Source organism: Pinus tabuliformis, chromosome Q, assembly GCF_031772625.1.
Source record: "Pinus tabuliformis cultivar Carrire ecotype Pingquan chromosome Q, CPIR1, whole genome shotgun sequence".
Classification (NCBI taxonomy): domain Eukaryota; kingdom Viridiplantae; phylum Streptophyta; class Pinopsida; order Pinales; family Pinaceae; genus Pinus; species Pinus tabuliformis.
The window spans coordinates 693,089,462-693,161,550 of record NC_142296.1 but is presented as its reverse complement, the minus strand read 5'-3'; the positions used below and the strand labels follow the sequence as shown (position 1 = coordinate 693,161,550).

At 38.9% G+C, this 72,089-nt stretch overlaps 1 protein-coding gene and 1 pseudogene across 4 annotated transcripts; one reads left to right on the top strand and one right to left on the bottom strand.

Moving 5' to 3' along the window:
* The first annotated feature begins 25,103 nt into the window (after nucleotides 1-25,103).
* On the top strand, nucleotides 25,104-29,334 carry LOC149221427 (protein NODULATION SIGNALING PATHWAY 1-like; annotated as a pseudogene).
* Nucleotides 29,335-29,612: 278 nt separating this feature from the next.
* Nucleotides 29,613-56,720, bottom strand: LOC149221426 (uncharacterized). Of its 4 annotated transcripts, XM_089385103.1 has the most exons (6): nucleotides 56,586-56,720; nucleotides 56,319-56,467; nucleotides 55,919-56,078; nucleotides 30,607-32,238; nucleotides 30,121-30,307; nucleotides 29,613-30,008 (listed from the first exon to the last, which is right to left on the bottom strand). In XM_089385103.1, exons 4-6 carry the CDS (start codon nucleotides 30,616-30,618, stop codon nucleotides 29,656-29,658), a joined length of 552 nt encoding a protein of 183 aa, XP_089241229.1. In that variant the 5' UTR covers nucleotides 30,619-32,238; nucleotides 55,919-56,078; nucleotides 56,319-56,467; nucleotides 56,586-56,720; the 3' UTR covers nucleotides 29,613-29,655. The 4 variants fall into 4 exon arrangements, with proteins under 4 accessions (XP_089241229.1, XP_089241228.1, XP_089241227.1 ...); XM_089385102.1 differs by lacking the exon at nucleotides 30,607-32,238 and having other exon boundaries at nucleotides 55,504-56,078; nucleotides 56,185-56,467; XM_089385101.1 differs by lacking the exon at nucleotides 30,607-32,238 and having other exon boundaries at nucleotides 55,504-56,078.
* Nucleotides 56,721-72,089: the final 15,369 nt, after the last annotated feature.

Sequence of the window (72,089 nt, the reverse complement as noted above, 5' to 3'; positions counted from 1 at the left end):
CATACCATCCATACATGGGGTAATGCTACCGATCCATCACATCAGTGTCATTATATGTTCAAGAGATGTCATTCAGAAAGTGTCAACCGGGTCCCATCCACTACCATACATCATCTTTCATCCTTCCATGACCACCACCCTGAATCATATTTCACAGATCGTTTTCACCATCATCACTAGCTCCGTTCCGTGTCACTGATGTGGGATTCATTAAGGCCCTCCTTTGACGGATCACTTCTTGTCGACATCAGCTCATTATCCGAGAAGTTGATCTAGGAACACCCCCTCAGTACTTTGAAGCTTGCATGCCCCAATGGAAAGTTTCTCACTTCCGGCGATAGGTATACATTAATGACCTTCGACCGGAAGACTTTGCGTGGTGTTCGACGTCAGATCCTATATTCACGCCACGTGAATTGTGCTGCAGTACCTTGAGGGTCATCATCATTATCGGTGATTCCTCTCGCGCTTGTTAACAGTTTACATTATTGACTGGTAATCAAGCGATGTCTTTCCATGTTCGACTTCAAGAAATTCTCACATGGATCGACTTGTACTAAAGTGAAGATCGGATAAGTTTGAAGACCCCGGATCTAGTTTCATCCATCCGGGCTGCGATATATATTCAGGAGATAAAAACATAGACATGTGCAGCAGATGATCATCCTACAAAAAGGATGATAATTAAAAGCAGAGAATTATCAGTCTATTATCAGACGATCGTCTGTTTATGTACAGCAAATGCATTTATAAAGCTGAGCATGGGAAATGCCCGCCTCAGCTAGATCATGAAAAGAAAGTATGAAAAGATAATGTATTGTATTGTACTTTGTTACAGGTCACCTCCCGACGATTGAATGAACTTCGGATCCTCCTAATAAAGCATTTCACCCGATAAACGACCTCATACTTTAGGGGGCAACTGTTATAGACATTTTTGTGCCTTACAACATAGAGCATGAAATGTCAATAATCTAAGGGATCCAAAGTCCCTAAACATGTTGTTCTTACCCTTAGAGGAACAAGGTCAGCAAACCACAGCACTGCAAATCAGTTCTCCACTGAAAAACACTCAAAAACAGGTCAATTTTGGATCAAAGCAGCTGCTCCAAAGGCTACCTGCGCTGCATCGCAAGTGCAACAAAGGCTACCTGCGTTGCATCGCAAGTGCAACAAAGGCTACCTGCGTTGGGCGTACTTTGACATGTGGAGGAATCTTTTTCCCAATGTGCCAGTGCCCAGGAAGCTTCCAAAAAGACACTTGATCAAAAGATTCGCCTAATGATGAGTTAAGAGCTTCTAAAACTCCAAGTGGAAGGTAGAAACTCTGAGTGAAGGACTGAAGAACAACTGGAGTTGAAGAGGACAACAAGTCACACATCAAGCTGACTTATCTTCACTCCAAAACTCTATATAAGGATCCCATCCCATGGGATCAAAAAGGGCGGAATTTAGTGCAAAGAATTGCTGTTGGTTTACAGTCGAGAGTATTGGGTGATTGCTTGAGGGAGGTGAAGAAGAGATTTCTCTCCGTCGGGAAGGTGATGCTGGATTGGACCTCTCATGGTTGTATCACCGCCTGAACCTTACTTCCATATATTAATAAAGCATTTGAGGTTCTTCTATTCGCATGTGTTTCAATGATGTATTGTCTTACTTGCGTATTTGATTTATGCTAATCCTTGAATCAGTTATGCATGCATGCTTCTTGTAGTCTCCTTTCTTTGTCTTGTTTGCAGGATCTCGTGTAGCTGGGCCCGTGAAAAGACTTGGAGCTGGGAGCAAGCGGCAATCAAAGGAGATTGGATCGACCATTTGCGCAAGACATCGGTAAGTGGATCTCTTCCTTTTATCTCTTGCATGTCATAAAGAAGAAACTTTAGATAGCTTTGCTTTCAGCTGTTGCTAAGGAACTGTCACCCTTAGAGTGGGTTAGGGTCATTCCGAGTTGGATACTTTCCCCCACAACACTGTATGGATGCTGCGGTGATATCACAACTGTTGGGTTGTGTTATATTCTTTCCACGACTAACCTACGTAATGAACCGGGGGGTGGAGCCCCCCCTTCGTTGCGCCGATTGCATAGTGGGGGGGGGTCACAGGGGCGGTGGAGCCCCCCCTTCGTTGTGTCGATTGCACAGTGGGGGGGTCACAGGGGGGGCGGTAGCCCCCCCTGTCCGGGGGGTTTGAGGGGGGCCGGTAGCCCCCTTCTACGGAGTCCAAGGCAACGCCCCGAGAAAAAAAAATTTGGACCCTATATTAGGTTGGGCGAACCTACCTATGGTTTTCGGTCCATGGTTTTGGATGTGATGTTTTTCGGTCCATGGTATTGGATGCTTCAGCATGTATAAATATGTATTGTAACATTGAAAGGAATATAATGAAAAATCAAGCTGGTAGTCCTGGTTTTGGGATCCAGGGGAAAATCTCTGTGTATATGTGTTTTATGTGTTATGCTCTCGCATTGTTTATTTTTCTATGATTTAGAATTCGTATGCAGGTAATTTCTGTACGGGGTTAAAACCTATATTTGGTATCAGAGTTGTTTTGGCTTCAAGGGGACGCCTTTGTTGCTGAGGGGTTTCGCTCAGGCCTGTGGTAGACCCTGTTCAGTGGGAGCTCTGTGAGATCGATTCTGGGGGTGAAAGAAGATGGTGAGCAGCGGAAAGATAGAGATCGAGAAGTTCAATGGTCAGAGTTTTGAGTTGTGGAAACTCAAGATGGAGGATCTGTTGGTGGATAAAGATCAGTGGATCACAGTAGATCCAGGTACTAAACCAACGGGAGTGACCGATGAAGAATGGAAGAAGTAGGATCGGAAGGCAAAGAGCACAATACGATTGTGTGTCTCAGATTCATTATTGCTGAATGTATCAGGGGAAGCCACGGCGAAGGCTTTGTGGGACAAGTTAGGGACTTTGTACCAATCTAAGTCTCTGGTGAATAAATTGTTCCTAAGGAAAAAGTTGTATAACCTGAGGATGAAAGATGGAGACTCAGTGACAGAGCATCTGAACGCATTTAATACTGTGGTAAGTTAGTTAGCGTCTATTGATATTAAAATTTCAGATGAAGATAAGTGTATTAGTTTGTTGTGTTCTCTACCAGATTCGTGGGATAGTCTGGTTATTGCAATAGGTAGCAATGCAACTGCTTTACAGTTTGATGAAATAGTCTCAGCCTTGATGACGGAGGAGATGAGATGGAAAAATATGGAGAGCCAGAATGGTGATGCCTTGTCTGTACGAGGACGGTCCCAAAATAGAAACAAAAATAAGTCATCGAGTGGGAGATCTAAATCTAGAGGGAGATCTAAATCTCCAAGAAAACCTGTAAAGGTGGTGTGATGGAAATGCGGAAAGGAAGGGCACTTCAAAAGGGACTGTAAATTTAAAGCTCCTGACAAAGGAAAGGGATCTGATGATGCTCCTTCTGCAGAGGTGAAAACCACCTCAGATAAAGGTGGGGATGTGTACTTGGCTTCTTCAAGTACACATTTAGATCATGAGGCATGGTTGATTGACTCAGGTGCATCCTTTCACTTCACTCCCCATAGAGAGTGGTTCTGCGAGTATAATAAATACGATGGTGGTGATGTCTTCTTAGGAGATGATAGGAAGGCTAGAATCATTGGTCGCGGAAAAGTAAAGTTGAAGTTGCAAGGTGGAAGGGTTAGAACACTTCCGGGTGTTCTGCATATTCCTGCATTGGCCAGAAATCTGATTTCTGTAAGCAAGTTGGATGATGCAGGTGTAAAAACAGTGTTCGAGAAGGATACCTGCAAGATGGTTCGGGGAGGACTGGTATTGATGCGGGGAGTTCGGACTGGAACTTTGTACAAGCTGCAAGGTAGCACTGTTGTTGATGGGTGCAACAGTTCTGTGGTTCCTGAAAGTGGAGCTAAAAATATAGTGGTCTCTGGAGAGAAGACCATGTTGTGGCATCAAAGGCTTGGACATATTGGAGAGAAGCGCCTTCGAATACTTCATGGTAAAGGTATGGTAGAAGGTATGAGTAATATCTCTCTGGATTTTGATTTCTGTGAAAATTGTGTATATGGGAAGCAGAATCGGGTGAGTTTCCCCTCTAGTGCTAAGAGGGCGAAACAGATATTAGAGCTTGTGCACAGTGATATGTTTGGACCTGTGAAGGTTTCATCACTGGGTAAGTCTGTGTACTATGTATCATTTATAGATGACTTCTCAAGGAATACATGGATATATTTCTTTAAGAAGAAATTTGAAGTCTTTGACAGGTTTAAAGAATTTAAGGCTCTGGTGGAAAATTAGACAGAGAAGAAGATAAAGGTGCTAAGGACAGATAATGGTGGAGAGTTTTGCAGCAAAGAATTTGAAGAATTCTGTAAGAAGTGTGGTATAGCACGGCAGAAGACTATTCCATATACACCTCAACAAAATGGAGTCGCAGAAAGAATGAACAAGACGTTGATGGAAATGGCAAGAAGCATGCTCAGTGGTCCCAGGTTAGGACAAGAATTCTGGGCAGAGGCGGTGGATATTGCATGTTACTTGGTCAACAGGTCACCTTCATCAGCGTTGGAGGATAAGACTCCACAAGAAGTATGGACTGGTAAGAAACCCTCTCTTTCACATCTGAGGGTATTTGGATGTGATGCATATGTACTTGTTCCAAAGGAGAAACGAACCAAGTTGGATAGTAAATCTGAAAAGTGCATCTTTATTGGGTATAAGGATGGTTTAAAGGGTTATAAGCTTTGGAACCCAGTCACACAGAAGGTTGTGTACAGCCGAGATGTGGTGTTCAGAGAGGTAAAAGATGTTATTAAACATGAATTCCAACCAAAGGAACCTGAGAAGATAGAGTTTGAGCTAAAGGAGGAAGAATCAGACTCTGCAGCAGAGGAGGAATCAGAAGATGAAGAGCCACAAACTCCAGCAATGAGAAGATCAATTCGAGAAAGAAGGCAGCCAGAAAGGTATAGTCCATCTGCTTTCTGTTCAAATTTTTCTTTGTCTGTTACTGATGATGATCCCAGAACTGTGAAGGAAGCAGTAGATTCAAAGGATGGAAAACTCTGGAAAGAGGCCATGGTTGATGAAATGGCATCTTTGCACAAAAATGAGGCTTGGGATCTAGTGGAGTTGCCAGCTGGAAGGAAACCCATTGGCAGCAAATGGGTGTTCAAAAAGAAGACAAATGCAGAAGGGAAGGTGGAGAAATACAAAGCTTGGTTGGTAGCAAAAGGTTATTCCCAGGTGCCGGGAATTGATTTTGGTGATATTTTTTCTCCTGTTGCTAAGGTAACTTCTATTAGGTTACTTTTATCTGTCATTGCTGCTTTTGATTTTGAGGTAGAATAGATGGATGTGAAGACAGCATTTCTTCACGGGGATTTGGAAGAGGAAATCTACATGAAGCAACCTGAAGGCTTTGCGGTGAAGGGTAAGAAAGAACTGGTATGCAAGTTAAAGAAGTCTTTGTATGGGTTAAAACAGTCGCCAAGGATGTGGTATCAGAAATTTGATACATTTATACGGGGACTTGGCTTCACCAGAAGCAAAGCAGATCACTGTGTGTATTTTAAATTAATTGGTGACCGTGTTATTTATCTGGTCTTGTATGTGGATGATATGTTGCTGGTTGGAAATGACAAAGAAATTATACAGGATTTGAAGACCCAATTGTCCTCCAAATTCGACATGAAAGATCTTGGTGCTGTAAACTATATTTTGGGCATGGAAATTAAAAGAGATTGGGCAAAGAGGAAGCTCTGGTTAAACCAGAGGAAGTATGTCAAGACAATACTGCAGAGGTTTAATATGCAAGATAGTAAACCGGTGAAGGTTCCTCTTCCTGTAGGTGTGAGGTTATCTGCTAAACAGTGTCCCAAGACACAAGAAGAGGAACAAGACATGTCCCGTGTTCCATATGGGAGTGCAGTCGGTAGCCTGATGTATGCAATGGTCTGTACTAGACCAGACATTGCACATGCAGTGGGAGTATTGAGCAGGTTTATGTCAAAACCAAGGAAGGAGCACTGGACAGCAGTGAATCGAGTTTTCAGGTATTTGTGTGGCACTAGTGATTATGGTTTGTGCTACCAAGGAAGACCAGGATTGGACAGAGTGTTGGATATTCGTGGCTTTGTTGATGCAGACTGGGCTGGAGATCTGGATCAAAGAAGATCTACAAGTGGGTATGTGTTTAACCTATTTGGAGGTGCAGTCAGTTGGATGAGTAAGAAACAATCTGTAGTGGCACTATCAACTACAGAGGCAGAATACATGGCAGCCACTCATGCAAGCAAGGAAGCAGTTTGGTTGCAGAGATTGTGTTCAAGTATGGGGTTAGTACAGGGAGTTATAAGAATAGACTGTGACAGCCAAAGTGCAATTTTCTTGGAAAATAACCCTGCTTATCATTCAAAGACAAAGAACATTGATGTTCAGTATCACTTTGTGAGGGATATGATAGAATACAAAAAGGTGTTGCTGGTAAAGGTGGACACTTTGAAGAATACTGCAGATGCATTGAAAAAATCTGAGCTCTGAGAAGTTCTCTTGGTGTAGAGAAATAATGGGCATTTCAAGGCTGGAAAAATGTCTAAGCTCTCCTGTGGCCCCCTATGGAAAGAAAACAAAAAGTGGGAGATTGTTGGGTTGTGTTATATTCTTTCCACGACTAACCTACGTAGTGAACCGGGGGGTTAGAGGGGGGGCGGAACCCCCCCTTCGTTTTCGTCGATTGCGCAGCGGGGGGGTCACAGGGGGGGCGGCAACCCCCCCTGTCCGGGGGGTTTGAGGGGGGGCGGGTAGCCCCCCTCTACGAGGTCCGGGGCAGCGCCCCGGGAAAAAAAAAAAAAATTGACCCTATATTAGGTTGGGCGAACCTACCTATGGTTTTCAGTACATGGTTTTGGATGCGATGTTTTTCGGTCCATGGTATTGGATGCTTTGGCATGTATAAATATGTATTGTAACATTGAAAGGAATATAATGAAAAATCAAGCTCGTAGTCCCGGTTTTGGGATCCAGGGGAAAATCTCTGTGTATATGTGTTTTATGTGTTATGCTCTCGCATTGTTTATTTTTCTGTGATTTAGAATTCGTATGCAGGTAATTTCTGTACGGGGTTAAAACCTACAACAACAGGGTCGAACAAAGGATTCAGAGGATATGTAACCAGTCCAAGCTGACCGTCAGTAGTCAGCAAACATTTAAGAGTCTGGGCAGGATTGTCTAGAGATTCCGGGCCAATATCAGCAGGTGACCCAATATCTGAAGTAGGTGGAGGACGATATGACAAATATTGAATGCTCAGAACGATTCTGTGTTCAACACCTTGGTCCTCAAGTGACTCTGGTAATTTAGGAAAAGGCTCCTCAGACAATCATTCAGATGGAGGAGAGGAAGAGGAACTAGGTAAACCAGATGGTTCAACCATGATGATCTTTTCTTAGTTAATAGTAAAAGAGAGATAAATTTCAAGGCTTTAAAATGTACTTTAAGGAAAACTCATGATTTGTTCTAGAAAAGACTAACAGGATGTTATAAGATCGTGGGAAACAATTTTTTAAGATGCATAAATAAACTGGTGCTCTTTCATGTTTTAAGAGTCGAGAAAGAAGAAAAGATGGCTCTATCAGTTTTGATTGGAAACGAGCTCGAAAGGACAAGTGCTCGAACGATATTTTAAGTTTAATGAGTCAAAAAGATCCAATGACTACTCCGGATGCTCTAGGTAAAATGGATTACCAGACAACCATGAACTTCAGAATACTTCTCAATGAATTGAGAAGTACGGGTAGGAAATCTTCCCGAATGCTATGTTTGGTGTATCATGTTTGCAAGGTGGCAGACTCAACTTCAAATGGATAAAGGATTGCAGCCTGGAGGGGTCTCCCTTTATATACTTGACGGTACGAGGAGCAAGAGTCCATACTAGCACTGTCTACTGCTGAAGCTAATGACAACTGCTAGGTTTAAAGACATCAGAACATGTCTCTGGCCTAGACCTTCTAGATGTGATCGTTATGTTTCAAATGCACCTTAGGTTAATTGAGTTCATTTTAAATTTTATCTTGAATTATGTCTCAGTTTTCAAGCCTTAGCGATGTGGCTCGAAAATCCCTAAATGCAACTAAATGAGACAAGACCCTTTCAATTCGATGAATTGTCTACACTAGAGAGGGTAGAAAACACAATCGAATGAAAACAATCAAGCAACCGAAAGCAAAAGGATTTTTCACTACTTCACTTTTTGAGAAAATAAACTAATGAAAAATTCATTCCAATTCCTTATTTCCTAACAAGTACACTCCAACCAGTCCTTTCAAAAGCAAAGAGAATTATTTTTCTTTTCAAATTTCAACGCAATCCTAGTCTTCAATGATGCTAACTAGTGTAATATATTGACGCAAAAAACTAGAATGATGTACTTTTCATGAAATGATAAAATTAATTTCGCATAAAACACGTCAATGAAAAAGTTTCGAGACAATTGATTCTCAAGAAAATGAAAAACACGAAAAGAGAATATCTTTCAAACTAATGATGCAATGACTCTACCAAAAACAAGACAAGCCATGTGATCTATGCCAAAAAATATACGTTTAGAAAAGCAAACAAAAACTTTCAAACTTATGTAATGGAGACCCAAAGTAATAAGAGGACTATAAATGAAATGTAAGGAGTAAATGCACCAAGAACTTCACTCACTGAGTTCACAATCAGCAGAGTGGATGACAACATATATGCCCTAGGGCCACAAACCATCCAATGACCCAAGAAATCAAGTGAAAAAATGGCAAATCAACAAGCAAATAAACCAGATGAAAAGCAGCTTTCCAGTCAGGGAGAAGATGGTCTAAACAACTTACAAGGTAGAAATCAAGAGAGCAAGACACACTGACCAAGATCTGGGGTGAACACTAATTTTCACTTACAGGCATCGGCGCGACTTCCTAACCAAAAGCAAGCATCATAAGGGGTTCGGTGCAACTGTTTCTAAACATATCGCGCTAATCGGTGTGACTATCGGCGCAATAAGCACGCTGAGCGAGGATGCAAGAAAAGAAAAAAAAAAATCAAAAGTTGAGACCAGACTTTCTACTGTGAATTTCAGACCCAAAGTAGTAATCAAATAAAAGTAGATAGAACTATAGGGGAATGGTGAAATTAGAAAAATTCACACAAAACCATGAAATTCCAAGCAAACAAATGGAAGGATTGGGTCCCCATTGGAGTCGCCAATTTGTGGTGAAGTAAAATTCTAAGTGCAGACACAAACAATTCCTCTAGCCCGATAGAAGGTCTAACGACTAACAAGACATTCTATGGAAGATTTCCTTAGGTTATAACCAATTAAGAGGAATTACCTCTTAGTATGCTTATCCCATTTGGTGATGACCTTTCTTGCTCACTCCAGCGGTCTCCCATTTCCTTCTTCAAACATCTGAAACAAGTAAACAACAGCAAACAACAACCATGATAATAGACAAATTGTAATTCAACCTACTTAACAAGTCAAGAATCATTAATCCATAAACATGTGAGATGACACATTATGTAGCAAATTAATCTATAGTTGCATATATTAAATCAAGAAGAGATTACAACCATTGTCTTGACATTGATGTTCTCCTCCGACAAATCCAAGTTCTCACACACTTCCATTAGCATTCCATAATGGCCTCAACAATGGTAGTTTTAAGGTTCTTCCCTTTAGTATTCACACTAAACCAAATTCATACTTCTCCCTCACACACAACTAAAGAGCTACCATTATGAATAACTTTTTGATTACTCCAAACTTAAAACTTCAACCAGAGCCTGATTAGAACTAGCACACACCAACAATTAACACTAGCTTGTGCTTGGGAAAAAGGGAGGTTTATATAGCATGAATGGATGGGAGATGGTTCCTCTTCTCATGGGATAAGGTCTTATCTCTTGAGGTAGTTCCATCCTAAGAGGGGGAAAGGAGCCCAAACTGACATCCTCCACTCCATCCGACCCAACCATTTACCACACTTCCATTATGAAACTTCCAGAGATGGAAGCTTCGGCTCCTTATTTAAAAAAAAAATCCAAAATAGGATCAGCGTGACTGGAACAAGGCTCAGTCACTCCGGTTGGCGCTAGGGACAATTATAATCCCTGCATATCAGCGCGAGGAGAAAAAGGGCCATTAGCACTGGTCACATAAACTGGGAAAAACAGAAGATTTGTGGGAAATGATGCAAAAGGGAATTGTTTTTCTCATGAAGAGGGACACAATGGGAGTTTATTCATGAAGGCGAAGCATGTAGGGTTCACTGTAGAGGTCCTCAATGATCATGGAACGGGGAGTACAGGGGCAGTGACAAAATTTTGTGTAACAAGGTCCAATGAAATCCATGCCCCACTTATCAAATGGCTCGAAAGTCACTTTGGGTTGCAGAGACATTTCATCCCTTAGACTAGGCTTTCCCATCCTTTGGCACCGATCAAACTGACTAGTATATCTTCTCACATCTTGATGAAGAGTAGGCCAATAATAACCAGCTTGTAACACCTTGAGTGTTGTCCTCTTTGCTGCAAATTGACCTCCACAAGGCCCATCATGACATGTTAGAAGGATGTCAAAGACTTCCTCCTCCCTGACACATCTTCTCAGAATTTGATCTGGGCCAAGTTTGAAGAGGTTGCCCCCAACCCAAGTGAATGGGGTGCTCTTCCTCACAATATTACTTTTCTCTTTCGAGGACAAATTCGGTGTGAACTGTGAAGATACCAAATATTTTTCTATGTCATCAAACGATGGAGAGAGAACTGAAATGGTGAATAAGTGTTCATCTAGTAACTAATAATAAACCATTCCTTACTCACCTACAGGAAAAGTTAATCTGGACAAAAAATATTCAACAACTTTTTCCTTTCCAGACTTATCAACAATAGTTATATCAAACTGTTGTAATAAAAGTAACCATCTAATAATCTGGGCATTCACATTAGGTTTATTCATTAAATATTTAATTGCAACATGGTCAGTATGTACAAATGTTTGATAACCTGTAATGTAATGCACAAATTTGTTTAAGGAATGCACAACATCCAAGATCTCCTTTTCAATCATAGTGTAGTTCAGTTCGGCCTTTGACAAATTTTTGCTAATAAAGTAAATGGCATAAGGAAATTTCTCATCTATCTGGCCTAGAGCTACTCCTATGGTTTTGTGTGAAGCATCAACATGTATATGAAAAGGAAGGGCCCAATTTGAGCCTCGAAGAATTGGTGCAATGGTCAACTTGTCCTTTAGGGTGTCCAGGGCATCTTGACAGCTTTTTGACCATACAAATTGTTGTAGCTCTCAGATGATAATGGTCAACTGATCATGCCAAAGCATCTAAGATATATGTTTTGGGGTTTTGGTTTTGGTTTTTTTAGAGGACGAATACATAAAACAAATTGTAATAATGATGTATTAAACTCTTTTAGATAGTACTAATAAATAACCAAAGGGTTGGTATTTAACTTCACACAATGATTTTAATTTATAAGGTGTGCAGAAAGAATAGTAAGAAGATATGATTACTTTAAATTTCAGCTAGAAAGATAAATCATCATAAGTGGGAAAAACTTTGACCAATTTTCAAAAGTTAAACGAAATATGCTTAAAATTACACAAGATACTGACAATTTTTTGATTTAGAGGGAGCCTTTCAGACAGATAGTCCAATATCTCAATCTCTTTATGATAATAACTTCAAAAGGAATTTTAAGAATAACTGTAACACATTTATTCTCACCTGATATCTCTGTAAAAATTAAAAATATGCAAAATTAACAGAATGAATGAAACACATGAGAGAATTACAGAAGAAAACAACACTGTATGATACCAAATTCAGAATCCTTTGCTTTATTATCAATGAGCTATAAAAAGCTTGTACATCAATGCTTTACAAAAATTGCTTATGGAAAGGTACCACCTTTAATAAATCATAGAAGAGAGATATTTATACAAGTTTGGATAGTAAACAAAATATCTTAAACTAATTACAAAAATAGTCTAAAAGAAATTAGGAAAGGAAAACTGTTGAATGATGTGTCCCTATTAGATAGGAAGTTGTTGATGACTGTTCCTTCAAAATCTGTTGTGTTGTCTTCTTGTTGGAATGGAAATTTAATCAATTGTCTCACACAATTGGTCACACCTCTTCTCACTCGGTACATCTAGATTTACCATTCTTCTAAGTATCTCATCAACCTCGGTGTATCTTTCAGAATTTGTTTTGGTGAGAAAAAGATGCCCAATTTCATATTTGATTGTGAGGTCAGGGCTCAAAACTTCCAAAAAATCTTTGCCAGTAATCTGTCTTTTTATCCTTGCAAATTGACTGCTATCTATTGCAATATTATATAGTCTCTCACAGTAATCCTCCAATTTTACTCGCTAATCATTTGATGACACTATCTCTAGTAAACCTTTCTTATGCAACATACTGAATTTAGAATGAAACCTTCTGACTACAGTGTTCAAAGCTTCACACTTTGTTTTGAGCTGAGTTAACAGATTCTTCTTCATTAGGACTTTCTTAATCTCAAAAATAGTAGTTGTCCTATCTGGAATATTTATCTCTTGTAAGTGTTGCATAGTCTTAGAGTTAAGTACTTTGATCATCTCTGCCGCTTCTTTGGGTTTTGTGTCCATTGTTGCCTTTTGATTCTCTATCTCTACCCTGCATCTAGTAATCAATTCTTGCTTCTCAAAAATGATTTGTATGGATGGCCATACTTCTATTATGGAGTGGTTGATATCTAACCAAATGTCTTCTTTGGTTTGGGCCAAAGTGGCTGCCATTAGAGTCTTACTCTCTAATTGTTTAACCTTGAGATCTAACCTGTGTGAATTTTTCATTTCCTCTACATACAAGGTGTCATTATTTACCTTCTGTGACTCTAGGGTTTGGAACTTCTGGAGTAACTTTTCATTTTGTTGTTTTTGTGCTTGTAGCTCTTGTGATAACCTTGTTGTTTCAACTGTTTCTGAAGATGAGGCAATGTCAGTAGAAACTGAGCTTAGATGTGTACCTGTTGTGGGAATTGTTGTCACTGAAGTCACAGCAAGTTGTGCTATCTCTTTTTCCTTGAGCAGTTGTTCTATTTGCTCTTCCATTTTCTTGATCTGTATGTTTTGCTCAATAACGATCTTGAACATCTCCTCCATGTGTTGTTTTGTGTTGAGTAGTCTGAGTAGCTGGAGTCTTTACCTGTGGACTGGATATAACCTGTTCATTTATTTCTGTGAGAGTTCCTTCAGACCACTGCTCCTGGTTCATGAAATTCTCCAATTCTGGCCTGGGAGTATGGTTGTAAGGTGTTGCCTTCAATTGAACTCTTAGGGCTGAAATGATCCCAAATGGATCATAAGACCAAGTGAAGCTTGGTTGGAGATTCATGCTCTTCAATAATTTGTCTGCCTCTGTACCTGCAGACCTGGTGTTACAAATGAATGTCCCTACCTTGGCTTTGAGTTTGAACTGTGACTTCTTTTTGCTTGAGACAAAATGGACTTCATCCATATTTATCATTTGCCTGATGTATTCTAGTGAGAATATCCTCATTGGCACATACTTAGGCATTTTGTATGGAGCCAACTCACTGCCATATATCCTAATCTCAGTGTAATTCGAGTACAGATACTAGTCACCAGATTGGTCTGTTCTGATAGGTGCAATGTCTTCCTCATCTCTTCTCCAATCCTAGGCTCTACCTGGCTATTGAGAAATTGAAAAACTAGATGTACAAAAGAACCTATGAACTAAGAAAATGTAAACTTGGATGTTCTTGCTTTTACTAACTCTATCCGGTGAATCACTGATTGATTCACTCCCTGGTCATCTTGCATGTTAAACTAAATGGGAAATAAATCTCCCTGTTGAAACAAAACTAAATGGATTATGACTGCGCTGTATCTGAAAACTCCTTGTGTGGTCAAATTCATAAATTGTTCATGTATATTATCAAACGGAATTGGCTATAATTATACATGCAAGTAGGTTGATATTCTTTGTTGAAAATGGAAAAGAATCCAATGATGCATTCATCAACATATTTGTCATTTTCATAGTCCAAGAGGTATGATAGTAGGGAAATGATATGTCTAGTGGCTTCAGGGAACATAGAAGATGAATATGGTGGATTTCTCTTGGGTAATCCAACATCTTTAGGTAGGAAATGTTCAAAGATAAGGGCTCTCTGTGGGAATGTGAGTTTATTGTAAAGGTCCATGAGAGTTGTTGGTGAAAAATTGCTTAGGGAGTTGGATGGAGGTATCATTAGCATTTGGTTTATGCTCTGAGCAGTAATGGTGATCAGGATTTTTCCATCCTAAGTCATCACTGTTCTTTACATAGGATCATACCTGGCTTGACAGCAAGTGACCAAATCAGGGAAGTGATGAGTTTTGGGAAAAGAGTACAGGGCAAAAGTGTCTCCTAGAAACGAATGGGGTCCTCTTTATTAGTATATTTCTATTTTAACCATGAATGCAATTCATGAAAATCGAATTCGTATTCATAGTTAGTGATCTTAAAAAGGGATTGTACAAGGAGTATATGATCCAAATCAAGCGAGATTGTAGAGGGATTTCCTTCTTCAGTAATCTTCTGTGTTTTAGCTTTAGGAGCCATCTTGCTGCAAGGGAAATTTGGTAACTGTTTCAATTAAAAGATGGATGAAAGTGATGAAAATACACACAGAGTGGCGAATAAAGATTTTGGTGTATGGATGGAAGTGGAAAAGTGGCAAAGATTATAGCCATGGGGTATTTATAGGTGCAATCAAGCTTAATTGACTGTTTAAATCTAGTCGTAGGCAATTAATTTGCAGAGGAGCGAGAATTACTATCTAACGGGAGATTAAATGGTTAACAGAGGTTAGCAATAGCTTTGGAGCATATGGCACAATTACCTTGTGACGTGGCGGGTGGTGAATGGGTAAGAGATAACGGACTAGAGATGTGGCGGGTTTCTTATGGAGGAGGGGATAATGGATCTATGACACGATGCTTGCGATTTCAGGGGGGGTAATGGTTTATGGTTTCGAGCTTTGGGGGCCTGAAACGCTGAGTGAGCACCACGTCGCAGAAAATGGTAGCCATTAAAACTGCTTTTCAGATCCCCCCCCTCCCCGCGTTAACGGGAAACGACCAAAGGGGGCCTGAAAAGCTTCCTCCGTCATTGATCCGGGCAAAGTGAATGATATCCGTCGAAAGGTGTCCAGTGGTTATCGGTGCTTGACATGACGTTTTGTCATTTCTGCTTGTATGACCAAATCATATGTTATGACTATTTTGCATGGTTATCAAGCTTTATTACAATAATTAAATCCTAATTAAGGATTTTAAGCATTACTTAATTTAAAAAACTAAGTTTAAACTTAGCAACCTTAATTTTATTTTCTAAAGAAAATATTCTTTTTTATTGCTTATCTAACATTTTTATGTCCCTTCTTTTTTAGAGCAACTATCGTATCATTTTTTATGATATGGACCTGAAATAATAACAAATCCTAACATTTTCAATTTTGTTTTTTGGTCCATATCCTAACTTATCATTTTTTGTATGGAATTTTGATTTTTTCATCTAATAGCTAACTTATCAAAAATAAAAAAGCTACAACACAAACTCAGAGTCTTTTGCCAACAACCCAAATAAAAGAGAAGCTAACCTGTTGAAGTCTTTTATAAACCTCTGATAGTATCCGGCTAAACCTAGGAAACTTCTGACATCTCTCTGCTTTTGCGGAGGTGGGACCCTTTAGATGATAGCTATTTTGTTTGGGTCCAGCTGCAGTTCTTGCTGAGATATTGAATGACCTAGCATAGTCCCTACAGTCATCAAGAACTCACATTTTTTGGGACTAAGAAACGGGTTCATTTCATTGCATTTGTTCAACACCTTACCTTAGTTGGACAGAGCCTCTTGGAAATCACACCCATAAGGTGTAAAATCATCCATATAAATCTCCACTGCATCATGGACTAGCTCAGAAAAGATACTCAGGACTGCTCTCTGGAAAGTGGCAGGAGCATTGCATAGGCCAAAAGGAAGGACCCTATAAGCGAAAGTACCCCACGGACAAGTGAAGGTGATTTTATCCTGGTCTTCCGGGCTGATCTGGATTTGAATGTACATGTTGAATCCATCTAGGAAAGAGAAAACAAATTTCCCTGCCAAGCTATCTAGCACTTGGTCAATGAAAGGTAGAGGGAAATGATCCTTCTTTGTGGCTTTGTTTAACTCTCTGTAATCGACATAAATCCTCCACTTACCATTTTTCTTTGAACCAACACCAATGGAGAGACCCACTCATTGTCTGAGATATGGTAAATAAATCCTGCATCTAGCAGCTTTTTCAAGTCTTCTTTGACTATATCCTTGAGATATGGATTCATCCTCCTTTGGGGTTGTCGGACTGGTTTGCAACCTTCTTTGATGTAAATGTAGTGAGTACACAGCGAAGGGTGGACTCCTTTCATTTCTTTGTAACTCCAAGCAAAGGCATCCAGATGTTTCCTTAGCATGTTGCACAAATTTTCTTCTTGTTGAACAGAAAGAGATGGGTTGATTTTCAAAGTTCTCTCAGGGACAAATTCTATGGTTTTGACATGGGTAGGGTTGGAATCATCTAAGCATAGATCAATCTGGTGGTTGTTCGAGGTTTCCTTTACTACTTCTTCTAAGGACAATGTACCATGAGTTGGACATTGGAGTATGTGTTTAATCAAATCATATTCATCTGGTTGTCCTCCTCCCATGGTTGTTTCTAATGTGTAGAGTTGTGCGGAATAAACTTCATCTTCTTCCTCCTCTTCTAGCCATAAAGGTAAGTCATGTTCTAGAGATGGCCGAGCAAGAGGGTATAGGACTAACTCCTTGGACAGATGCCCATTTTTTATGGTCATTTTTCCAGCCTTACAACTAATGTAGGCATTGGTAGTGGCTAACCAGGACCTCCCAAGGATGAGAGGGTAACCAGTAAGCTTGGCCTTAGTCTAGAGAACTAGGAAATCTGCAGAGTATTCCCAAGAGTCAATGGATACCATCACATCCTCCTCAATCCACTCAGAGGTCACTGTGGAGCGGTCTGCATGTTGCAAGACTGTTGTGGTCTTTCTCAATGAACCCTGGAGGTTGAGCTTGAGCATGGTGTCCTTAGTCATCACATTAATGGAAGCCCTAAGATCAATCAAGGTGTGTGGGAAAATGGTGCCATTGATGTGCACATCTACTACAGGGCTTCTAGGGTCCAAATACTTTGGACATATTACTTTCCCCAACATTAAGTCAGACAGTTGTCCAATGACATTAATGGTAGGGGCATCTCTTTTTCGCCTCCCTGGATGCTTGAAGCACTTCTCCTTAATCAAATTGTTGTAAATAGATACATCTTTTATAGCTTGGAGGAGTTTAATTTTGACACATAGATTTTTCAGTTCTCCTAGAAGTTCAATCTCTTCTGGGGTGGGCTGGAGTGGTTGGGTTAATCTCTTAGGAAAGGGTGGTGGATTTAATTTAGGCATGATTTCCTCTCTTTCTTCCGCAACCTCCCTAGGTGGAGGTAGAGGTTGGTTTTCTAGGAGTACTCTCCCAGATCTCAGGTTGATTACCTGAATCTCCACAACATAAGTAAGATAGGATGTCTCTCCATTGTATACCTGTTGTGCCTGTCTGTTTTTCAGGTTCGTATTTGGTTGGGCAGGAATCTGGGGTTGTTTAGGTGGAGTAGGGTGTAAAAGATGTGGTTGAGCAGGTGGTGAAGGCAATAGGGCTGGAGCCTTGTTGTATGTGGGCATCCACCCTTGGGGCAGTGAATTCCACCGAGGTTGTGGTGGAGCATATGGTCGAAATGATTGGCTGGTCATCTAGGAATGATACTGAAGTGAAAAGGATCAAAGAGGAGGTGTAGACCAGGAAGGATGAGCAAGGGGTCCCCAAGAGGGAATGGATGTGGTCTGGTTGAGGCTGTAATATGCATGGGATAACCCTTGCATGCCCTGCTGGTATGGCCGAGCCCCATGAGGTCTCTTTTGATTTATGTAGCAGAGCTATTTGGTCACCCCTTCAACTCCTTTATATACAACTTTGAGTCCAGGTAGAGAAGGGCACTTATCTGTGGAGTGGTTTTCTTCACAGGTTCAACAAATTTCAATTGAAATTCATTCCTAGGGTGCCCCCTTATGCATCTAGGGAAGCAAATGGATAAGGCTCTCTTTGCTTCCTCCTATTTTCTCTTAATGTGCATAGTGTCCATCTGTAGGGCAAGGTTTTGCAGCATCTCACTCTTGAAATCCCCCAGCATGTTTCCAATTTCACCCTTGATAGATGTATTGGAAGAGGGTGGACTAACCATAGGTTGACTCCCCCTACCCTTTTTCCTAGCTGCCCTAGAATGGTTTCTAAAGACAATATTGATATCCTCATAGGATAACTGGTAGATGTCCCCTCCTACTAACAAGTTTAGGGTATACAAAAGATCTTCCCTTACCTCTCTACGCAGAACTAGCTTCAATGACTCAAGGTCAAGTGTGCACCTGGCCCTTTTGTAGCTAAGTTGGAATCTTTCTTCATAATCTTCTAGGGATTCATCATGCCCTAAGGTCATCCTAAAAATTTCCTCTTCAATGTCTTTAGACCTGCAGTAGTCTCAATATTTGTTGTTGAAGGCTTACTGCATCTGAGCCCAAGTTGTGATAATATCCCCAGGTAAACCCATGAACCAGTGCAATGCTGCATCCTTGAAAGTGGATGGGAATAGTTTCAACTTCTGCTCATCATTGGTGTAGTCATAGGTTTTGCATATGACAACAAACTCAAACAAAAAAGTGTTTGGATCTTCTGAGGTGAGGCGATGGAAATGAAGAATGGCAGAGGGGCTTATATTCTTCATCTTAGTATCCCCATTGGTTTCCCTAATGGGGAAGGCACCCTCAAATCTTTATCTATTTCCTCTGTCATTTCTATTTTTAGCCATTGGGTCAGTGTGAATGGGTTCTTCTTCTTCTTCTCTTGTAGGCTCTTCAAATATCTCTGGTTGCTCACCTAAGGGTTCCTCTAATTCACAGCCACCGAAGAAGAGGGAAGGTTGGTTGTTTGAAGCAGTGGGGGTATTTGGCAGAAATTTCCCTAAGTTATCCCTATTCCTACGAGGCATGAAAAAAATGTTTTTGTTTTGTTGTGTGTTTTTTTTCAAACTCTGAAAATGATTGCAGAATTGAAATTGCAGACTGAATGAAAACTAACTGACTGAATGAAACTAACTACTTGAATGAAATCCTACTTGCAGAATGGAAAGGAAAGCAAAGAATGCATAATGGAAAAGAAAGCAAACTAAATTACTCTTGCAGAAATGAAACTAATAGCAGAATATTAGAAACAAGAAATGGAAGAAAGAAATAAGTAATCACATATTACTCAGACACCCCCCCCCCCCCCCGACAACGACACCAAAAAGTGATGAGCACCAGTATTGCAGCAAAAATTTTGCAACTCCTAGGGTTACCAACTTTACTCTATCAACCCGGCGTTCGTACAAACTTGGAGGTGACATTGTTGTATACACAAGTAAAAGTGATGGTTCTGCCTTTTGTTAATGTTCAACTAGTGATAGACCACTAGGGTTTTTTAAGCTAGAATTCTATGGATTCAGAAGAAGCTTGATTACTGATGAAGGAAAGAGAAATCTTACTCTAAGAAAAAGCTTGTCTACTACAATAAGGAAAAAGACTAAAATCAAATGCTAAAACACACCATGTTCTAACTAACTGTTGAGAGACTATGCTTCAAAAAGAATGCTAAATTAACATGTATGCAATCCTACTATCTCAAGCATGTAAATTCAAAACATCAAACATTCTACTATTGTGCATATAAATGGCTAAAATAAATCTATTTTTTTTTTTGTCTTTTTTATGGAAAAGTGTAAAAGCTAATCTCTTTTGGTGATGTGGCAAGTGGCTTAGGGATGTTGGTGAATGGTTAGAAGGTTGGGGAGACCATTAAGTGACCTTTTTTAGCTTCCTAGAGGCTTTTCCCTCAATTTGGCCTCAAAACAGGCCACTACAAGAAAACCTACAAGATGTCGTAAAAGCCTACAAGGATACATGTGACTTAATGAGGTAGGAGCTAAGACTCACTCCACCACCATCACTGTTTTACTGATACCTTCAGTGAACTCTTGCTTTGACAATGGCCTCTTGTAAACTTTCAATCTGTGTCCATTAACAAGTAAAGAAATGGCCTCTGTATCTATGGTTCTAATCTGCACTGAACCATTATCATGACATTTCTCTATGACATAAGGCCCTAACCATCTAGTCCTTAATTTTCCCTTAAAGTCTTTATATCTGGAATCATATAACAAAGCCCAATCACCTTCTTGACATTGCTTGTCCTTGATGTTCTTTTCATGCCAGATCTTCCTATGAATTTGAATCACCTCTATGTGTATGAGGGCCTGCATTCTGAACTCATCTAACCCATTCAACTCAAGCAATCTCTCTTTTTGGGCACCGCTGAGATATAGATCTAGTTGGGATGTCATCCTCAATTTATTGTACTCAAATTCAATGGAAAACAAGGCTTTCTTCCCATCACTTCTACAAAATGGCTACTTTGTTACTAAAAAAATGACTAAAATTTGCATATAAATGACATTTTTCAGTGGGTGACCAATAGTAGTTAATTTACAGTATCTTATAATGCGACTAACTTTTAGTCAGTTTTAGCTTAATCATTAATTTTTTGTTTCAATTTTGTCCTCTAGTAGTATATTTAGTCATAAATTTGGTCATTAATTTAGTCATTGATTTAATCATTATTTGTCACAATTAATGACCAAATATACAACAAAATACATTATTATATGATCACCTGAGAAAACCAACTAATGACCAAAAAAATATTACTAAAATGTTGGCCATGTTATAAGATACTGTAAATTAGCTACTAATAGTCATATATATGCAAATTTTAGTCATCTTTGAAACCAATTAATGACCAAAGAAATATAGCTAAGTTTTGGTCGTGTTATAAGATACTGTAAATTAGCTACTAATAATCATATATATGTAAAATTTAGTTGTCATTTGTAATCACAAATTTATCATTTATAGTAGTCGTTTTTTTTTATAGTTTCATATTCATTATATAAATGATTGATTTAGTCATTTATATTCATTTCATTTACTTTCATTAATAATCATTTGTGTTCATCATTAATCCATATAAACGGCTAATAATTTTTTGTGTTTATTATTAAACAATATAAATTAATTAATATGATTTTGCAAATAAATTTAGAAACATGTCATACAATGTGCATGTTTGTCTAATATGAAAACGCCAAGTTTCATATGTTAATTACAATACTAAATAATATCAATTACAACTATAAATAAATTCAACCACATAAATTATGTTATATGAAATGTCACAATATGAATTTCCAACTTAATATTGGTTGGACCAAAATTTATTCATGAAATATTGTTTCATAAATTCAAAACATTATCATTGCATTGTCAAAACATTGCAAGTGAATTCACCAACAGTAAAAACTTAACCATCAGTCTGTATGTGTGTTTCTCATGTGGAATATTGACCTTAAAGGTATCACTAGATTGATTCTCTTCTGTCTCTTTTTATTCATTTTTCGTCCCAATGTTATTGTTATCATCTTTCTTCAATTCATGATTCTTACCATCAATACTGGGTTCCTTTTCTGAAAATGAAAAGATATACAATGTTGAGTATAAGACATGAAAGACGATGAAAATTGGAATATAAATTAAAGTGGATTATAAAGAATTTATATGACATGTATCTCAACATCAACAATGTCAATGTCATTTTCCCCTCGAAAAGCAAGAAACTCGAACAAGTTTTCTTCAGTTGGGTGATAGTGGCCGATATGTGGCCAGATGACCTGTACCAAAAAAGAAAATAAAACGTCACCATAAAAAAGAACACCTTAGGAATTTAGTATTCAACCTTCAGGAAAAGCTTAGGCACAATCATGCCAACTGAGTTATATGCAAAAAAAATCGGGTTGTAGATAACCTGTGAAAACAAATGGAAAGAAAAAAAAACATATAATAAATAATAAATATAAAACAATTGATGAGACAAATATAAAATCATTTTATTGATTTAAAAAATAACATAAAATTAAAAAGAAATTAAATCATATTAAAATAACATACAAAAATTAAAAAACAAAAAACAAAATTTTGAAATACATGCACATGCATGATGTTGCTGAAGTCAAAAGAGGACATGGTATATTTCAAGATTTGAAGGTGGACATATGGTTCATTATAGAAAACCATGGACTCATGAGATAGGTGTGGTGCATTTGGGTTAGAGGAAAGTTGCATTGGTCGAAAAATTAGGCCCTAGTCATCCCTAAGCGAAAATTAGCTTAGACTAGTTGATCTGCCATGATGATTTAAGGTTGTATCCAAGTCAATATCGCAATGAACCATGAATGAAAAGTGAGCTCATGATAATTTACATGATTTAAGCATATAACCTCATGGAGTTGGTGTACAGGTCAACATTTTTCATTTTCTTTTATGATATAAATAGTGTGAGAGGGGAAGGGAAGACTCAACTTCCAAGCGATCCATCTGAATTGGCCATTTTTGTCTGCTCAAATTCATAAATGGAGATCAATAGAAAGAGACATCAGTAGGCCAAACATAGACTCTAATCATGGCAAAAGGTGAGGACTGCAATAGGGGATATAGGTCTCTCTACTAGACTGGTTGGACATTAGTGATGAGAGCTCATCAATGGGGACTACCCCATCGTAGACCAAGAGCATGAAGACTTCTGGGAAGCTACACTACCTACCATGGAGATCCATTCTAAGACCTAGTTTGTTATGTAACCATATTTCAGAGAAAAAAAAAAATAATAATAATAATAATAAAATTATTCGGTTACCTGAGCTTCCTAAAAGGGCGATGTAGAGAAATTTTGGGTAGAACCTCGTGATATGTTTTTGTATGGATATGATTGTTGAATTTTTTTCAATTATGTATTTATGGTAGTATATGCAATGTGTATACCCCATTGAATATTTGTTTTTGTTGACAAGTTTTTGATGTATCAAATTGAATTATTTTAATTTTGAGTTTATGTTACTCTATTCTCTATGTGTATTTTTTTTATTTTGAAAATTATGTTAGATACATAACCACTGTGCCATTGAATTTCATATGCATGTAGTTCTTTGAAGCAATAGGTAATATATTCAAAGTGAATCTATTAGTCCCATGAATGCTAGAAGTGTTGTTAGGATAATATGAAGCAACCCACGAAGTTGTAACACAAATAGTGGACTTTAAAATCAGAGGTTAACATGCCACATGAGAAGGGTAACTATTTTGCCAAAATTTCCAAGGGAAGATGCATTAGGTCTTTTCCCATCGAAATTTGTGAGGGATTCCCATTTTGTTGAAATTTCCCAAGATTTGTACCTACTTTTATGCATCTATAAGTCATGATGGGTGTGTATTTGTTTTTTCCTTTGAAATTCATAAGGGAAGCCCCTTTTTCTAAAATTTCCCAAGACTTGCACCCATCATTGTCCTTTTGTAAGTCATGAGGGGTGTGTATCTGTTTTTTTCCCTTGATATTCGTAAGGGAAGTCCATTTTTGCTAAAATTTCCTGGGACTTGCACACATTCTTGTCCCTCTGAAAGTCATCATGAAGGGTATGTATTTTCCCAAAATCACCTAGGAATTGTACATTGGCTCTTCGCTTTATTTTTCACGTCATATGTCTAGGGCATAATTTCTCATCACTGTAATAATGCCTATACAAATATCCAATTATAATGATATTTACTGGCTACTATAACCAATATCTACATATATTGGGAGGCTCCCATACTTTCTAAAATGCTTATGTCATTCATTCGAGGTTCAAATTTGACTCTTTAATGCCACCTTGTCCACCATGTGTTGTCTCAACTACTAGATCACACTCCAATTAACATCATCTTTTTCCTATAATCGTGCATTTGGAACTTTAAGAAAGGAGGGAAGGGGATGCCCCAATTCATGATTTTTCTTTTTCTAAAAATTCAAGTTTTAACACTAAATAGATTTGTTGGGTCCAACTAAATTCATCTAAAGTTAATGTCATTTTAGTGGGGATATCTTTACTCACATCCATCTTCATGCAAATTATAGCACATGGTACAATCACCTTTCCTTAAATATGACCATTAGATATGACACAAACTCTCTAAACTATCTAGGAAATTTCTTTTACTATTTTATATATGAGAGACTCATGCTCTAGAATAGGCTCTAAAGCAAACAATTATAACATTTTAGTTGGGAGATATTTACTCACATCCACCTCCATGCAAATTCTGGCACATGAGACAATTGTCTTTCTTGGAAGTGGACCACTAGAGAAGACACCAACTCTCTGAACTACTTAAGAAATTTCTTTAATATTTTTCATATGAGAGGCTCATTCTCTGGAAGAGGATCTGAGGCAGACAATTATAAAAATGGAGTAGATTTACTCTCTTGTTATTTATATTATTTATGTTGATCTTCAAGGATTATTTTCTAATTCGGAGCAAATCAAAATAATTTGAAATGAGATATGTTGCTCTTTTCCCTTCTAATTCCCCTCACCTTAAAGCTCTATGTTATGGATTATACTGTTCTAGGTAGACGATGGAGAAGAAGACACTACTGATATTTCTGCTACTGATTTTGTTTTTCATTCCACAACTTTGACCAAATAGATTTCTGATGTACATTTGCTTATAAAACCAAAAATGATTAATATGTTTTTTTCTTGAATCTAAAATGATGTGGAGGATTCTATAAGATAACCAAGAAGAGAAAAAGAGCTAGAGTCTCAAGTGAATCTACCGAAGGAAAACTATGGAATGTTTTTGAAAACAATGCAGCCTCACCCCACACAGGAGAGAGATTGGATCATGCACTCCCTGGCCCCAGAAACTAAGTTCTATGCATGGAAAAAAAATCATATAATCAATTAGCTTTGGATTCCACATGAAACAACAACAAAAAAAATAACAACAACAACAACAACATTAGAAACAACAAAGGAAGATCAGGTGGATGCCAAACTAGTCCACCTAAACTTCCCAAGGAATTGATATGGGTTGAACAATTACTAAACCCTTGTGCAATAGCTATAGAAAACAATAACTTTGTTCGCATTGAAAATCTCATACGGGTCCTCCATGATCTTGCATCAATCTCAGGTGATGAAAACCATAGGCTTGCAGCACATGGGTTAAGATCCTTCACTACGAAGATCATGCATCCTGACACATCTCTTCCTTGCTCAAAATTCTTCTATGCAGATCCAAAGTTGTTTCACATCGCTTTCATTAAGTTTCATGAGGCAAGTCCATGGTATCAATTATTGTACACCATAGCCAATAAATATTTGCTCGAAGCCTCTCAAGGCCAAACCAATAAAGCTCTTCATGTAATAGACATTGGTGTTTTTAATGGAATACAATGGACCACATTCATGGAGGCATTGGCTAGAAGACCAACTAGGCCTCCTAGTCTCTGTTAGCCTCCTGCTGCAGCAGGTATTCATTTTTCATGATTGACATTTTCACATGCCAAATATGTTATACTTTGCAGGCTGCAGTGTTCCATATTTCCAGAACAGACCAATGAAGATGCCATGGAAGTATCCTGGTCCAAATGCCACTGCTGTATTCCATTTTTGATCACAGTTATCAGGCAGTTTTGCAGTCAAAGGAGGTACTCAAGCTGGTATTCACTAACCTCCCCTTCTTCTCATTTCCCCCAAGTCACTTACTAACATCCCCCGAGAGGTCAAGATCTGCTTGAGCCTCTCAGTTTCATCGTCTCCATGACATTCGCCTTGGTGAGGATTTGCTTCACTCAAGGACTGCTCACTCATCATCTGTGAGCCTTCTTTTTCCCAACAAAGCCTAAGGTCTTATACCTTAACGCCCTCTTTTTCATCTCCATATTAACTACTAACTTTATTATATAACTCCCTATCAGTTTTTCCCTTTCCCTATTAAAATCATGTATATAAAACTCCCCTATGCAAATATCCCATCCCTGGCAATATAGCCATATTTCCTAAAAACAAGTCCGGGGAATCACAGTCCATCTGGGGCTGTCTTTAGCCCATCCGTGTCCAAACAGGGATTAATCTGACACATGGCCAGGTTAATAACCTCATCCCTAGCCCAAAAACCCCCAAAAAACCCATGTTTTCACCTTTATCCCAATGTTTGTCATGTAAATATATACCCCCGGCGCAAAAATATCAGAAAACCCACTCTCCGCGCCTTTAAAAACCCCATAACCCGCTTTTCCTATAGTTTTTAACCCACCGCGCGCATATTATTAAATTTGGAATATTCCTGCGAATATTCCCCGCCCTAACTACCCGCCGCCTCGCCTCGACCGCCAACCGTTGGATCGCCTGCCTCGCTGATCAACGGTGGGCGGGCCGCCCCATCCCCGAATCGCCTGAGCTTTAGCGTCCGGGAGATGGGCGGTATTGCCGCCGTACTCCCGCCACGCGTCAGGCTCTGGGCTGTGGCGGAGCGCCCCCTCACGAAACCACCATCCTCAAAAAGCGGTGCGCCACGAAACCGCTTACCGCCCGTGACGTCACATCCCACGTCACCCTCTGCCCAGTCACCGCTTACGTCACCCCCTCTGCCCAGTCACCATGTCGAGTCACCTGCCTGCGTGGCCTCCTGCCACATCACTGCCACGTGTCCCTGCCACGCCATCGTCCGTACATGATGACGTCATGCTGACGTCATCTCGCCACGTCAACCTGCTGACGTCATGCTGATGTCACCCGCCGTACAATGCTGACGTCATCAGCACTTTTTGGGCGCAAAGGCGCGAAAATCGCACTTCGGAGCCCCGGAATCCGATTCTGAGGCAGTTTTTGCTCATCGCTAGATTTTTTGGGCCTGAATGGGGAATCTTCAGGGAATCTTTTTATTCTGCGGCCCCCAGCAAGCCCGAAAGGCGCCGAATGACTCATTTTTCTTCGCAAAGCTGGCCGGAAGGAGCAGAAAACAGTTTTAAAAGAAACAGAGGCCGAACAGCGGCCATTAAATTATGAATAAGACCCACAGCACGGCAGAACAGCATCAATTTATTGCCAAAGAGTATCAGAGGAGGGAGGAGAGCCGAAGAGTATCCGCCGAAGATTTTTCAGGGGCTCGATGCACTTGAACATTGATGAGCCCCCCAGAAAGTCAAATCAAGAGGAGTAAGCCCACCTTAGCTCTCAAATCACAGTCAGAAGCATTCAATACCGCCGAACAGCAATGGTGCAAAGACCAATGCACAGTTATGACAGATGAAAAGCACAGAGCCACCTGGACAGATATTAACTCATTTTGATACAGCTGCCCCCAGCGTAGCTCAAAGATATTTTCTGGCATTTACTTCTGGATAGGATTAGGTTAAAGTAATCAATTTTCTGTCAGACCTGTTAGGTCAGCTGTAATAGATGGTTCCAGATAAATCTTCCCTATATATACCACCCTCTGTATTGCTTTAAGGGTTGGTTGGTTGATAGTTTTTCAGTATAGACTCGCACTGTATACCTGACATGTTTTCTATAATCAAAGACTGCTGAAAAGCTTGGAGGAAAGACTGTCTGCTCTGTGTCTAATGGTTTGAAGAAGTGAATTTGGAATTCTTGTGCTGCAACATGACTCAATAAGTTTTCCTATCTCTGTTTTTTCATTAATATACCGTCTAAATAGCAGAAAGAAAGAATAGTCTAGAATTGGTTTAACTGCCCTCTATGCTCATTTTCTGTTGTTTCTTTATGTTTTCCTCTGGATCAGTCATGAATATGAATTCCCTTCGGCTCATATTTCCCCTAATCCATTCATCTTTGACAGTTGTCTAGGAATTCTTAATTGCTCCTAGATAGAGCTCATTCACTTTCCCCCTTTTAAGCTTAATGAGAGATTCTTTGTTGCCTCTCATTCCTTATCCCTCATCCCATCCTTTTAAGCTTTAAGTGTTGTTTCATGAGCAGCTACCTTGCTCCTTATTTCTCTTGTGACCAAGAAAACGCACCAGCAGTCCCACTCCTTGACTCCACGCCCAATGGTTTGAAAACTTACCAGACTATGTCTTGCCTCTCTACTTGAAACGTCTTCCTTCCCACCAAAAACAATATAAAACCCCTGTGCATCATACCTAGCCTAAGATCCTTTCAAACAAAGCTAAATCTAAAAGAGAGAGCCCTCTCTGACTGCAGGTAGGCTAGAACCTGCAGTCCAAAGTTGGTTTGTGGTTACCTCGACCGTATCCTTTTCCAGAGCTTAAAGGACAACCTGAGTGATAACAGTCTCCAAAGGCTAACTATCATAGCAGACACTCTTGGGGCACCCTTTTTAGCTGGAACTCCTTCTAATGACTTCCCTAACCATTTGATGAGGTATGCAAAGAATTTGAACCTTGATATGGAAGTCAATGTCATTGCACAACCCCTAGATTCCCTTACCAGGGAAATCCCTAGGTGTCAAAGAAGACGAGGCATTAGCTATTTGTGCACAATTTCATCTTCATCAACTCTTAGGGGAGGGATTGAACAAAAATGGAGGCAAAGATAATTAGTTAACATTAGCTCCCCCCCATGACAAGTTCATCAAATTCATAAAGGACCTAAATCACCAAGTGTTTTTCATGAGTGATAATGATATAGACCATTCATCTCCCGATTTCATAGAAAGGTTTAAGAACTTTGTACATCATCTACAAAGATTATTGGATTCCGCCAATGTATGTTTCAAGGGGAGAGAGTGTGAGGAGAGGTGCATGGTTGAAGGCGAGTCTGGCATTAGGTTAGTTAATAATGTCGGTTATGATAGTGCTTCTCGTGCAGAGAGAAAAGAGGGCCATTTGAAGTGGGTTACTAGAGTTAGGGAAGGGGGATTTTTGTGTCATATCCTTAGTGACAAAAAAATTCATTGTGCAAGAGCCATTCTTTGTAAACATGATTCAAATTGGAGATGTGTTTAGAGGATGGGTGTATTTCTCTGTGGTTGAAAAGTCATCCTATCACCTTTTGCTCTTTGTGGAAGCCATCTTTGAACAAGTCTAATGATGAGACTCCTTGCTTCACTCATATTCTGCAAATATTATGCATTTCTTTTGTCGTTAACTTCTATATTGTTGTTTCATATGTATCATACATAGAAATGTACATTATCTATGGTCCCTTGAATTTGTACTTTGGCTCAAATTCAATGCTTATATTTAATTGAAAAACAGAAAGGATACAAATAATAAAGAAAAAATGAAAAATGGCACCCATTTATCATTTGATGCTCAATTAAAATCATTGTGTTGTAGTTTCACACAAGAATCTTAACATCATTGCCAATTGTTTTACCTTCACCCTATATGTACAAGCCTTAGTCTAATTGTTATATGTTGTGGAGCTTTTCTCAGCATATTTTCTATTAGAATTTACACATAATCCAACAAGGATTTATTACAATTATATGTGAGCGAATTGATTTCATTCAAACTAGATAGTTCAGTTTTGGCCAACATACTTGAAGAGAAAATTGCAGCTTTTTATTCTAGTATAGTACAAAAACAAGGGGACTCTGCCTTCCCACTACTAGTACACATGCTCTAGGGTGAAAAATAATAGGAACAAAGAACAAATCTGCAACATACTTCTCCGTAAATATTTCTTTGGGAAGCAGGATACCGACAAATAAAGGATTATTGCTTAACTGTGTACTTAGATACAAAGTAGGTTCCAATTGTAGCATCCACTGTAGATGCTCCAAAAGTGGAAAAAAAAAGATACAGAAGACGATGTGAATCGATGAGAAGAGATCCAGAGTCCATCTTTTGTTTACTTTATCATTAAATTCCCATCTTCCTTCAAACTCATATTTCTTCACACATGTTCCTTTTGCAAGTTCTGCACATTTCCCCATACAAATTAGAACTGTACTTAGGAAGTTACCACTTGATTGAGAAAGTCAGCAACCCAGACTGGTATTACTCAAAATCACACCTAAATATGTTTTTACCTTTAATCCATTGTACTGTGTAATCTGCATGAACACTGCTTTGTGGTAACAACCCCTTAACCCACTCTCTTTTCATCAATGCATGCAACCTTTGATGCTCAGTGACGACATCCAAACATTCTTGAATAAGATGATTGAAAGGTTTCTCTTCAAAGGTTAAAGGCCCAGTAAAGATGGGGATGTGGAGCTACATTCAAGATAGAATTCAACGCACAATAATTATAGATACAAAGAATACGATTTGAATAGAAAGTATTCAAATATGTTAAACAAAAAACATGTTAAAAGGTGGGTCACTGCATTATCTCTTTGAAACCTCAACGTTTCAAACCTAAAGGTGACCCAACATCAAGGAATTAAACATTGATCTTGCAAAGAACTCATCAGATATAGAAACATTGAGGTTTTATAGTGACTTATAACGCCATGCTTAACATTTTAACAACATAAAATATGCACCCAACACTTTTAAGTAATGTAACTTACTAGGAGGAGCATCTCGTGCTTTTATGAGAGTAGCATGCAACTGATGAAGAACTCCACCCTCATCAAGGGTAAATGTTGTCTACAACTCATTAGCAACATTATCAGATGAAGCAGCAAAAGGGACTCCAGAATTTGGTACATTACTACCTAATTATGTTAAGGTGATAGAAATCCCAAGATTTGCTGCTGCTTGCATGACCAATCTTGGAAAGAACACAAATCAATATTCAAAATCAAATTTGATATGTAAAAAAATAAAATCACACATTTGGGAGTAAGTATATTTTGAGCAATCTATTACCTGGATATGACTGGTTTCAATTTTTTGAACAAGAGGATTAAGAAAAACTTCAAAGAACCACTACCTTATCTGATTGCTCCATTTCTCAATATGAGGGTAAACACCCAAGTTTTGAAAAACTTCCATGGATTTCTTCAATGAAATCAAAGCGGGGAGGTCGCCATCTCCATCTGACTTGTATCTGCAAAGTGGTCACCTGAAAACAGTCTCCTGGAATGTGAAGGATTTGGTTGCAAGTCAGGTATATACCTTCCAACATTTCCAGATGGCCATATTTGAGGTACACTTTTTTCCTATTAATGTGGAGGGTTGTGTCTTACTCGAACAACTCTATGGGGAGATTCTAATTACCCAGCCATAGATAAACCTCTAAAATCTGGACCCACATCACCTACACTAGCCCTGGGTATGACTGGTTCTTCTACAGGCCTAACAGCAGGAATTGTTGCAGCGGTAGTAGGAATATTTAGGTTGCTACTGATGGTGTGCCATCCAAGAGCTGTAAGGCGGAGGTGGCCATCATCCCAGTGTGAAGAACATGGGAGGACATCTAAATATGATGGACCTGAAATGCTTTCCACTGTCTTTCTTTTACAGGATCATCGTCTTCCATCCATAGGATGATTGGCACGTCCATTGTTGTTCTCTAGAGTCTAGCATACATCCAGTCACACTGCTACAAGCAAAGGCCAGTTGTTCAGATTCTGATCGAACCAATTGAGTTGGGTGAGGAAAGAAACTTAAATCCATGAATGGTTTCCCTTCATTTGCAACTGCTATCTGATTGGTGCTGAAGTTATAATTATTACAATCAGAAGTAGTTCCATAGTTACAACTTGAACGGAGATGTAGACGATCATCCATGACCTGGTTGTTGAGGGAATCCATAGACACACTTTCAGAATGAAGGACATGCGAGTCCACCACTTTCCTTTCAAACCTTGAAGTTGACTGCACATTTGAAACTGGGTTCCAGTCAATAACCATTTTATCTTCAGAAGTGCATCCCTAATCAACTGATATATCAGAATTTGTTACACTGCCAGTGGCCCAACCATTGACAAAAGAACTACTGCCACTAGATTGACTTCCTATGTTTATGAAACTATAGCTTGGGATGCTCCCTACAACCTGATAATCAGGAAAACTTGGAGCATCCATGAGATTCGGTCGCTCACCAGGATAAATATGTGATTCAATATCCACATTATGTTGGTCAGACATATTTTCCAAATAAAAAATTTCTGATATAAGGTGCAAGGTGCTCCTTTGGGCTTGCATTATAGCTTCAATCAGTCTCCCAAGCTTATAATTTAAGCAACATAAATGTGCTGCTATGAGTCACAGATTTGATAGAAATTACAGTTGAGAATGTATCAACCACATCAATTATCTGAAAAAGACATCACTCTTCAGTGCAGGATTGATGGATCATAAAAATACATTAACTTTCTTCCACAGAGTTTGTAATAATAGTATCTCAATAGACCTGCCTAAATAATTTCATGGAGTCAATATTAGTCAATGCCATCTCTAAATTTTAAAATTTAAAACTATCATAATTCTCTTTGAAATGAAAAAATCTTAAACTTCACATATGCACTACAAGATATGTTCAAAAGAAAAACTCCAAACTCAAAAAAGAGAAGACAGGATTTTCTAATATCTTTATAATCTCAAAACACACTGCATGATAGAATATGGGATTGCTAGTGTTGTGCAGATTTAATAGTAAAACTAGTGGTTCTTGGATCCTCAAGCCTAAACCAAGTATGCAGTTTTTGATTATCACTTCCCACTACTTTTGGACATCTTTACAACTATATCAATGCCACTGAGTTGTTTCAATATTCATACACAAATATGAACTGGAAAGCTACCAAAGGACAGGCTAATATTATTTCTAAGAGCAGGACCTATGAGCAAGGTTCATTTACCTGTCTGCTAGACAGGTAAATCTATTCAAAGGACTTGTATTGAACATATCAAGTGCTAGTAAAAACTGTATAAACAAGAAGAATATAAAGAAGGGACATTATTATAAATCAACTACACAAATGACAAGAGAAATGCACAACATTGAAGAAATTAACAAATCAAACGTGCATATGTAGAAAAATTCTAATACAAGTTTTAAATTTTATTGAGGTCACATGATTGTACAGAGATGAGGATTAACAACACAACTGTATTGATTTTTACAATGATTAGAGATGCCAATGCATATAGTTCAGAGACTTCAACCCACATCAAAATTTCAAGAAAAAAACATCCCATGTCTTCTTGAACACAAACTAGTAACAGGATTGCATGAACTGCAAATGCACATTTTGCAACTAAAAAAATGTTGCTGAACTAGAATTCTCCATGCTGACATTTAAGAAATGAGAAAGGGATCATACGCTTTGAAAAATCCTACATATAAGGAAGTGTCAAGGTATCTGGAAGTCCTCCTCTTTGGAAAGAGTACTTAGGTGGTTCGCTGTTCCTAACAGCCCAACAATAAAGGATCAACTTCATCCTACTACACTAATAGATTGATGTTGCATGCCTTGTCAACAAAAAATGGTTACACATGTAACATGAGATTTCAAACTTGGCCTTACATTTTGGGCTCATGTTCATCTGTTTCTCCCCTTTACTGAAAACATGTTCTTTCAAGGATCAAATGGATGATCCAACAAGAGGTTGTTCTATGTGGGATGTGATCAGATTGACATGAATCTCTTCCTTGACAGGCATCTCTGTCTTCTCGAGATAAAATTGTCAAGCAACTTTTCGTAAGAGCAATATTGATATCAATCTGGGAGAAGTTTTAGCATTTCAATCAAATCCGATAATTCAGATTTCAGCTAGGAATGACATCTTTAGAAATGATATAGGTTCTCTTTAAGTTGGAACCAAAGCAAACATGATATCCTTGTTTATGGTGAAAGGGGGTCTTATGTGACTACTCTCTGGCTCCTAAATGTGAAAATATCGGTTTATATGAAACATAAGGTATCTGATGCATTTTTCCAAAAATAGGTTAGTCCACCAATTCCAAGCACTCAACACATCTTAGCAGGCATGGGATTATTCCTCCATTAAAAGCGTTTGATACAAACAATACATGCATAAATATATTCCCAAGTGTTTGAATTAATAGTAAAAACAATGCCAGATATATTGAAAACATTCTGAATACACCTAGATGACCATCCAAAACAATCACTCATAAAATTGGTAACCATCATTTCAGACAAAACCCTTTGCTGTTTTTTTCATCCTGGTACAACCAAAACAAAATCACCTTAAGCAAATAATGAAAATCCCTTGAAAGGTGTCTAAATCTACACCTAAACACTTAAAAGTATCAGATATGTATCCAACATAACATTTAAAACCAGGTTTTTACATCATTAGAAGTGAATGAGAAATATAAGTCTAATCCACCCTTATATAAAACATGACAACAAGAAAAACCCATAAAATTCTAGAAAATTTCAAGCAATGCTAGATAGAAAACTGACAAACAATCATATTAGAGGAGCTATGTGGCAGGTTTTACAAACATGCACTCAATCAAAAAGATATCATTAGAGCAATGGTTGAAAAAGGTAGAAAAATGCGAGGGTACTTCACTGTCTTGTGGACATCGAGCCTTTGATAAATTCTCAAGGAATGACAATATGACTTTGTGTGTATGCACATTCTAGGAACCTGACATGACTGTGAAGAAAAAATAATAGACCATAGTGTACTATAGAAAAATCCTCCAGCGTCTAATTATCACAATTTCTATCTGCTCTCTAATTCATCCCTGGAAAGCCAAAATCAATGATTATTTGTTCATTTTCATGGTAATTGGCACCAATATTATTCATCTAGGATGAAGACATAAGGATTTGAGAGTTAATATCTAAAAGGGAATTTTTTTGTTTTAGTGTGCTTTAAAAAAATCTCCAAGTGAAAAAATAATAAACCACAGTCCAACCCTCGCACAAAGACGATAGTGTTAATCCTTCATGAAAAATGCAGAAGAAAAATATAATGAATTCCATTAAATTACAATATGCTTTAATAGTAGAATTTCTGCCTATTCTGGCTTGCTCTGAATATGTGTGTACATGTGAACTACCAGAGTCAAAAATTTAAAACAGAAAAGTAGTTCATTTCAGAATGACAAATTTTGCATCCTACATTACCTCACCAATGCTTAAGCAGAAAAAATCTTTATGTAAATTTATATCCATGTTGTATTCAATGAAAACATTCCTTGGTATTTTATCTGCATGCAGTCATGTAGGTCTAGTTTATGAAGGCTATAAATATTTTAACTGCGTGAGAGAAAGTTATTAGATCACACCTGCAATGGAGAACTATATATGTACGGTTGAACTTCTTGGCTGAGCTGGGTGGTTGTATGAAGCACAATACTTTATCGATAAAAGGGCAATAAAACCTGATGCAAGTGTGTGGAGTTGTTTTCTTGGTGCATGTAGAATACATAATAAAATGAAGCTAGCACATTGTGTGGTGAAATTCCTTTTTTGAGCTGGAACCTAGCAATCCAACCCCTTATGTGCTTCTCTCAAATATTTATACTGCAGCTGGCAGGTGGATTAACATTGAAAGGGTAACGACAAATGATGAAATATATAGGCATAAAAAGGACTCTTGGGTGGAGTTGGATTGAGACCAATAGACAAATACATGTTTTCCTTGTAGTGGACAGATCACATCCACAAACAAAGGAAATCTATTCAATGTTATCTTGGGAGATGAAGGTGGTTGGGCATGTTCCTCGCAGGAGGTTTATACTAAATACTATGAAGGAGAAGAAGCATATCAGATACACTGGTACCCTTTACGCATATCAGCACTTTGGGTGAAAAGCACAGCCTCATTCAAATCATCAGGTTGGTAAGGACCTAAGGTGATCTCTGCACATCCATACATCAATGCCTAGCCTATAGCTTTATTTACAAGGGAAAATGAAGGAAATCCTTCATCATCCTTTGCTTTCACACTCCATGAAGTATCCATGATCCATTGTTGCTCTGCCCAACCAGCCACTACATTTTCCAGACCAGATTTATTTTTATGTTGACTATACTTGCTTAATTTATGTGTAATCCATTGTTGCTCTTCCCTCTGCTCATACTCTTCTCTAGAATAAATTCCAACCTTAACAAAGGATGGAAGGTAAAACATCTTATGCTTCTTCTACAAAGCACAAAGTTGGAAATATACTCAACATGGGTCTTCTATATACATTGATCTAGCAAGTGTTGACAACTTTCTCCCTCAGTGGCTTCAAGAATCATACATAAAGACACTCTCAACTTCACTCTCAGAACTTCTAAATTCCTTCCTTAAAACATGACTCTCTTCAACATTGTCTTATCCATTAGGTGATTGTTTAGTCATGGGATTTTTGGGTTCTACTTCATTTGACATCAAGACTGATTGTTGTGATGTCATCTTTGATGTCAAAGCAAGCCATAGCTTCAGGTAATTCTTCCTAACACCCTGATTATATGATTCTGTAGCTTTTGGTCATTACACCCATAGGTCAATACCCCTTACCTCTCTGACATTCAATTTCAATGATGCAAAAAATTGTTGACTAATCCTCAAAAAGATATCCATATTATCTTTAGTAGAAGGCATCGTAGCAGAAAGGATGAAATTGTCACAACTTCCATAAATTTGGCAAGGTCACCTGCACCTTTCTTTATTTTCTTCACCTTCATCGTCATTTTCTTTGACAGTCCACGAAGTATCCATGATCCATTGTTGCTCTGCCCAACCAGCCGCTACATTTTCCAGACCAGATTTATTTTTATCTCAACTATACTTGCTTAATTTATGTGTAATCCACTGTTGCTCTTCCCTGTGCTCATACTCTTATCTAGAATAAATTCCAACCTTAACAAAGGATGGAAGGTAAAACACATTATGCTTCTTCTACAAAGCACAAAGTTGGAAATATCCTCGACATGGGTCTTCTATATACATTGATCTAGCAAGTGTTGACAGATTTCTCCCTGAGTGGCTTCAAGAATCATACATAAAGACACTCTCAACTTCACTCTCAGAACTTCTAAATTCCTTCCTTAAAACATGGCTCTCTTCAACATTGTCTTATCCATTAGGTGATTGTTTAGTCATGGGATATCTGTGTTCTACTTCATTTGACATCAATACTGATTGCTGTGATGTCATCTTTGATGTCAAAGCATGCCATAGCTTCAGGTAATTCTTCCCAACACCCTGATTATATGATTCTGCAGCTTTTGGTCATTACACCCATAGGCCAATACCCCTTACCTCTCTGACATTCAAGTTCAATGATGCAAAAAATTGTTGACTAATCCTCAAAAATATATCCATATTATCTTTAGTAGAAGGCATCGTAGCAGAATGGCTGAGATTGTCACAACTTCCATAAATTTGGCAAGGTCACCTGCACCTTTCTTTATTTTCTTCACCTTAAGCATGAATATATGACCTTGCATAGAAACATATTGCAAATTCAATGAAGCCTCCCTACTCAGATCCATAATAAAGTGTTAAACTTCTGCAATTATTATTTTACCATACACCCTAATTCACTTCAACACCTATAGACTTACGCTCTTGAGAAGTTTGAACCTAGAAATGGTCGATCCCTCTATTGTAATGCCATAACATATTCCCCCTCTTGAAAACAAATACTTTGCATAGCTTCCTTTAAAATCCTCTGCAATTGGTTGCAATCATGAATACTTTGAAAATTCATAGCTTGTTCAATAATTGGAAGGTCAGCTAAAAATTGATCTAGCTCATTCGGTCAAATATGATATTAACCATTGGGCTTTGTGCCCTTTATAACCACTCAAGCCATCAATGAATTTCCAGGCCAATATTACATTTTGAAGGGACTGATTGCAAATTCAAAGGGCATTAAGATACCTAGAACTGTTGTAACCAAGAATTTTTAACATCTTTTTCCAAGCTAGACTTCAATTTACTAACTGCTTGAAAATCTTGTTCATGTTCCATTTTATCAAGAGGTAATGAGGGAAAATCCTACAAAAATTTCATTGCTAGGGAGAAATTTTCTTAAAGCAACACTCACACCACTTTTCTCATCAAATGAATAGATCTTGAAACCACTTTTGACATTAATATTCTCTGCCATACAAATCTTTGGCATAAATGACAACCCTGCCAACATTATGTTGGACATGTGGCCTCATCAACTTGAAGTATTAACTGGTGAATGATTTTATTTTCTAAGGGGATGATTGATTCAATGTTTTTTAATGTATAGCTTGATAATAGCTTGAACAATTGATCCTTAACACCCCAATTTTTCCTCTTGTGGAATCATTGGACAACTTGTTGGATTCCACATTTTGTTCTCTTGGGACTTGAAGGAATTTGATTTTGTGAAATCAAGCCACCTCTTACTCTATTTTTAAAAGGATCAAGGTAAACTTACAATTGTTTGACTTGGTAGTTTTGTGAATAGCGTTAATAACAAATAAAGACTCTTCAGCCATAATAACAAAAAAAAAATTGATGAGCTAGAGCCAATTTCAAACCTTGGAGAAAATTGTAGGCCTTTGCTTGATTATTAATGCAAACTCTAATACTCAAAGCATATTGCAATTCCTTTTGTCCTTCATGAAGGATTCCCCCTGCACTTTCCATCCCCAGATTTCCTTTTGAGGTAGAGTCCAAGAACAAGAAATAAAACTATGGAGATGATTTCCAAAGTTGAAAGTCATGCTCTGGTAGTTAAAGTTGCCAATTTGATATAGGAATTTTCCTGCCTTTTAAGGCTTGGAATGTTGATGCAGGAATATGAAATTGTCGAAACCAAATCTTTTCTTCTTGATCTAAAACCTACAGTTCTTAAGAGCCTCTGATCTTGGATAACATGTGATGAGATAGGAGGAATCTTGCCTTGATTGTTGTTCAACTTGGATTAACTTGCTCTTGCTTGAAGATCACTTTGTTATGCACAAGCCAGATCATCCAACTCATATATTTGGGTAGTTTAACCCATAACATTTAAATATACTCCTTTTTTCCATGTTTCCCTTATAGTTAGGAATCCAATGAGTGAATGTCTCATTCCATGATGAAAGCATTCTCATTAGGTGTTGGATATCTTGGAATGTTGTTTTCCACACTTTTCAGGTGAAAATGCATTCAAAAAAAAAGTGTTAAATCATTTCAACATCTTATAAACACTATGCACATTGGGAGGGTCAATGGATTCCACATTTAGCTAATTTTTCAGCAATTAAAACCTTCACTTGCACCAACAATCAACAAAAGAAGTTAACTTTGGGAAGACACTTAGGGTTCCATATTGAACTTCATATGGTAGACTTCTATAATTGAAAGGAATAATCTAGATGGTGATGATATCCATGTTTGGCACTGTATTCATTAGATCATTAGTATTGTAGAAGGAGGATTCCTCAAGGGTGTGGTCTTGAAGACATTATGAGAGGTATATTAACAACATTTGTAGATGAATTAGAGGGACCCTATGATCGCAACCCACCCAATGTCTGAGAGATCATTTAGACATGTTGTATAAAATCTGCGAGGGGGTAGCATTATTGCAACCCTCTACTTCCTTTGAAGAAATTTGATGGGTTTCCATTGACATGAAGGGTAATATAGGGATTCCATATGCATATGGAGATCCATGAATAAAAGAGGAATAGAACCCAAACCTATGCATGACATTAAAGAGAAAATAATGTTTCACTCTGTTAAAAGCATCAACTATATCTAACATATCTAACTTTACAATCATACCTTGTTCTTTGTTTTCCTAACTAAAGTGGATGGCCTTTTCAACTAAAAGAATTAGTCCACAATATTCCTTTTCTACATAACACCACTTTGATTTTCCAAAATTACCTTGCAGAGGGTACTTTTCAATCTATTTTCAATTAACTTGCTTCAAAGATTTTTTGAGCCATTACATAAGTAAATAGGGAATAATTTCCTTTGCAACATAGGTGAGAAAAGTTAAGTTCATGTTGCAACCAACTCTGCAAGTTTTTTGGATGCATTGAAGCATTCTCTTGAGGTTAGTTTTGGTTGTGTTGCAACAAGCTCTAAAGAAATGGATTGAAAATCCATCCAAGTTTGGCTCTAAACTCTCAAGTGCTAAATGGATTTTCTCATTTCTAATTTACTTTATTACATTATTTCTTTTCTTTTTCTCTTGAGAGATCAAGATTGGGATATTTTCAAGTATCTCTGTCATTATACTTAGTTCAGCCCCCTCTATTTTTGTGTATTGCTCTTCATAATGGGAATTTTCTACGTCCTTGATCACTGGAATTTTTCAAAGAGTAATACCATTCTGTAGCATAATTTCTTTGATATTAATGACATATTTGAGATTTTGTAAGATGGATTATTTGATTGCAGGGCTATCAAACAAGTGCTCAAAAAATGGGCCATGAAGAATTAGCCATTTTTGGAGTAGAAGGTGAAATTGAAAATAAAAAATGGCAAATGGAAAATGAATATATGCAAACTATGTAATTAGTGAGGAAAGATTTATGTATTAGAAATACCATCAAGTTCTCAAGAAAGAGGAGACATGGAAACTAATATTTAGAAGCTTGTGGCATAAAGTAGGAACTATAATACAACATTCTTTTATAATCAACCCAAAGCAGGTTTCTATCAAGACAATGTCAAATAATTTACCATGGTATTCTTCTTAAAGAATGGTTGACATTTCGATTCCTCAACTGGATTATTGTGGTAAATTCCTTGACATTATTCTGAAGAACCTTTCTTTGGGTTAATTATGAAGGAATGTTGTATTATAGTCTTTTACTTTATGCCACAAGATTCTAAATATTAGTCTCCATGTCTCCTCTTTCTTGAGAACTTGATGGTATATTTAATAGAATAATACACATGACTTTCCGCACTAATTAGATTGTTGGCATATATTCATTTTCCATTTCCTTGTTTTTTTTCCCATCTACTTTTGAATTCCACTTTATCCTACTCCAACAGTGGATAATTATTCATGGCCCATTTTTTGAGCACTAGTTTGATAGCCCTCAACTTTTTCTCCCATGCATACATGAGATATCCTTTGATACATGTGCACCAAGTCTCTAAAATAATCTTCATTGCTTATTCGTTCCACAACCAAATGGGCTTGGGGCCCATAGTTTAAAGATTCTAGCAGGATTAAGCCCATATGGTTTGTAGTCTAAGCCCACCCATGGCAAACATTTTGAGGAGATTATGAAATTATTTGGAGGAAAGTCACTTCTGATAAGAAACTGGTCTAGCCATGTGGTTTTAAATCTAAGGCTAGCTCTCCTATTTGTCCAGGTGTATTTTCCTTTCCCAGGTTTAACATCTACTAAATCCCATTCAAATATTAGATCAATGTTACTTGGGAGCGGGAGCGAAAACGGGAGCGGGAGCGACCATTTTCAGAAGCTCCCAGTTTGGGAGCGAATCCGGGAGCGATTTTTAAAAAATATATATATTTTATATTTTTTAATTTTTGATACATATATGTCAACAAAACATGTAGAATGATGAATTAGATATAAAAAACATAAAAAAACATAGATTGATCATTGAACCATATCACATCAATCATCTAGAAATTATAATCTTCATCAACCATGTCCACAAGTTAGTAAAATACATATTACAACTGCAACATATTGAGTCTCGTGAATCATGATTCATCAAATTCAATCTTAAAGTTTCAACTTCAAGCTTTCAAAATTGAAAATTCAATATATAACATTTATCAACATTGATCACCAAAGTTGTACTTGTAAGCTAAGTTTAACCATTACAAGAAGTAATATCTTAGATATTTCTAAGTCCTAACTTCTAATTGTTAACATGAAATGAAATGTTATAAAATGAAACATGAATAATGAAATGAAATGAAACAACTTTAGTCTTTCACGAAGCATCATATTCATAATTCACAATCATTACCAATGAGTTATAATTGCCAACTTCAAACTTCAAATTTTCATTGTCACAGTCATATATTGTTTACAAAAAATATCATTATGATATGAAAGAGTCAAGAGTCAAGAGTCAAGGACTCAAGACTCAACAATTATGAAAACTAATAGAAACTAGAAAAGACAAGTAAACTGTAAATCTACATGTGGCCCTTGCCACGAGAGTCTCCAGGAGTATAAGCAGGTCGTGGTGGTCTTCTAGGAGTCTCCCACACAGACCGACGACCAGAACTAGAAGGCACATGCCCTCCACGTGAGGGTGTAGATGGAGGTGGCAACAGCAAAGGAACAAGACTCGGACCTCCAGCACTACTACTAGATGGGGGAGGTGGAGATGGCATGGCTGCTGCAGCTGCAGCTGCTTCATCTTCATCCCTTATAAGTTCCTCTTCCAGTTCTTCAAGATGCACTATACCATCCTCCAAATTGTCATCCTCTGGGTGATTGTCCCAAATTTTATATGTGGGATCCTCATAAGCCTGATCACAGTAATGACTCAACAACCTCAAGTTGTAGTGCACATAAACCAAGCTTTCTGCTCGGTTTTCATTGAGTCTGTTTCTTTTCACATTGTGTATGAAGCTATAGGTGCTCCAACACCTCTCTGCAGAAGAAGTATTCACAACCTATGATAGAACTTTTTTTGCTAATTTTGGCAAAAGTCCATGGCCGCCATATGTTTCCCACCATGTGAGCGCATCAAATTTGTCTCTGTCTTCCATTGCATGGAAGGTACCAAACAAACCAGTGCCACTGAAGTATTTGCCTATTTCAAGGCGCACCGCTGCACATTCCTCCCTGTCAGGTATCAAATTTTCTAATGCTTGCAAATATCCACTAGTTACCTCTGCATCTAAATGGGGTTTGGTCCTAATCCCACCCCCTGGTGCGGGTTGGCCCAACCAAGATGTAGAGTAGTATTTTGGCGTATGGATATACGCCAAGAAATGTAGTGGAAGATTAAGTCTATTCCACCGTTCACACACACAATCATGAATCAGTTTGTACAAGTCGGGATCTCTGTTATGAACAATATCTTTTATTTGCCCCAACATGGTATCCATCTGCTCATACACCTCGCCAATCACCGGTTTGTCTGTATCTGCAAACCGAATCATGTGATAAATGGGCTTGGTGAAATCCAATACTTGCCTCACACTTGTCCAAAACTGACCATCAAGAGCGGCCTCCTCCACCAGTTCAAAACCTTGCCTGTCAGCTACATTTGTAGCCCTTTCCTTTAATACCTGCCAATGTGGACTTGATACCATGCTAGCCAATGACTCTCTTACCTTCAAAAGCCACCTGAAGGTGAGGTAATAGCTACCAAATCTGGTCTTCGCAATCTTCAACAACTCCAATCTCGAGTGGCTGCAGAAAAGGCCATGGGTATTGCTATGATTTGTAATAAATTTTATCATTTGTTTGCCTTTCTTGTACAAATCACCAATCCATTTGTATTGTGCATTTTTGTTCTTGACAACATCATGCATCAGAAGGTTCAATGTGTGAACCAAACATCCAAACCAAAATATGTTGGGGTATTTATCCTCAATAATTGCTCCCGCTGCCTTACAATTAGGAGCATTATCAATGATGACTTGGATGACATTGTATGGCCCAATACGGTCAATTGTTTCAAGTAATGCTTCTGCAATGTTGATGGCGGTCCTGAACTTGTCTGAGTAATCATGTGCAATTAGAAAGATGGCACCACTAACAGACACAACAAGAACACTTATCAATGGCTTGCCTTTTACATTTGTCCATCCATTAGATACAATGGACACCCCATGGTCAGTCCAAGAACTTGTCATTCTATTCAAAGAATGTGATATTTTTGCTTTTTCATGATCAAGTCCAACGGTTCTTGCCTTGTCATACCCATGGCTCTTGTATCCTCTAGGGACATCATTTATGGCAGAAACCATTTCGTGCCAATAAGGTGAGCGAAGAACATTGAATGGTATCCCACATGCATAGAGAAACATGTAAACCTTTGAATCCACATCATTCCTACACCCCTCATCAAGGAAATCTGATATGGTTCTACGCCTTAAACCTAATGACCCTGTGCCTCCATATCCACTGCCTTGGGAGGATGCTGAAGGAGTTCTTTGTGCTTGTGATTGTGAGCTTGGTTCAAAGAAACCCCTTGATTTTTTTGATTTGTATTGGGCTTCCTCCTCTTCCCTTATGTATTTGGCTCTATCCGCTGCTGACACCGCTGGACAAGTTTTGATTCCTATTTGTTTGTCTCCATCCCATGGCCTTTTCCCGCATAGGTGTTTTCTGGCACGGGTGTATGAACCTGTGTAATCATTGTTGCAATGGGGGCAATGAAATTTAGTGGTTCCACCCCCCTCCCTGCTTCAGGCCTGTTAACATATTTCCACAATGGGGTTTGGTCTTGTTTAGTTTTTTAAGAGTCATGTTCACCCTCCTCCATCTCCTCCTCACCGGGGTTTTCATCAAATCCACTTTATCCAGCTTCTTCATCCCCCTCTTCATTTTGACCCCTCCGTTTCCTACTGTCCAGCACCATAATAACCATAAAAGGGACCAAGAAGAGGAAAATGCCAAGAAATATAGCCAGGTCCATGATGTTTGATATTTGTAGGCTTTTGAATCTGCAAATTAATTTAATTTATTTAGATTAATTAATTTAATTTATTAATTTAATTTATTTAGATTAATTAATTTAATTTATTAATTTAATTTATTTAGATTAATTAATTTAATTTATTAATTTAATTTAGATTCATGATTTTTTTACTAAATATAGTTAATAAACTAAATTAAACTAACTAAATTACTACCTAACTAAATTAAACTAACTAAATTACTAAGTTATTTACCTCTTTGCAGGCTTGCTCCTTGCTCCTCAGCACTTGCTCCTCGCTTCTCCTTGCTCCTCAGCACTTGCTCCTCGCTTCTCCTTGCTTCTTTGCTCTTGCTCTCATTCAAGTGATAATGAAATTTTTGTTTGCCCCATTGAGTTTTTAAAACATAATTTTTTTTAATTGGATTTTTTTTCGCGTCCGCGGCTTTTTTTCCACCCGGATCGCTCCCGACGTCGGTCGAATCGCTCTCGGAGCGAAAATTTAACGCTCGAGAGCGATCGGGAGCGATCGCTCCCGAGCTGTAATTTTCGCTCCGGGAGCGACGCTCCCGATGTCGCTCCCGAAATTGGCAGGGAGCGGAAATTGTTTTATGCCCGAAGCGCGGATTGGGAGCGGGAGCGAGGGGGGGGGAGCGCTCCCCCGCAACTCTGTATTAGATATTCTAGCTGGTCTCAAAAATGGTCTCAAACAACATTTCCCCAATGATTTTCTTTGTGTCTAAGGGTGGCATCAAGGGCTCTAGCTAAAATGTTTTCTTTCTCAATCTTTTCCCCATAGAAATTTGGCATATATAGTGACAATATCCAATTTCTAGCCCAAATTTCAAACCCTATCAAGAGCCAATGTTGTGATTTTGAACAAAAGCCTAGTCTTAGAATGTTGTTATTTAAAAATTTTCCTCCTCCCCCATAAGAACCTTTGGAGCCTATTATTGCCACCCCGTAGGTTTTCCAGTGAGTTGTACATTCTTCTAGAACTTCCTTCTTTTCAATATTTATCTCCTAGATCAAGAGTATAATTGGTTTTTCTTGAATGGTTAAGCTTCTTATTAGTTCCATCTTCGATTTGTGACCCATACTCCTGCAATTCCAAGAGACAACAATCATTATTCACTTGAGGGTTTGGATCCCTCAACCTATGGAGGGACTATTGGTCTATGGTTTGTTGACAAGCTTTGCACTTGCTACCATGGAATTTTCAATAGTTTTCTATGTACCCAATATTTCCTCTTTATCCTTTATTTCTTTGTGTTTTTTCTTAGTATGTTTTTCCCAATATTTTTGACTTGTTTATCCTCCTTTATTTTTTCTCCCCTTCTTCCTCCCCTACTTTTTATTGTGATTTTTCACTTGTTACCATTCTTAGAGTGGAATGTGCTAGATTAGGGTTTCAATCTATCTCCTTTTCCTAGATATAGCAGGTTACTTCTTTCCTCATTGAGAACCAATCCTAGTTCTTCAAAAATTGAGATTTGAATAGTTGGTTGAACTAGAGTGATAATAGAACTCACAACTACTTTTGCATAAAACATTGGTTCAAATTGTGATAATACCTCATACCTATTAGACATGTTACTTGAGTTACCTCCTTGGTTATGCTAAGGATATTATTTCCTACTTTTTGCCCCTCTTGGCCAATTTGAAACTATTTGATTAGCTAGTTCACCATGTTGTTTTTGTTTAAACCCTTGTTTTGGTGTGTTTGATGATCCAAGAATATTTGATATTGGTTTTTTGCCCCCCAATTTAGGTTTTGTATAATCATTTTTTCCTCCTTGTCGCTTACCATTGTTCAATATTGTCCTACTCTTGTTGAGTTTCCCATAGGTTCTTTTCACAATCTTTTGCAAAATTTTCGTATCTGTTATATATGTTGAACTTAAATGGTAATTGCTTAATTAATTTCATTTGATCCAATGCCAAGGAATATATATCTGATCCCAAGAAGGGAAAATTTCTTTAGTAATGTTGTTTTCAACCACACTTGCTACCTATGTTACATATTGGAGCACATATCCTATCTAAATATTGGGCAAGGTTTTGTTATGTTAAAATTGGCAACTAGGGCCAAACTCCACATGGGTCATCTTATTTATGACATCTGATATTGTTATTAGATTCCTCTCTCAGAGAGGTGTAGGATTGATCTAAATATCATCCAATTCTGACATGTACAAATGAAGATATGAATTTATTTTGATTATGGACAAATTGTCAAGGTCGACCAGCAAACTAATGTAGGCGCAGAAGCCCAACAGTCACGTCTATTCATCCTCAATGTTTACATATAAATAGAAGATGTGTTTGCCTCATTTGGAAATCAATAAACTTCACACATCTATCCCTCCTCACATGATTGGGTACGGATTTCTGGGCAGTGTCTCCACACATGTGAAGAAGAAGAAGATAGTCATTTTCTGTTTTGGGCGTTGACCAATGTTGACCGAATTTCAAGAAGCGTTTTGACCAGAGTTGACCTGTTTGACTGCTTTTTTGTGAGGGAAATCTTTGTTTGGGAATGCCGCATTTTTGGGCATAGTAATTTAGGCATTCCGTACTGTTTGATCAACATTAACTGCAAAGAATTGACTGTAAGTTTGACTTCTGCGTTGACCAAGTTTGACTGTGATTTTCAGGATTGTTTTGGGCTGATTAGACTTTATGTTGAAGGCCAAAGTTGACTGGGTTTGACCGAGATGAATTGAGGAAGAAATCTACCCTATTGACCAACGTTGACTTTTCTGGTTAGGGCTTTTTTGCTTCTGTTGTAAATTATCAAAATTTGCAAATTGTATTATCTCTCTATGCTGAACTATTGAAGACTAAAAGGAGATTTGATTAAGGGTTTCCCCACATTTGGGTTTGTCCCTCGCTGGTGCCATATCTTGTGTCCTCTTATGTTGTCTTGTCTTCTACTGTTATTGTTTATGTTCTAGCTGCATTTTACTATCATGTTGATGTGATTTCTAAACTGGATATGATATTGGTCTAATAAAGGGATTGAAGTAAAATTGCTCTAAGCATAGAACATAACATTGTTATCCTAAAATTAACATGGTATCAGAGTTGAGGTGAAGGCAAAGCCCAAGCAAGAGTGAAAGAGAAATCACCAAAGACAGTTGGACAAGGACAAAAGACTCAATGGGTTCCTCATCCTACTTCCCGACTGAAGACAAGCACCATGGTAAATCTAACTATCATGGATGGAAGATGTCTCTTGATTTGACCTTGGAAGAGAAGGAAGTAATGGATTATGTGCAAGGTAAAATCCCCAAGCCTCCTTCAAATGCACCGGTTGCTGCGAAGACCAAGTACAATAAGGTTGAAGTCAAAGCAAAGAATATTATCAGTGATTCCATTGACAAGCATTTGGTGGCCTATATCTCTAAATTGAAGACCTCCAAGGAGATATATGACAGGTTGGTCGGCATGTTCAATGTTAGTAATGTTAATCAAATTCTCTTTCTCAAGAATAAGTTGAAGGATATTAAGAAGGGCAAGGAAGAGGACATTCAATCCTATTTCTTGAGGATTACTGAGATCAAGAATGATCTACTCTTGATTGGAGAAGTCATTCCTGACAGGGAACTTACTCTCACCACCCTTGGAGGACTCCCACCTAAGTGGTATGTATTTAAAACCACTATACTCAACAATGATCAAATTCCAAGGTTTGAAGAATTGATGTCGAGATGCATTCAAGAAGAAACAAGAATGGTGGAGCAAGAAATGCCTTCTAATAGAAGCAACCCTGCTACATTCTCCGCTCATGCCAAAAGGAGGAATAATACAGGGTCTAAAGGTCATTTCCATGGAAAGCCTGGATCTAAGGGAGGAAGGAAGGGCAGGTGCTTTGTTTGCAATAAGTTTGGCCACTATGCAAGGGATTGTCCTAATAAAAAGGATACACCTCGAGATGATGACTATCGTAACAACTTCAGGGGCAACTTCGACAACATCAACAATGATAATAGGAATGGAAAGTCCAATGACAAAGGAAAAATGAATGTGGGACATCAAGGAAATGGTCGACCCTCCAAGAAATCAAGGAACTCCAGGTATGATATATCTAATGTTGTTAACAATAAGTAAAAAGAGTACCATCTTATATCAACCCTCTCCACTACCTCTCCTCCGGACACTTAGGGAAATTGGCTGATTGATAGTGGTGCCTCAAGGCACTTCACTAGATACAAGGAAGCCCTCTCTAATCTGATAGAAAAGGAGACAAACTTGGAGATCAGCCTTGGAGATGATGCCACCTATCCCGTGAAGGGAGTAGGGAATGTTACCCTTCAATTGAATCAAGGTAACACTATTCATTTGCAAGAAGTACTATATGTACTTGATCTCAAGAAGAACCTAGTGTCCGTTTCAGCAATGGAAGATAAAGGATTCAAGGTGGCTTTTATCAATGGAAAGGTATGTGTTTGGAAAAGAAATTTAAAGGATTCTCTTACTCTTGGGTTCAGGGTTGTCAGTTTGTATCAAGTTGGAGGAAGTCCATTGAGAGTCATGTCTTGCGGCACATCTCTACAATCTAAACTATGGCACCAGAGGTTCGCCTATATTCATTATAAGGCCCAACCCGATGTAAGACAGATGGTTACAAGTATTCCCAAGTTCAATGTAGAGCATGAAGGTGTATGTCCAGGATGTGCCGAAGGAAAACTTACAAGGGGACCATTCCCCTCAAGTAATAGCAAGACCACAGGCATATTGCAATTGATCCACTCCAGCGGAATGATGCCCATAAAATGCTTGGGAGGATACTTATATTATCTCACCTTTATGGATGATTATTCTCGCAAGACCTGGATCTACTTCTTGAAGAAGAAGGATGAAGTGTTCACCTGGTTCCGACATTTCAAAGCCTCGATCTTAAACCAATCGGGGAAGAAAATAAAGATATTGAGGACTGATAATGGGACTGAGTGTGAATCCAATGAATTCCAAGATTATTGCAAAGAAGTTGGCATTAAAAGGGAGACTACAACGCCATACACTCCCGAGCAAAATGGTGTGGCTAAAAGGAAGAATCGCTCTATTGTAGAAGTTGTTCGTGCCATGCTTCATGATCAAGGCCTTCTGAAATTTCTATGGGGTGAAGCTGCAAATAACGTCGTGTATGTTTAAAACTGATGCCCTCATCAAGCATTGGAATCCAAGGCTCCTGAAGATATGTTCATTGGTAAGAAACTCAATGTCTCTCATTTTAGAATTTTTGGAAGCCCCGTATATTTTCATGTGCCACAAGAGAAAGGAAGAAAATTGGATGCATCTAGGAAGAAAGGAATCTTTGTGGGCTATAGTGAAAATTCTAAGGGATATAGAATTTATGTGGCTGGTCAAAAGGAAGTTGAGATAAGTCATGATGTCACCTTCGATGAAGATATGGACCTGAGGAAGATCAACAACATTCCTATCCTAAAGAAGGACGAAGAAGCTGACATAGGAAATCAGGGTGAAAAAGAGGACAAAACAATGCTTGATGTTGATGAACTTATGGATCCTATTGATCCACTCCCTCATGAACCTTCCTCCTCCAAGAGGAGACCCTCATGGTTTAGGGAGACTCTCGAGGATGCTGAGAGGCACATTGCACCAAGGGGGACTTTACGTGAAAGCAAGAAGCTGAACATGTACCAAGGTGATTTGACCGCCATGAGCACTATCATTCAAATGATACTTCATCATTCGAAGAATTCGTGAAGCAAAAAGTATGGAAGGACACTATAAATGAAGAATACGAGTCAATTATGAATAATGATGTATGGGATGTAGTCCCTAGACCCCAGGACAAATCAGTTGTCACTTCTAAGTGGCTCTACAAAATCAAGCATGGAGCTGAAGGAAGTGCAAAAAAGTTCAAGGCTCACTTTGTTGCTCGAGGCTTCTCTCAAAAGGAAGGTGTAGATTACGATGAGATATTCGCACCTGTTTCTCGATACACCACCATCCACTCAATCATAGCCCTTGTTGCCTCGCAAGGATAGAACCTACATCAGATGGACGTCAAGACCGCCTTCTTGCATGGTTCAATCAAAGAGGAAGTCTATGTGGAACAACCCAAGGGGTTTGGAGTTCATGATCGGGAATCTCATGTATGCAGGTTGAAGAAATCTCTCTATGGATTCAAGCAAGCACCCCCGACTTGGTATGAGAGGATCAATAGCTATCTGATGAAGTTGGGATTCACTAGAAGTGTAGCCAATCCAAACCTTTACTTTAAGGTTGTAAATGATCAACCTCCTATTCTGGTACTTTACGTGGGTGACCTCTTTTTGACAGGTGCAGACCCTCTCATTCACAAATGTAAGAGGGAGTTGTCTTTTGAATTTGAGATGAAGGACCTAGGACCGATGCACTATTTCCTAGGGTTGGAGGTCGGGAAAAATCCAGGTGAAATTTTCCTCTCTCAAGGAAAATATGTTGTGAAGATATTGGAAAGATTTGGGATGGTGGACTGCAAGCCTGTGACTAGTCCGATGGAACTTAACTTTAAGAAGTTATGTGGTAGTGTTGTTGGACCTGAATTGGGAAATTATTCTGAGTATCGTCAACTCATAGGAGCACTAATGTTCTTGGTGAACTCCCATCCAGAGATATGTTTTGCAGTTAACACATGGAGCCAATACATGGTTGAGCCTCATCACATACATTGGATTGCCACCAGGAATCTTTTGAGATATCTTTGGGGCACAATCACTCATGGATTGAGATACACTCCCGGAAATGTGAGACTACATGGTTATTTTGACGTTGATTGGGCTGGCAGTGTGGTGGATCACAAGAGCACTTATGGATGTTGTTTTTCTTTGGGTTCTTCTTCAACATCCTGGATGAGCAAGAAGCAGAAATCGGTTGCCTTGAGCACGACCGAGGCCGAATACATAGCTGCTAGTATGTCCTCCTGTGAATCTTTCTAGTTGAGGAACCTCTTTAGTGAGCTATTTGGACATGTGTTGGATACCACCGTGATCTTCTATGACAATGAGAGTGGGATCCGATTATTAGAGAATCCCATGTTTCATGATCTCTCCAATCATATAGATATCAAGTACCACTTTATCCGGGATATGGTACAATGAGGAGTAATAAGGCTCCATCACATTGAGACTGATGAGCAGGTCGCCGATATTTTGACAAAGCCCCTGGGGAAGGTCAAATTCTTGGCTTTCTGAGAACGACTTGGAGTCGTGGAGAGACCCTCTTATGAGGGTCCTGTATGAGATGGACATTGAGCTCTCAGAGCTCCGAGGGGCTTGGGGTACTTCTTGGAGCAGCGAGAAACCATAGGGTGAGTGGTTCAACCTTCCCATAGTTGTTTCTTGTGTACAGGGTGAGTGGTTCATCATTCCCCTATGATACCCCTTGGCAACATGTGAGCAAGACGAGTGGTTCACCCTTATCCTACCAAGACATCCTACCCATGTAGTCTGGGACTCATGGGAAGTACCTCTCATCTGGCCAATGAGTAGGGAAATGGAGATAGGGACCATAGTAATACCTATGGATGCATCGTGTACTACCATACTCCCTATGCTAGGATGTTTGATACTGATCTAGGATCAATGAGAACTGACTTCAGGTCAGTGAGAGTGGTATGAGACACTCTCTTTTGATTAGGACTGACTTTGGGTCAGTAGAGAATGGTATGATACATTCTCGATGACTTCTTCTTCTTCGTAGTTCAACAGAGCAAAGTAGTGCATGGATGGCAGAGATGGTACAAATTGGCAGATGGATTAGTAGGTGGAGTTCTCCCTAGTTGAGAGGGAGTGTTAAAATTGGAAACTAGGGCCAAACTCCATATGGATCATCCATTTTATGAAAACGAATATTTTTATTAGATTCCTCTCTCGAAGAGGTGTAAGATTGATCTAAAGATCATCTGATTCTAACATGCACAAATAAAGATATGAATTTATTTTGATTATGGACAAATTGCCAAGGTCGCCAACAAACTAATGTAGGCTCAAAAGCCAACAGTCACGTCTATTCATCCTCAACATTTGCATATAAATAGAAGATGCCTTTGACTCATTTGTACATCAATAAACTTCATACATCTATCTCTCCTCACATGATTGGGTACGGATTTTTGGGCAGCCTCTCCACATGTTCAAAGAAGAAGATAGTCATTTTCTGTTTTGGGCATTGCCCAACATTGACCGAATTTGAAGAAGGGTTTTGAGCAGCGTTGACCTGTTTGACTACGCTTTTGCAAGGTCAATTTCTGTTTGGGCAGGCCGTATTTTTGGGCATAGAAATCGAGGCATTCCTTATTATTTGACCACCGTTGACTACAGAGAATTGACCGCGGGTTTGACTTCTACGTTGACCAAGTTTTGACTGTTATTTTTGGGACTATTTTGGGCTGATTAGACTTTTTGTTGAAGGCCGAAGTTTACTAGGTTTGACCGAGTTGAATTGAGGAAGAAGTCTACCATGTTGATCAACGTTGACTTTTCTGGTTAGGGCTATTTTGTTACTATTATAAATTATCCGAATTTGTAAATTGTACAATCTCTCTTTCTTGAACTATTGAAGACAAAAAGAAGATTTGATCAAGGGCTTCCCCATATTGGGGTTTGTCCCTGGCTGGTGCCATATCTTGTGTCCTCTTGTGTTGGCTTGTCTTCTACTATTATTGTTTATGTTCTATCTACATTTTACTATCATGTTGATGTGATTGCTAATTTGGATATGATATTGGGCTAATAAAGAAATTGAAGTAAAATTGCTCTAAGAATAGAACATACCATTGTTATCCTAAAATTAACATGTTACAACTGGATAGACATATGTTAGGGGTTGCCAACATCTATGCTCCAAATGATGCTTTGGAATGTGAAATTTTTTGCCATTGAATAATTTAAAAGTTATTCGAGGCCAACTAGTTGATTTGCGGGGACTTCAACATGGTTGAGCCAAAATGATAAGAAGGCCTTATTTCTTCCTCATCGTTAGAGCCTCGAAGATTGGGAGGTTTAGTTCAGTTTGTGGTCCACCTTAGGTATTGGACGCTGGATAAACCAGCGTCCCCCATGTGTTTCGTGACATGTGCTTAACTGCCTCTCGTGGATCCATTAACTCTGGCGATGCAACTGTTTACTAACACTTGCGGGTTTTGGTGTAAAGGAAATCCTGATTCCAACAAGTGGAATCAAAGCCAAAGGTCTCGAGTTCAAATCACACCCGGCTCGTGCTAGGGGGGGGGATTGTTGGACATTGGATACACTAGCTCTCTCCATGTGTTTTAGGACATGTGCTTAACCGCCTCTCACGGATCCATTGACTTTGGCGATGCATCCATTTACTAACACCAATGGGTTTTGGTGTAACAAAAATCATGATTCCAACATTAAGTATATATAACTGCAATGTCTATGGAAGGAATGATCTTAATTTTAGAAAGAGGGCATTAAAGAAACTCAATTGGGGCCATGCTCTAGAATCAAAATGTCTTCACAATTGAATGTCAATGCTTCATGCTTGTTCAATTGTTGACCAAAACTACTTTGTCTAACTACTGACCTTTTTTGGAATCTCTTAGATGGGTTGGAAGTCATGCATGTCGTAGTCCAATTATCTTCTTAATGTCTCTCCTTGAGTTATTTTCTAGAAGAATCACCAAGCTTTGAAGATATTTCTCCAAGTGAAGCATAGATCAGGAGTCCATTGTTTTTCTAATCAAAGGAAAGTGCTAAAACCCCCCAAAAAATAGACAACAGAAGAAAATCAAAACAATATGAAAATAAAATCTCCTATGCAAAGTGGATTCTTTTCTTCTCTGTGGTCAGAATAAAATTGAAGTAGAATGATGAGTTGAACAAAAGCCAGACACCTTGAGAAGGTGAAGTGCAATGTGTAGAAAGCTTCAATTCGAAGTAGCTATAAGTGAAGGAGATAGAGTCTCTGAAGGAAGCAAAGTATTGTGAGGGAAGAAGGCATAATCCAATAGCTTAAGGATGGTGTAGAGTATCCAGTTAAGGGATAATAGAGTTTTCAAAACAAAATCCAAGTCCTCACTCTAATGCCTGTTAGAAGTGAACTAAAAATGCAGACTCATTTAACACATGAGATTACAATGTGTAAGAGAGCAATAGTGCAGATGTGGAAGAACATTTAGATGGAAACAATTATGTAATACATGTCCACTTAGCAGAGATAGTGAGAAGTCTCAAAGAGCATGAGATAAACAATAATTCCATTTCTACTTTGATTTGGTCAATATCTGTAGATAGTTACCCAATACTCGTCATATTTCTGATTTCTCTTATATATATGCTATAAAAGATGAAAGAAATCATTAACACTTATGTACAATGAGAAAAGTGATAGCTCTATGGCTAGGGTTCGAGAAGATCTCAAAGAAATGTGGTAGAATCAGATTCCTACAAGGCCAATAGGCCTAGTTCCTATGGCCTAACCATCTCCATGCTCGCTCTCCATTGCAACCCTATTTTTTCCCACCACACCCCCCCCCCCCCAAATGCAAAAAAGTTTGCGGACAAGGTCGACTTCACTGAGGATCCACTTGAAGGCCGCAACATCTAGTGTAGCCCACTAAATCCCTCACCGTGTACAAAAGCTACTAGCACATCACATCATGATGACATTATGACACTCTTAACAATCTTAGTGGAAAACACAAATGAGGTTTGAGGGGTTTAGAAAGGACATACAATCCTTGACTATCGTTCCTTCACCTGTCATGATTATTGGCACTCCTAACAAGATGGTAATTTCCTTGGCAATCAAATAGACCCTCCTCACCCCGAAAATGTTTAGGCAGTTACACCTCTTGTTCAACCCACTCCATTATAAAACAACTACTATTATGCAGAAGCTTGAACAAACAAGTAACGCAAACAAAAAAAATACAGAAAAGATAAAACAAAAAAGAAAAATATTCCCAACAATGTCATATTTGAAAAACAAACCTCTGTTTCATCTAACAAGTTCCCTTCATCCTTGTACAAAAATCCACAGTGCGTGAGAGCACAAGCATTCTGGGGATCAAGCACAATAACTTCAGCAAAGAATTCAAATTCCTTCAGAAAGAGACCTTGCATTTGGAGACATTTGCATCGAGATTGGTAGGCTCTGTTTCTAGAATAATTCCATAGAGACAAAGTGCATTTGCAAACTTATTCGTTAATCACATTATATTGGCATACAACAACGCATCCTTTCCTCAAAACCTTCTAAGTGATGAGGAAAAAGGGGACAAGGCAGGAAGAGGAGTAGAAGTAGGGTTGGTACTAGAAGGACTGCTCATTGAATTATGGTTCATTGAATTATGGCTCATCGAATGATGACTCACTGCTCCATTGGCATTCTAAGGAAATGGCTTACTTGAGTTCTCATTGTCGCCTACAACATCTCCCTGCACCCTTCCAACATTCAATATTTGAGACTGAAGAGATTGAGTGACATGAGGTTATTTCCATGCCATAACTGGATCCATTCCACTCTTCAACGCCTCGAGTTTTCCATGCTGCTCCACTTCACAACCCTGCTCAGTCAAAATAAAAATAAAAATGCCAATGGTTACAAAGTTATTTCAGAAATCCAAGGTTGATGATAGAACATATTCCATTTGGTCAGGTTGATGCTATAACTGGTTGCAACAGCTGGAACTGAGCATTTGCTGTAAGATTGCAATTGGGTCGAGCTGGCTCCTGCCCCCATTTATGAAAAGCTACCTATGTTTTTTATTCTTCTACTTGATCAATTGGATATGGAATTGAATCACCTGGAACAGGGGTAGACTCCATGACCCATATGCCCTAATCTCTTCCCTTGCTCCTGCTTTCTTCGTTGCTCCCTCCTCCCCTGCCTCCCCCTTCGCCTTCCGTGCTGCTGGCTTGGATGTTGGTTGAATGACTTGAACCAGAATAAATCCTGTAGAGCCAAGAACACATAAAGCTATGGAAGCAACACTTGCAGAGGCATAAAAGATAAATCATATAGTAACCCTACTGAAAGCCATTAAACCAAGCTTTGGGATGATAAGATTTACATAATGGTAGTGCAAGACAAATTCTGATGGCTACTCGTTCTCCCAGGAAAAACAACAAAACTCTTAAATTCCCACCAAATGCGTCCACGGAAATAAAAAGGATTTTGAAATATTAAGCTCCCTTCCACCAAATCAATAAATGCTTGGACCGAAATATAAAATATAAAATAAAGAAAAGTTAGTGATCGCTAAAAAGAGGTAAAAATAAGGGGTGATAAAACGCAGGGTAACAAAAAGGGTTTTCTTACCTTTTCACGAACACCAACACCAAATGTTAATAGCCAAAAAGACCACTTCTTATGTTCAAGATGTTAATAGCAAAAAAAGACCATTTCCTATTTTCAACTCTTTATTACATATTGATATACATCTCTTCTCATTCTATATCTATATCTATGTATACTCATAATATTTAATGTGAAAAACTAAATTATGGTGAAAATGTGGTCATGGTGATAATGGTGGAGAAGAAAGAAATATATATATATATATAAAACAAGGATATTGACCATGTTAATATATGTTAATCTTTTTATTAAAATTATGGGAAACTTCTATGTTGGTTTAGTAGTGTTTTGCTTCGTTTTTTAACATTTGAATATATGACCTTTTAAAGTTAGTATAATGTTGAAGCTCAACTACAAAGATAGGCTATCAAAATAATAATTGAAAAATAAATCGCAATGTTGTCTATCCAATAGACAAAATGCATATATTTTAATCCAATTTTGTTGGGAAAAATAAAATTTAAGACTTTGATTAATCTAACATTATTCATGTTTTTCTGAGGTTTTAAATCCAATTAAAGATCCTTAAACACTTTTAATCATGGTAGGGCCATGAGAAAAACTATGATCCATATGTAATAATAATCCATGATTGAATTCCATCCTAAATTGTGGCTATAAATTGTTACATTTTGCATGTTATTTAACATATGCCATAAATGGCTAGAGTTCAATCTTTGATAGATATCAAGTAATCAATCATTATTTTCAATCATCCCTTTGGTTTGATCTCTAATAAGGTAAGAATAATAATATACATTAATCCATTATAAAAACCCACTTTAACATTGAGGGGAGAGGTTTGTCATGTTATGGTTTGGTAGCAAGTTGAAAACTTATTATAATGATTGCCCAAGTTTAAGTCACAACTTGAAAAATTGTGCTCTTATGTCGACATATTCAACAGTAGGTGGAAGTCTTAAAATAAATTAGCAATGCATGGATATGATGAATTTTTTTATCGTGGTTTAGTTGCAATGACCATTTTAGTGAAGAGAAAACATGGGAAGGGGGGAGAAAATTGAACCTTGTACCTCTCACTTGCAAGAGAAATGACTTTGGAAGCACCCACTTAATATGGGAAGGGGATATTTGTTGAGTTGTGGTCTACATATAAGTTGGAGTGTTTACCTTAACGATGATTTGGGTTCAAGTCTCAATCCCAAAGTGCATGCTCTTGTTTTCTTGTGTTAAAGGTTGGGTGGAAGTCTTAGCTAGAAGAAATTGATGGGCCATGGATGTGGCCATAATATTTCTAACACCAAATAATTATGGCCTTAGTTGTAGTAATCATTTCAATGTCGAAAGAACATGGGGGGGAGGGGGGATGAACCTTACACATCTCCCATGCAAGAATAATGACATTACCAATTGATTATATCATAATCCTCCCTAATTTTGGTGGAACTTAAGGATAACATGTGTAGACTTTAATCCAAATTTCTATTTGCAATCAATGTTATGTGTGCCTCACACACTAGTAGGGTACCCATGGATACCTTAAGGTATTAAGTTATGTCATTTGGCAGATGTTGAGGAGACCATGGGTCAACTTTGGTCCATATATATGTGGGAAAGGGTTGTGTTATGTGTGCATTGCACATTCAACCACTACCTCTAAATGTTTGCATTGTTTCCTATGCTCATAATGTACATTCAAACTAGATAAACAACTTGGTATCCGAGTTAAAAACTAGTATCCTAAGTTCAATGGATATGACCCTGATAATAAAAAATGTAGATACATATGAAAAGTTAAGTCTTCAACTAAAGAAATGTGTCATATACTAATTAACCAACACTTCTCCTTGTAGGTATTCTTCATAATGTATTTGATCCAACTGTATTCCCACTCCCATTTTGGATAACTTGTCAACCTTTGAATTTAATTCCCTGTGAATGTGATCAAAGGATATAACCCTGAAGATTCTAATAAGCTCCATAAATATAGTCATCCATTAATCCAATAAAGAAGTGTTTAAGGAAGTATAACCTTTCAACCAATCTATAATATCCTTTGAATCCCCTATCACTTGTAAGTTTAGATTGCTAAAGTAACACAATTAAAATGACTAACATAAATGACTAATTTGTATTATTGTAGTATTTGTTAAGTAGTTGTATTTTTGTTCCTAAACTAAATTAGTCATTTATGTTAGTCATTTTTATCCTGAGAGTAAATTAGTCGTTTATGTTAGTCGTTTTTAGTTGGGTCACTTGATATTGCTCATTTTGGGTAGTATTTCACTTTAAAAAGTTGTGGTGACTAGCTTTTTTAGTCACCTAGTCACTAATTTCTCATTTTTTACTAGTGCATAGACCAACTCATAAGGTGTGAATCCAGTGGTGGTCTTCCAGGTGGCCTCAACTAATCTATCTGCCCAATCTTTTATGATGCTGCTAACCACTTTAGTCAGAATGCCCTCCAATGCTCTGTTGGTCACCTCCACTTGCCCATTAGCTTATGGGTGATAGGGGGTGGAGGTTCTATGATTGAGCATGTGCTAGCTTAACAAGTCTTCAGGGATTATTGATATAACTTCCCTTAATCAGATTCTATACCTCCACGAAGGTCTACGACTGTCTTTCGCGGCACCTAAAAAGGTGAATCAACCACTTACGCTGATCCAAGTGGATATTGGTGGCCACCAACCAATTCCAGTACTTGGACCCCCACCATTGTTTCTTTCAATTTTTTGGTTTCCTTAATTGTAGCACAGTTTATTGTTTTAGCAGTTTTTTGGGTCCGAAACTTTCGAAGCCGTTTTGAGGCTCTAAACGACGTTTTTTTGGCAATCTACTGCCAGCGATTTTCTGCCTAAAATTGTCTATTATGTCGTAGTCCTCGGAGACATCTTTCTAATGGGTTATCATGTGCGTCAAACGAAGATAATATGACCAAGTCGTGACCCCGAGAATTTAGCTGTCTAACTCACCCCAAAGGGGCCCATAAACGCTTAGTGTTACATCTCCTCAGATTAGAGTTTTGGTTGTTTAGGGTTTGCTCTTATTGTTCAATAATAGAAAGGCTCTTGAGTCTCATTGTAACACAGTTTAGAGGCATGTGGCCACCACATCTCTTCTCAGAGATAAACTACGATCGCCCAAGCTAGTCTTATTTCCATTCTGTTTGTAAGCATATTTTAGTATTTGATATTAATGAAATGAAGTGTTATTTCTATTGCATATTTGCATTTATGGTCGTATCTGTAATTTGTTGCATTCTTGTTTAAATCTGGATCAGTGGTATCAGAGCGTTCTGCTCTTTCTCTGTTTTTCTTTGCATGTCCCCAACGAGGTCGAGATATAAGGAGTTAGGGCTTGAATTGGTCGAACCTTTGCAAGACCAGCCTCGTAAATCCAGACAACCTCCCATGGTGGATGAAAAGAAAGACGAAGGGGTAGGAGATCCTATCAAAATCTTGCTCAAGGAAGCCCTCGAGCAACAAAAGAATGCGATGATGGAAAACTTTGCCTAAATCCTTCAGTGGCTACCCAGGGGCGAAGCATCTACTTCCAACAGCTACTCTGGAAGCACCACACCCTTTAAGGTACAAGTTAAATTTGACATTCCCATATTTGAGGGTTAGATAGATGCAAACGTTGTAGATAAATGGTTAAATCTACTAGAAGGATAGTTTTTTGTTCATGATTTTTCCAGCTGGGAAAAGATCACCTTTGCACTTCTCAAAGCAGCACCCCATGTTAAGCACTGGTGGGAAGCCTAATGTGAGCAGAAGGATGAAAGTACGAACTCACTGTTTTCAGCCGCACCCACGTGGAACTCATTCTGGGATGCCATCATGGAGAAGTACTACCCTGTCAGGAGCTATGAAGATAAATACATAAAGTGGACAACGCTGCAACAGGGAAGGGACCAATATGTGCCGAAATTTACCAATGTTTTTCATACCCTTCACATAAAGTTGGGTATCAAGGATTTTGAGAAGCATTTGGTTCTTAAGTACCTCGGCTGCCTGCACAGGTACATCGAGGATGAGATGGAATTCCTCGACATCTCCTCGCTCGGCACGAAATAGTGATATGTGGTCAAGATCGAGCAAAAGTTTAAACAGAAGAAGCAAGACTTTGGATATGCGAATCCGAAGCAAGGGAAAGGTGCCCCCAAACCATAAAACAAAGGAAAAATCCAAGCCAGGGTGGCCTAGGAAAACCCTCCAAATATGCAAGAAAAGAACAATGCCGTGAAACCGAAGAAGGACACGGGAAAGTGGTGTGAGTTCCATAAGAGCTCCACTCACAACACAAGTGAGTGTTGGGCCAAGAAATCACTGGTGGTTGAGCTAAAGGCTTTGGAATCAAATGCATGTTATGACTCTGAGTCAGAACTCGACAAGGGGAATGAAAAAGGGAAGCAGATTATCGATGTGGAGCCCAACGTCATTGTTGCCACCACGAAGATCCAGAAGGAGGAACCTGAATATGTAGAGGAGGAGGAGCACCTCTTCCACTACCAAATGTGGGTAAAGGGTTCCCCGCTACAGTTCATTGTCGACAGCGGGAGCCAAAAGAACCTCATTTTGGCAGAGGTCGTGAAGCGGCTGGGCTTACCGAACACAGCACATCCACAACCGTACACCATTGGGTGGCTTCACCAAGGATGGGATCTTCGCATGAGCCAGCAGTGCCACCTTCCATACAACATCAAGCCCTTCACAGATAAGGTATTATGTGAAGTTGCTCCCCTTGATGTTTGTGATGTATTATTAGGCCAACCATACTTATAGAAGCGACATGTTGTGTATGATGATGAGCCTCATAAATGGGTAATTATATGGGCTCATTTTACCTCCTAACCTAGTCAAATCAACCATTCTCTTAGCTTATTGTATGATTTTATGATTATATTTATGCTTATAGGGTGAGTTGAGTTAGTTATTATGCCATGTGGTCTAACATGTATTTAATGCAGATTATTGATGGATTTCGAGGTCAAAGTCAAGGATCTAGTGGTCAAATTGCAGCAATAACTCGAAGTAGAAAAGAGGAGAGGACTTATAGGAGGGAATCCCCCTCATTTATTGCTCCTCACTTCGAATTTCATTTCATTAAGCTTGGAGTACAAGCAACCGAGTCATGGACTAGAAGGTAGCCGAGCAAGTGGAAGATGATTGATAGTTATCAGGAGTTTTGGGAGCCAAGCCTCCCTAATTTTAAGGAAGTTGTTGGTAGCTTCAGATGTATAAGTAGAGAGGCCTAGGGCCTCACTAGGTTTGACTTATTTTCTTGTGTAAACTCTACTCAAATTTCGAGCTTACTATTTTGTGACAGTTTTATGTAATCTTGTTATTTTTTGATAATGAAAATGGAATCCTTTTTGAGCTAGCACTAAGTTACCTCAGAGGGATGAAGCTCTTGGGTTAGGGCCCAATCCAAGCATCCAAGCTTCTCTTTATTTGTATTTGTATGCTTTACTTCAGTTTGTAGATTAGTTTGTTGTTAGATGTATTTCTCTTATGGTTAAGAATAGGTTGCTTTTGATGATATAGTAGCTTGCTTCTATTTGTGCTTTCTATAGTAGGTTAAGCAGTGATCAGAGAAGATTCAAAAGGCTAGAAACAGTGCCTTGGCCTCTCTTCCTCCCTCTGGGACCATTATTTGAGGCAAAGACTCTCTTGCTTCCCCAAAAACACAGATTTTCCTTATTCCTAGGACTTCTAGTGTTTGCAGCTCTCTAGTAGGTTGATAGTCAAGTTTTGCTTTGCTTTAGATCTTCTTTATCATGTTCACTTCCTGATTTGCAATAGTCCTTTTGCATGCTTTCCTTTCTTACAGCATTTCCTTCTATACATCATAGTTTAGACCATTTTAATGCAAAACTTTTTTTTTCCTAGGATGCACCCATTTCATTGGTTGCTTGATTTTCTTGGTTGACTGTCAGTTTCTATGCAGCGGGTCTCTTCCAACAGTAGTCCAGCTCACCAACAATCACACCCTCCATTTGATCCATGCCCTATGGGTCTCCCAAACCTCACCTCAATTATGCCCTAGTTTCCTTCATTTTTCATAGAACTTCTTCCTCTCTCCTTAAGCAAACCCAATCATCTTTCTTTCTCCTGGTGATTCATGGTAGACCTTAGGTGCCCTAACACCTCATTCCAACCTTCATCCACCTTTTCCACCCACTCTCACACCCTCAGAACATTGAAAATTTCTCTTGGCCTCCTCCTGTAGGCCTCTTGTAGTTTCCCTGTTTTCCTTCTGTAGTTTTCCTGTGTCCTCCTGTAGTTTTACCTGTAGGCTTTCTTTTGAGGGCCGAGTGTGGGAAAAGCCTCCAGAATGCCACCTAAGACCTCCTAAGACCCATCCACACGATCCTACATCCTCCCAAGCTCCAAAACTTCCCTCTAACGCCACCTGTTCGCTGCCACACTCACACATAATAAATTAGATGCATGTTAAATTTACATAAAAACACATAAAAATCTAAAAATATGTTTTTTTGCTTATTTACTTCCAGAAATAGCATGGTTAGATGTTGTTTACTTCCTTAAGTAGGTAATGGCATTTCTTTCATGGTTTTTATAGTGTTTTTGGCAAAAGTAGAATTAGCTTGTTAATTAGGGTTTACTAGGTTTTTCTTTATATTTTGGTCTTTCTCCTTTATGCAGTTAGAATAGCATCTGTAGAGTAATCTTTCTTTCCTTACATCACACATAAGCTTCTTCTGAAATCTATAGAAGTTGACTTGAAGTCCTAGTGATCTCGCGTTGACTGACCAAGTGACAACCTGCAGTGAGAACTAGTACTTGTGCATATAGCACTGACGCTTCCAAGTTTGTTACGAACTACCAGGTTGATAAAAGTAAAGTTGGTAGCCTAGGAGTTGCAGCATTCTTGCTACAATACTGGCGCTCACCACTTTTTGGCGCCGTTGCCAGGGAAGCGTCAGAGTATTCTGTGATTACTGCTTTCTTCTATTTCCTATTGCAACATTCTACTAATAGTTTATTTCAGCAAAAGTAGACTAGTCATTTCTTTTCTTTTAGTTCTGCATTTCCTTGCTTTCCTTTTCAATTCTGTAAATTTCCATTCAGCAAGTTCATTTCAGCTAGTTGCAATTTGTTTTGTTCAATCACAATTTCAGTTTCTGCAGGTACTTTCAGTGTGGGGAAAAGAAACAAAAATACCAACCAAAAATATTTCCTTTCATGCCTCGTAGGAGTAGAGATAACTGAGGAAAAATTTTCCCAACACCCCCACTGCTTCACACAACCAACCTTCTCTCTTCTTCGATGGCTGCAATCAATAAGAACCCTTAGGTGAACATCCAGACATATTTGAAGAACCTATAAGGGAAGAAGAAGAAGAAAACATTCCTCTGGAGCCAATGGCTGAAAACAGAAATGCTAGGGGAAATGGAGAGAGAATAGAGGGTACCTTCCCCATTCGGGAGACCAATGGGGACACCAAAAGGAAGAATATAAGTCTTTCAGCCCTACCTCACTTCCATGGTTTGACTACAGAAGATCTTAACACCTTCTTGTTCGAGTTTGTTGTCATCTGTCGAACTTATGACTATGCATAAGACGAGAAAAAGTTGAAACTGTTCCCTTCTACTCTCAAGTACGCAACATTGCACTGGTTCATGGGATTACCTGGCAATAGCATCACAAATTGGGCTCAGATGCAGCAGGCATTTAACAATAAGTATCATGACTATTGTAGGTCAAAAAATACTAAAGAAGAAATCTTTTGAATGACCATAGGAAGTGAGGAGTCCCTGAAAGACTATGAAGAGAGGTTCCAACTCAGTTACAAAAGGGCCAGGTGTACACTTGACCCTGAGTTTCTGAATTTGGTCCTGCTCAGGGGAATTCGAGAAGACCTTTTAGACACCCTCCATCTACTGGCCGGGGGAGACATCTACCAACTATCCTATGAGGACATAAAGACCGTTTTTAGAAACCACTCTAGAGAAGCCAGAAAGAAAGGTAGGGGGAGTCAACCCATAGCCAGTACCTCTTCTTCCAATTCATCCATTAAAGGTGAAATTGGAAACATTGTTGGAAGACTTCAAGAGTGAGATGCTGCAGACTCTTGCCATGAAAATGGATACCTTACATATCAAAAGAAAACAAGAGGAAGCGGAGAGGGCTTTGGCCATTTTTTCCCTAGATGCACCACGAGGCATCCTAGGAATGAATGCCCATTGAACTCTATAGAGGTTTGTTCAGTTTGTGAAGAAGATCATTCTATAGATAAGTGCCCTTCCTTGCCCAGACTTAAAGCTGTATACCAAGGGGTCGAAGGAGTCACTGAACAGATCTATTACAGAAACCAAAGGAGGTCGCATGGACCTAGACCATATCAGCAGGGGATGCAAGGGACATCTCAGGTATACTACAACCCCAACTAAGTCACCTCCATACCTTCTTGGGGCCCCCCTGCTCATCCTTCCTGGTCAACCCCTCCTCCTTGGTCCTTCACATCTCAATATCATGCCCAACCAGCCACCCATTCATTTAAATCATATGCTCAGCCACAACCTCAGTGGAATGCATCTCATCAGGGGTGGACGCCCCAATACAACTCGCTTCCCTCTCTTTTGCCTCCACCACCTGCCCAACCACAACTGTTACCTTTTGCTCCACCAAGGCAACCCCAAATGCTTGCTTAGCCAAATTCGAACCTGAACAACAGATAGGCTCAGCAAGTGTATAGTGGGGAACCATCATGCCCAACTTATGATGTGGAGATTCAAGAAATTAACTTACGATCTGGGAAAGTTCTCCCAGATAGCCAGCCTCCACCCAGGGAGGTTGAGGAAGATAAAGAGGAAAGCGAACCTAAAGCAAATCCACCCTTTCCTGAGAGACTATCCAGCCTACCCCAAAAGAGACTAAACTCCTAGGAGAATTGAAACATTTATGTGTGAAGATACCACTTCTCCAAGCCATAAAAGATGTGCCTATCTACAATAGGTTGATCAAAGAGAAGTGTTGTAGGCATCCAGGAAGAAGCAAGAGAGATGCCCCAACCATCAATGTCATAGGACAACTGTCCGACCTGATGTTGGGGAAAATAATCTGTCCAAAATATCTGGACCCTGGAAGCCTAGTAGTTGATGTCCACATCAATGGAACAATGGTCCCACATACCTTGATTGATCTGGGAGCTACCATTAATGCGATGACAAAGGACACAATGCTCAAACTTAACCTCCAAGGCTCCTTGAGGAAGACCACGACAGTGCTGCAACTAGCAGACCGCTCCACAGTGACCCATAAGGGGATTGTGGAAGATGTGATGGTCTCTATTATAGATCTAACCCATAAATATTATAGATCTGATATGAAAATATAATATGATGCAAATAAACCCATAAATAATATGAAATGATTCTTTATTAATATCAAACCCTTAAGGTAGGGCAACACCATACATTCACTCCTTAAGGAAGGAGAATACTCCACAAGCCATTTGCTTGTTCATACAATAATCCTTCACTCTACATTCCTTGACATGGAGTCTCTAGCCTCTATATAGGCCTCATACATACAATACCATGGGTCATTACCATGGTTCCCTCATACCATCAACTAATACCATAGGCCCATTACATTATTACTAACTACTTGTGGTCCCTTACATGATATGGGTTAACCACCTTATTTATTACTATGGCCCATCCCATTATTACATTATTACCTTGGGTACCTCCCTTGATACCCCATAGTATCCCCCCTAGGTATATAACATTCCACCCCCATAAGCATGTTTCGTCCCTGAAACATGGGAAGAACACAAATAATAAGATCTACTCAAAAGAGTAGTCCACTGGTACCATGCACGTGCATCTAGCCATCCAAGAGAAAGGTGAACCCACGGTCTCGCTGGTGCCTCGCTCGCTTGAGATGGAAGTTGACTGTGGTAGCTCTTCTGTGTTGATGTGTAGTAGGTGGATCTTCGCTCCTCTCTATCTGTCATGCGGGGGTTGTTGTCCGTGTGGCTAATTGGTTGCTATCTTGATGGTTGTCTTGCGGGGTGATGTGGGTGATGATATGTTGAAGTTTTAACCCACGATGGTTTTTTCTTTAATTCAACCTGTTGTGGTGCCTATTGTGGAGTCTTCTTTTCCAATATGACTTCAACCACTGAGCCCTCCTCTGATGTATCAGCACCTGTAACCTTTTTTGCTTCAACCTCTGTTTGTGTTTGATTGTCTATCATCACTGGCTCATCATTTAATATGTCAGACCCTGGAACATCTTCTCCTTCAGCCTCCTTGGACTCTACCTGTTTATTAATGGAAATATCCTGTAATGTAATTTTCTTCTTTTTATACCAGAGCTTCAGGAATTTCTTTTGCACATTAATATTGTCCGTACCCACAGATTCCATCCAAGGATATCCCAAAACAACATCCTTGTTATCCATATCTGAAGTATAAAAGTCACAATGCAACACATACTTATCCATAGAAAGCTTTAAATCTTTATAAACTTGAACATCCTCTTTATCAACCTGTATGTTTTCAATGTGTTTTGTTGGAACTTGCAATTTTTTTGCCAAATTAACATTGATAAAATTATGCTTACAACTAGGATTTATAGAAACAACGATCTTCTCCTTTTGAATGAATCCATGAACCTGCAATAAGGAGACACCCGTAGCAATTAACCCCTTATGTGTCTCATTCTCCTTTTTTCTAGCCCGAGACCATTTGTCCAAAAAGAATTTTTCAAATTCTGCATCTGAAAGTTTGGTCAACTGCTTGTAGTCAAGTGATAAATTCCACTTTTGAGCCTCATCTCTCATATTAAGCACCATTGGAAGCTTCCAATATGTCCCATGTGTGGACTTGTATCTTTGTATAAATTCTTCAATTGTAGGACCATCATCTTTTCCTGTAAAATATAGAATCGCCATGACGAGGGTTTGAGAAAAAATTCACTTACTTGGCAAAAATTTGAAATTGTCACAGTTTAGTCAATATGGCTCAGAATCCCTATTATGACCTGTTTTTGAAAATGGAACAATCATTCTGCATCTGCCCATGTGATCAAAATCTTGATACAGGCACTAGAATTTCAGATCTGTGCTGCAACTCTCCCGCCGTCACTAAAATTTATGCAAAAAGAGCTGATTTTAAATCAACGATATCTCCCTCATCGGGACTCCGATTCGACTGATTTTTTTTTTGAAATTAGGTATTTTTTCACAAAGATCCCAGATGTACAATTATTTTTTTCAGATCTAGCACCAAGACGTCCAGATCTGCGCCGCAAACTCGCTGTCCCGAAAAATTGTCTGCAACCCCACTGATTTTTAAATCAGCGATATCTCCTTCATTCGGACTCCGATTCAACCGATTTTTTTTTGAAATCGGCTATTTTTTCACAAATAATCCAGATTTGTAATTATATTTAGTAGATATTGCACCCAAACATACATATCTGATCTGCAAACTTCGTCACCCCCGAAATCCTGCAAAAAAATTTAAAAAAAAAAATCTCCATTGTTTGCCCAAGAAAGTGCTCTAATACCACTTGTTATAGCTCTGATACCACTTGTTATAGCTCTGATTCCACTTGTTATAGATCTAATCCAGAAATATTATAGATCTGATATGAAAATATAAGATGATGCAAATAAACCCAAAAATAATATGAAATGATTCTTTATTAATATCAAACCCTTAAGGTAGGGCAACACCATACATTCACTCCTTAAGGAAGGAGAACACTCCACAAGCCATATGTTTGTTCATACAATAATCCTTCACTCTACATTCCTTGACATGGAGTCTCTAGCCTCTATATAGGCCTCATACATACAATACCATGGGTCATTACCATGGTTCCCTCATACCATCAACTAATACCATAGGCCCATTACATTATTACTAACTACTTGTGGTCCCTTACATGATATGGGTTAACCACCTTATTTATTACTATGGCCCATCCCATTATTACATTATTACCTTGGGTACCTCCCTTGGTACCCCATAGTATCCCCCTAGGTATATAACAATCTCCATTGATTCTTGGGAGTACCTTGCTGATTTCTTAGTTCTCCAGCCAAAGGCAAAGCTCACTAGGTATCCTCTCATTCTGGGAAGACCCTAGTTGGCTACAGCCGATGCCTACATCAACTGACGAGCTAGGAACATGACCATAAAGAACGGGCACATGTCCAAGTAGTTAATCCTATATCCTCCTACCCAACCCTTGCTAGAACATGATCTACCTCTCTGGTTGGAGCAGGAGGATGAGGACGAAGTTTATGTTGCACCATTTTGTACATTAGAAATCGCCATGGGGGGAAAACTGCAAGATGAGGATGATATGATTGAAAATTTGATTCAGAATCCACCTCCCTTCAGGGTCCCACCCTAACCCCCTTATTTATGTAATGGGATCGAGTCATAGTCAAGAGTCAATAAAGCCCATATTAATAATTGTAAGTGGTTAACCCGCAATTAATGACGAGACCACAGTTAGTTGCAAATGGGCCGTAGTATTAGATAGATGGTATTAATAAAACCCATGGTATTGATCATTGGTATTGCATGTATGAGTCATATATAAAGGATAGAGACTCCCTACGAGGAGCATCGTGTCTTATTTTTGTATCGAGCTCTGCTCTATTGGAGGTTGCCCCCTCGAAGAGGCCAGTGAACATTGCTTTCTGAATAATAAAATATTTGTTGTTGTCTCTCACTGTTCTATGTTCTGGGTATCTTTCTTCGCATATTCTGTATTTGGGTATCTTTTGCAGGTTAAGAGCATAACAAGTGGTATCAGAGCGCTTTCCAGGGCCGGTGGGATCTCCATTTCGTAGCAATTTTTTTTTTTTTTTTGGCTAGAGACGTGTTCCGGCGTCTTTAAACCACGGGATCTGTCGTTGAGCGCATAAACCTGCGGATTTGGGGAGGCATGCACGCAGGAAATACAAGAGGTGGTCACGCTTGTTGGACTCCCTTGTAACCCCTGTGGGTACCCCTTCGAGTAGTAGCGCATTAGACAGAACCGCGTACGGACTGTCTTCCAAGTACCTTCTAGGTATATCGGAAGCCCCTTAGCTCCTCTGCAACCTCGCCATAGATAAACCTTCGGCCGTCTTGCTGCTACAGTACACCGAGAACAACACTCAGAGAGATTACTCGCCCGTACGATAGGGTAGTCAGGTTGTACGGCTAAGGGTACGGTTGATCCCGGGGCGCTTATTGGTGATCTAGCCATCAGAATCAGGACAAAGAGCTGAGCACGGTGGTACCATTCAATTCTTAGTGAAAAAAAAAAAATTTAGGCGGTCCCAGTTTTAAAAAAACATCAGGTCGATGCATGGTAGAAACTAGAGCTCAAGCTATGGCCAATGAAAGGATGGACAAACTTGACGAATCCTTGCAATCCCTCCACATTCAGTTTGAACGACTAAATAACCTGATCACGAGCATAATCCCAAAGGGCAAGGAGGCAGCCCACGAGGAGGAGTATAATGGCAATGGACACAGTGAGGGTGAGTCTAGCCACTCTCCTCACGTCTGGCGCACCCAGCCACCACCTGGTATCCAACAATCCCGTCAGCGACCTCCCAAGTTGGATATGCATAAATTTGACGGTTCTCACCCGGCAGCATGGATAGCACAAATGGAGCAGTATTTCAATCTGAATAACATCTTAGATGATGCGACTCAGCTTATGGTGGGGAGCATGTACTTGGACAATGAAAGGTGGCAATGGTGGGAATGGCATCAACGTAGCAATGGACCTTTTCTGGCTTGGAACAAATTCAAAAAAGCTCTTTCAGACCGCTTTGACCAGGAATCTTCTTTTTTGGGTCGTCTTACTAAGCTCCGACAGACTGGCACAGTGGATGAATATATTACAGCTTTTGAAGCCTTAGCCTTCTGCACTTGGGGTCTCTCTGATGTGTTCTACACGGAATGTTTTATCAGCGGTCTTAAAGAAGCCATCAAAGCCCAAGTCCTACTGCACCACCCTCCCTCATGGACGAAGGCTTGCAAGGTAGCCCGTAACGTGGAACGTGCATTAGCAGCCCAGTACAGTCGCCCAAACTTCTCCGCTAAAGGTCGCCCCCCACAGGCTCACAACACGACTCAAACACTTAAGGTCCAAAAGGTGTCACCGGCGGAAATGGCTGAAAGAAGAAAGTAAGAATTACGTTACTACTGTGATGAAAAATACTCCCCAGATCATAAATGCAAGGAGCCCAAATTTTTTCAAATTGATGCCACTGACTACAGCTCAACAGAGGAAGATCCACCACTTGAGGAACATGAGGCGCTAGAAGAGGACAACCAAAAGGACAATGTCTCTGACGACCCAGTTATTTCGCTGCATGCTTTGGCAGGGATTTTTTCACCTCAAACTCTCAAAATCAGAGGTTTTATTAAACATCACCCAGTAGTAGTCCTGATTGATAGTGGAAGTACACATAATTTCATCCATCAAAAAGTCGCAGAAGCAGTGCATTGTTTTGTACGAGCAATTTCTAACTTCCAAGTCCAAATTGCAGATGGGGGCACAATGAAATGTGAAGGCCGCTGTGAAAATGTCAAACTTCAAATGGGGGATTATCAGTTGAAAACCCACATGTTTGCCATACACATGGGAGGTTGCGACATTGTCCTCGGCGTTGAATGGCTCCGCACTCTTGGGCCAATCACAATGGATTTCCAGGAGTTATATATGAGTTTTAAGTAGAACAACTACACACATACCCTCCGTGGACTCCAGGCGAGAGCTCCCTCTATCATCAGCTTGCATAGGATGGAAAAATTGCTAAAAAAGGGCCATCATGGAGTTATAGCTCAATTTAATGCCATCCAGGTAGTCGAAACCAAGTCTCTGCCAATTCATCCTGAGATGCAACAGATTTTAAATACCCATCTATCGGTCTTTGACAAGCCTCATGAGCTTCCACCCTTGAGAGGGGAACATGATCATAGCATCACCTTGGTTCCAGGGGCCCAACCCCCAAATGTGTGCCCATACAGATATCTGTTCACCCAAAAGAATGAAATAGAAAAAATAATCAAGGAACTTTTGGAAGCAGGTGTCATTCGTCCCAGCATTAGTCCTTATTCATCACCGGTGGTCATGGTGCTCAAGAAAGACGGGGAGTGGCGGATGTGTCCAGACTTCAGGGCCCTCAATAATTTGACAATCAAAGATAAATTTCCCATCCCGGTGGTTGGCGATTTGCTGGATGAACTCAATGGGGC

Bases quoted from the DNA above. Each gene is read 5' to 3' on its own strand.
- LOC149221426 (XM_089385102.1), bottom strand. From the start codon at position 55,635: ATGCAAGGTCTCTTTCTGAAGGAATTTGAATTCTTTGCTGAAGTTATT. The intron at 30,308-55,503 runs GTTTGTTTTTCA...TCTTGAATGTAG, and splicing joins ACTTGTTAGATGAAACAGAG to CTCCACATCCCCATCTTTAC. The intron at 30,009-30,120 runs GTAAAAACATAT...GGAAATGTGCAG, and splicing joins CACAGTACAATGGATTAAAG to AACTTGCAAAAGGAACATGT.